Source organism: Siphateles boraxobius, unplaced genomic scaffold (genome assembly GCF_051911475.1).
Source record: "Siphateles boraxobius isolate OS27281-9 unplaced genomic scaffold, OSU_SipBor_1 25, whole genome shotgun sequence".
NCBI lineage: Eukaryota > Metazoa > Chordata > Actinopteri > Cypriniformes > Leuciscidae > Siphateles > Siphateles boraxobius.
Window position 1 is genome coordinate 16,956,359 of NW_027508866.1, and position 72,089 is coordinate 17,028,447.

Here is a 72,089-nt window from a genome sequence, read left to right on the forward strand (position 1 = left end):
AAAGCCAGAGCTAAATCATGGTATACCACTGGTAATCCTTGAAGATCCGATTCTTTCACATATTCATGACTGGTTTCAGGACCATGGACAGCAGGCATGCAGTACTCCCAACAGAAATGAGACCATTGAGAAATCCTCCTCTCAGACCAGGAAATGAGTGGATCGTGACGTTCCAGCCATGGAAATCCCAAAATCACCGGGTAATGGGGGGAGTTGATCGTGTACAGTTGTATTTCCTCAGTGTGCTGTGGTCCGATATTGAGAGTGAGGGGTTGCGTGATGTACTGCGCCTCTCCTGTCCCCAGGGGGCGCCCATCCAGTGCAGTCATGGCCACACGAGACTCACGGGAAATAAGAGACAGAGAATGGGTTTGTGCAAACGTGAGATCCATTAAATTACCCGAAGCGCCGGAGTAAAATAATGCCCTCGTCTCAACAGTTTTTCCATTCAAGATTAACAAAATTTTCAAGATGAGAGAATTAAAGGAAGGAATTTTGGGACTCACCGCAATGGATTCAGGAGATGCAGGCGTTGGGGGTGATCTCATTGGAGGTCTCACGGGACAAGCGGCTCTCAGATGACCAGGTTGGGCACAGTAAATGCCTAAATTAAGACGTCTCCTCCTATCGCGTTCAGCCATGGAGATGTGCGTGACACCAATCTGCATAGGTTCATATTCTGTACTGACAGAGGGAGAAATGAATTGATTAATTCTGCAAGATGAACGACAAGCCCACATGAGATGGTCTAATCGAATAGCGAGCTCCATGATCTGATTGAGACTTTTTCCATAATCGCGGCAAGCCAGCTCTCCCTGGAGATCCGAATTGAGTCCTTTACGGTATAAGAGTTTAAGCGGTCCGTCGTCCCAACCCGTTTGTGCAGCGAGCGTTCTGAAGGTGAGGGTGTAGTCCGCCGCAGATGAGTTAGCCTGGCGTAATGACAGAAGCAGTTCCCCAGGGTCCTCTCTTTCCGCGGGATGTTCAAACACCTCCTTTAAGTGAGTCTTGAACACATCATAGGTGAAAAGAGGAAAGCTGACCTCCAGCCCACATCGCCGTTGCCCACTCCAGCGCCCTTCCAGTCAGAAGCGAGCATACGAAATAGATTCGGCTCTGGTCGGTATGGTGCTCTCGGGAGTGACTGAAATAGATCTCACATTGCAATAAAAACCCTTTACAGGTGGCTGGTGATCCGTCGAATTTCTCAGGTAGTGACATTCTGGGATAATCGGAGGGGGAACTCCCGGCAGGCGGAGAAGGATCGGGTGCGGCGGCTGCCTGCGCCTGATTAGCGGTTGTACTTGGCGGGGTTAACGCTTGCACAGACCTCACGAGCTCCTTGGTGAGCGAAGTCAGTTTAACCAGCTGTTCGCGGTGAGAGACCAGCTCAGAAGCTTGCGCTGAAACTTTGTTGGCCGAGTGCAAAAAGTCTGCTGGATCTTGGGACGGCGAAGTCTTCTGTAATGCAGAGGCTGAGGCAGAGAGATCCATGTGCAAGACTTTATTGACACAGGTAAGAAACACGGGAAGGCAGTAAGCAAAGGGACAATCCAAAACTCGAGGTCAGACACAGGCAGAGGTCGGGGCGGGCAGCAAAGGTACGCAGAGTCCGGGGCACAGGCAGAGATCACGGTACAGGAATATATGGGGAGACAGATAGAATGCTTGGTAAAGTTCGTAGATCGAAACAAGACTTCGCACGGAGCAACGGAAGACACAGTCCATATAAAGGGAATGATGATGATACCAGGTGACGGTGATGAGGGTGATCAGAGGAATCAGGCAGGGATGGCAGGTGATAATGACGGAGGGAATGCTGGGAGATGTAGTGCTAATATTCCGGAGAGAGGGATCTAGTGAAACCAGAGGGTGGCGTGAGTGAACGTTTCGTGACAGAAATAGACTGCACCATTGACCAACTGAAACCTGCACTAAAGTCAATGGTGCAGACTTTTTTTGTTATTCAAAGAGTGTTAGAGTTAGTAATATGAGCCTATAGGCGGTTCCACAACGCGTTTACACTCTGCTTATTACACACACAGGGGCGCGCAGCAGTAAACAAACATGCCAAATATTGAAAATAAAAGGATTCAAATGAAAAAGTTTATTTTTTTCTGTACATAAAGGTATGGTGGAATCTGGCTTGTCCCGTAGATGGTCTTTTCCATGGTCTGTTCACGCATGAGCAGATTCGTTTCCTCTCTGGAGACGCGTTCAGTCTTTCCGCTTGCAAATTCCGTCATGTAAATAGTGAATCTGCCATGATGCGAGCTCAATTGGCTTTTAAAGGGAATGAGAGATGAGACTCTGATTGGTTTATTGCATGTTACGCCCAAAACACACACATTACTCATTAAAAGAGTAGGGACAACCCTTTTAGACCCATCGTTAAAATAGCAAAAGTGGATTCGGACTAAGTACACTTGCGCCGTGCGCTTTAGACCATGCGCTTAGATCGTTAAAATAGGGTCTCATGACTGATTCTGCGCTGGGCTCAAACTCCGGGCTGACATCAGCCTCTGGGGGTTGATCTGTCACGATGTTCATGGTGGCTGTTTTGTTGGTTCAATGCTCTGTCACCCTAGCTCTATAAAGTAGAGATGAATGTCTGAAAAAATAAACAGTCTTTAATATAATAATCCACAAAGGTACACAAGAGATGCTCAGGGGAAACCACAACCACATTAGTTAAAATTAGGGCTTCAATATACACAGAGATCATTAATGTACAATAACACACAACACCTGGGTAACTAAATTAATGACTATGGCAACAAACAAGGCAAGGAGAATCTGGCAAACAGAAAAAATCAGGTTAACTAGACAGTTGGGTAACACTTTATTTTACAGTGTCCTTGTTACATATGTTACATGTACTTACCATAGTAATAACAGTAAATTATGCATAATTACATGGAACTAACCCTCAACCAAATCCTAATCCTACCCTAACTCTATAGTAAGTACATGTAGTTAATTATTATTACTCAGTACTTAAATATATAATTACAACTGTAACAATGACACCTTAATATAAAGTGTAACCGACAGTTGCATAACCCTGACAGGTACAACTGTCTTGGCAAGTTTAAACTTTATTACACAATTTTTTTTTCTCTTTGGGGGAAATTAGTAGGTTTTTACCTTCAGAAGCTGACTGCTGTGCTGTTTACATTATTTAGACTGCTGAGCATCATGGGGGAGCTGTGTAAAAAAGTGCTTCTTGTCAATATATATATATATATATATATATATATATTACAATAAGCATTTGTGGTTTCACTTTATTTTGATGGTCCCTTTAACACATTCTGTTGACTATAAGTAACGTTGCACCTATGCATGTCCACTAACTCTCATTAGAGTGTTTGTAGAGTATTAGTAAACTAGTAAGGTTGGGGTTAGAATAAGTTGTAGAATGTAGTTGCAAAGTTACTTATAGTCAGTAGAATTTATTTTGGAGGACCATCACAATAAAGAGTTAGCAGATATTCAGCAGACAGTCTACTATACTCTAATGAGAGTTAGTTGACATGTAGTTGCAAAGTTATTAATAGTGAACAGAATGTTCAAAAGGGACCATCAAAATAAAGTGTTACAGCATTTGCTTGCGCATTTGTGTGTGTATATATATATATATATATATATATACACATTAGCTAAATCAGATAAAATGTTGACTTTCACGGGCATGCACAAACAAATGCTTATTGTACAATGCTTCTGTGGTTCAAAGACATAATTATGTTTCCTTTGGGAGCTATTAGGGAATGAGTTAATATAACAAAAAGACCACTTGAAATGTGCACACATTCGTTCACCATTCATTACATTCTTATGAGAAAGGCACAGTACAAACAATTTGCTTTCCACTTTAAAATGCTCCCCTTACACTGTGGCTCAGAATGCTAAAATATTTTTTTATTAAATTTTTTTACTTTTAAAGCAGTGACACATCTAATTTATAGATCATCATGCACAGTGAAAGTTTATTATGTTTTATCAGCCATTCTGTTGTATTATCTCTTATTGAGTTAATGGTGGGGCGGCAGTGGCTCAGTGGTTCATGTAGGTTGTCTACAAACTGAAAAGTTGGTGGTTCTATCCCCGGTTCCACCTGACCAAGTGTCAAGGTGTCCATGAGCAAGACACCTATCCTGACCGTCGGTGTATGAGTGAGTGAGTGAATGGGTGAATGGGTGAATGTGAGGCAATATGTAAAGCGCTTTGGTGGCCATTGGGTCAGTGAAAGCGCTATATAAATGCAGTCCATTTACCATTTACTGTTAGCCTTTAAATATTGATCAATCTCTGTCAGTTAATATTAACTTTTTCTGGAAAACTCATCTTTGTAAATAGAAACCGTCTTGGGTTACGACTGTAACCGTTATTCCCTGAGAAGGGAATGAGACACGGCGTCGATACGACACTTTGGAGAACGCCTTTAGCATAACGCAGAGCCGATCAGCCCTATGCGCACACTACGCAAGTTGTGTAGGGCCCCGCAAATTACTCAAGGCCCCGCCTCCCCCTCGTGTCAAAGCTCGTCAATAAAACTTTTGAACATCGATGAGAAAATTAAGCGGAACTATCCTTCTGGTCACGAAAATTAAGAGATAAAAAAAAACACCATAAGAGTGAACTGCGGGAACAGCTATCAGGTAGACTTGTGTTCTCTCCTCTCCAAGTTTGATGTCAGCAAAGAACAGTAAAGTTAAGTTGATGTGCATCTCTCACTAGTCTGTCTGTCTGTCTGTCTGTCTAACCCAGCTGGGCAGTGCATCTTTTGGTCTTTCTTTGTCTTGCTTGCTAATGCCGGCGACTTCCAGGGCTGTGTTCCGTGACTTTGAGCCTGACAAAAAAAGTGAGAGTGAATTACAACTATTTATTACGTTTGATAAACGACAATGGGCAACAGTGTTTGTTTATAAACTGCAGCTCGGAAACCGTGTTGCGTTTATATGCACGTACACGAAATGAAACGTGCACTTTCCAGCAAAACGTCTGTGGGGAATGGGGACCAGTACAATATGGGCGTGATGGCACTCCTCATTATAGGCGCACATACTTTTAAAACAAGGATTATCTAGTCTCCAAGTCAGTTTAGTTACAACTCTGCAATAAAGCAAGATATGGAAAGCAATATATTGACATTGACTATTGATTTATAGGCTACATTGCATTTAAAATATGAATTGGCTGGACATACTGGTCAATATGGATGTACATCCCTCAGTAAATAATAACCATCAAGTATTGCTTTTATCATTTAAAACACAGTGACATGCTATGGCAAGTCATTGTAGCTTTTATTCATTCACATAATTCATTATATCAATGATTAAATTTGTACTATTTAAAATGTGAATTCTTGATATTAAGAATGTTATTTTTCTAGTAAAAATGGCTATTTCTGATATCAGTCATTAGTACTAGTTAAAGGAGGGAGGATTGTAGTGGGAACACTGGGGTGTCAGATACTGTGACTGTGTGGCAATGACAAATGGTTTACATGGCTCATGGATCAGGTAGGAGGGTCCCTTAACAGAACTTTGCTTAGGGCTCCAGGATCAGCTCTGGCGTAACGCCTCTGACGTATGAATGAAACTAATCCAATCCTGATTGGTGCTGCGTCATGACATAACATGTGACGGCATACACGGAAGCTACAAAGGGACGCTGGCAGAGTTAGCTTCTGCGATGAAGCAAGTCGCTCCCAGGCAGGGAAGGCGTGGCGGAAGGACACAGTGTCTTGTTTCCTTCCAAGACACTGTGTCCTGGCCTTCTGATCGATTGCTGACATTCTGATCGATTGGCCTTCTGATCGATTGCTGACCTTCTGATCGATTGGCCTTCTGATCGATTGCTGATCCTGATCGATTGCTCCTGTCTGCCTAGCTGCCTGCTGTGTTTTGTTTGCTTCGAGGCTGTAAGCTCCGTCTAAGCCTCGTATTAGCTTTGTATTTCTTTCTGTTTTGAACCATCATTTACTACCATTTCTAGTTGTTTATACTACTAAATACAGCTTAGACAACATCTCAGATTAACCTGACATCCTAGCTTCCGTTATTGTTAGCACAACACGCTAGTAACTCACTAGCCTGTTAACGCACCACCCGTGCGCTCAGTTATTTATTTATTTTTCTCTCGCGCGCCCGCGCATCGGAGTTCATAAAAAGCCCAGGTGAGTAAGAATCAGTCAACAAACACGGTGAGTAATGTCTTGTCCTGTTATTGTCACCTGCACTTCATTTTACATGTTTAGCATAGCCTTCCCCTTCGGCAATATAGGGTTTATATGTGATAAATGCAAGGAGACAGTCAGGCTGACGGAGAAGATTTCAGAACCCACTGAGAATTCTGTTGATTGTGCCCTGGTAATTGGTGATTCAATCACACGGAACGTGAAAATAGGAACACCAGCCAACATAGTCACATGTTTGCTAGGAGCCAGAGCGCCTGACATCAAAGCAAATTTAAAAGTGCTGTCTATTGCTAATCGTAAATTCTCTAAGATTGATATTCACGTCGGCAATAATGATGTTCGACTCCGCCAGTCAAGGATCAGCAATATTAATATTAAAGAGGTGTTTGAACTCGCAAGTACGATGTCAGGCACTGTAATTTGCTATGGCCCCCTTCCTGTTCGAAGGAGTGATGAGATAGTTAGCAGATTGTCATCACTCAATGGCTGGCTGTCTAAGTGGTGTCCGCAAAATAATATAGAATTCATAGACAATTGGAAAAGTTTTTGGGGCAAACCTGACCTGTTGAAAAGAGATGGTATTCATCCCTCTTGGGATGGTGCTGCTCTTCTCTCTAGTAATTTGGCTCATAGTCTTAGAGACAAAACATGACAATCTGGGGCTCAGGTCAGGAAGCAGACAGACTGGCTAAACCGACCGTCTGCTAGCGGCCTCGCGTCACCAAGGTCAGATAAATCCCATCACATAGAGCCTCTTTCACCTAGATATTATCATATAGAGACTGTGTCTGTTCCCCGAATTTGGAAATCCAAAAAACTTCCAAACCGATCTAAGGTTAACAATGTAATTGATATTCAACAAATAAAAAATAGATATAATACAGATGAACAAACGATAAAGCTTGGGTTGCTGAATATCCGATCCCTTACTTCAAAAGCGCGAATAGTTAATGATATGATTTCAGATTATAACCTAGATGTGCTGTGTATGACAGAAACCTGGCTAAAACCAAACGATTACATTACTTTAAATGAGTCCACCCCCCATGATTATTGTTATAAACATGAACCTCTCCTGAAAGGCAAAGGGGGAGATGTTGCTGTAATTTATAGTAATATTTTCAAAACCACTAAAAAATCTAGTTTTAAATATACTTATTTTGAAGTGTTGGTGCTTAATGTAAAAATATATAATGTAAACGATAAATCAAGTTTGAGAATTCTGCTGGCAACTGTATACAGGCCAACAGGGCACCATAAAGATTTTATCAAAGAATTTGCTGACTTTCAATCAGAATTAGTATTGACTGCAGATAAAGTCCTAATTGTTGGTGATTTTAATATACATGTAGATAATGAAAAAGATGCAATGGGATTGGCATTTAAAGACATTCTTAACTCTATTGGAGTTAGACAACACGGGTCAGGACCTACTTATTGTCGTAATCATACTCTAGATCTAATATTATCACATGGAATCAATGTTGATGCTGTTGAAATTCTGCAGCAGAGCGACGACATCTCAGATCATTATCTAGTCTCATGTAAATTACATTTAGCCAAGGCTGCAAAGCCAACTCCGTGTTACAAGTATGTTAGACCTATCACTTCTGCCACTAAAGATTGCTTTATCACTAATCTTCCTAATCAGTTTCATCATCTCAGCATCCCAGATAGCTTAGAAGAACTTGATATTGCAACAGAAACTTTTAACTCTCTCCTTTCCAGCACTTTAGACACAGTTGCTCTGTTGCGCTTAAAGAAGATTAAAGAAAATAGTCCAACGCCGTGGTACAACGAGCACACCCGGGCCCTTAAGAGAGCAGCCAGAAAAATGGAGCGCAACTGGAAGAAAACAAAACTAGAGGTATTTCGGATTTCATGGAAGGAGAGCTCGATTGCTTACAGAGAGGCTTTAAAAGCTGCTAGATCTGCTTATTTTTCAACCCTATTAGAATAAAATAAACATAATCCTAGGTATTTATTTGAAAAAGTGGCTACACTAACGAAAAAGAAAGCTTCAAGCCCAGAAGTTTCCAAGAAACACAGCAGTAATGACTTTATGAACTTCTTCACTTATAAGATTGATAATATTAGGGACAAAATTATAACTATGCAACCGTCTACTACAGCATCGCATCAGGGAGTGCATTGTAGTCTCCCTGAGGTAAAAATGTATTCATTCATTGCCATAGGAGAGGAAGAATTTTGCAAACTCGTTAATTCATCTAAATCGACAACATGTAAGTTAGACCCTGTACCGACTAAACTATTGAAAGAGATGCTTCCAGAAGTCATAGATCATCTTCTTAACATCATTAATTCGTCTTTGTCTCTAGTATACTTACCAAAAACCTTTAAACTGGCTATGATTAAACCACTTGTTAAAAAAACGCAACTTGATCCTACAGAATTAGTCAATTACAGGCAGATCTCAAATCTACCTTTTCTATCAAAGATATTAGAAAAAGCAGTATCCTCACAACTGTGTTCCTTTCTTGAAAGAAATGCTATCTGCGAGGATTTCCAGTCAGGATTTAGACCGCACCGTAGCACTGAGAAAGCTCTCATTAGAGTCACAAATGATTTGCTCTTATCATCCGATCGTGGTTGTATCTCTCTATTAGTGTTACTTGATCTTAGTGCTGCATTTGACACCATTGACCACAACATTCTCTTAAATAGACTAAAAAACTATGTTGGCATTAGTGGAATTGCTTTAGCATGGTTTAAATCATATTTATCTGACCGCTATCAGTTTGTAGCAGTAAATTAAGAGATGTCTTATCGATAACAAGTTCAGTATGGCGTACCACAAGGCTCAGTTCTCGGACCGCTGCTTTTCACTCTGTACATGCTACCTTTAGGAGATATCATTAGGAAACATGGAATTAGCTTTCACTGTTATGCTGATGATACTCAGCTCTATATTTCTTCCAAACCTGACGAAACTCACCAATTCACAAAATTATCTGAATGCATAGTTGATATAAAAAATTGGATGACTAGTAATTTCCTAGTACTAAATTCTGAAAAAACAGAGATTCTAATTATTGGACAAAAAACTTCCACACGCAATAACCGAGAATACTGTTTAACACTTGATGGCTGCTCTGTTAAGTCTTCGTCGTCAGTTAGGAACCTGGGTGTGCTCTGTGATACCAATCTTTCATTTGAAAGTCACGTGTCTAGTGTCTGTAAAACTGCATTTTTCCATCTTAAAAATATATCTAAATTACGTCATATGCTCTCATTGACAAATGCGGAACAACTAGTTCATGCGTTCATGACATCAAGGCTAGATTATTGTAATGCTCTACTGGGTGGTTGCCCTGCACACTTAATAAACAAACTACAGCTAGTTCAAAACGCAGCCGCTAGAGTTCTAACTAGAATCAGGAAGTACGACCATATTAGCCCGGTTCTGTCAACACTGCTTTGGCTCTCTATTAAACATCATATACATTTTAAAATATTGCCGATTACTTACAAAGCACTAAATGGTTTAGCTCCCCAGTACTTGAGCGAGCTCTTAACGCATTATAGTACTTCACATCTATTGTGATCTCAAAGTTCTGGCCAGTTGATAATACCTAGAATATCTAAACCGACTGCTGGCGGTAGATCCTTTTCCTATTTAGCACCAAAACTTTGGAACAGTCTTCCTATCATATTCCGGTAAGCAGACACACTCTTGTCAGTTTTAATCTATATTAAAAACACATCTCTTCAACCTGGCATACACATAGAATACTATACATTCCTATTATTCAAATCAATTAAATGATTATTAGGCTGCATAAATTAGGTCAGCCGGAACCGGGAACACTTCCTATAACACCTGATGTACTCGCTACATAATAAAAAGAATGGCATCTACACTAATTTTAGACTTTCTGTTTATTCCGAGGTTAACTGTAATCAGCCGGAGCCGGGCCGTATCCAGATGATGTACTTGCGCCTGGACACGACCACAACGCATTCCTGAAGTGTCAGCAGAGATTGTGTCAACTAGACTCTCCCTTGTGAAGGCCTCATCGACATGACAGCCATCGGCACTGATCCTCAACAAACTCGTCGCCATATGCGAGTGATGACTCCGGTCTTCAAAGAGATGAACCGCATAATATAATGTTCCAATCCAATCTGACCTCTGATCTGTAATGCTGCCTGAATCATAATCATACACTGTTCGTTCGTTGGCCAGAGGACAACAGGCCGCCCGACTTCTCGGCTAGTCTTACCCCGTCCACACTCAAGGTGTACATGGCTGCCATTGCGGCTTTCCACACTCCTCTGGGTGATGGGCCTCTGAGGAGACATCAGCAGGTCATACATTTCCTCCGTGGGGCTTGGAGGATGAGACCTGCAACTCGTACCAGGGTTCCCACATTGGACCTGGCAGTGGTTCTCGAAGGACTGGTCGAGGCCCCCTTCAAACCTCTGGAGTCGACTGAGGCCAAGAACTTTTCCCTCAAAGTAGCTTTTGCACTAGGCATTACTTCTCTGAGGAGAGTAGGAGACCTTCAGGCACTTTCGAGTTTGCTCCAGGCGACATTAAGGTTATCTTACATCCCAGGCCGGGCTATGTGCCAAAAGTTGTATGTGGCACAGCCTATCTTATGTGACGGCGGATGAAGAAAGACTAAATTTGCTCTGCCCTGTCAGAGCTCTCAAGATTTAATGTCCAAAGGTCTTCTTCATGGCGGAAGTCAGACCAGTTGCTGGTGTGCTTCGTGACGCCCAAGAAGGGGCTTCCTGCATCCAAACAGACCATCAGTAACTGGATCGTTCAGACTATCTCTATGGCCTATCAGATGTGCAGCTTGCCCTCACCTTTGGCCATGAGGGCTTATTCAACCAGAGGCATGCCGTCCTCTTTCAGGGGCCCCGATCCATGAAGTGTGCGATGCAGCAGGATGGGCTACCCCTCACACTTTTATCAGATTTAATAACCTTGACATTCCTTCTACGCCAGGCACTCTAGTGCTCTTGTCCTAAGTGTGCCTGTGCGCAGCTTCAAACTGGGACAGGCAGGGATCATTGCGGCATAGTGGATACTTGTTCCCGAAAGTGTTGTTTTGACGCAGTTCGAGTTCCCTCAAAAGGGAATGTCTCGGGTTACAACTGTAACCCTTGTTCCCTGGGAAGTCAAGTCAAGTCAAGTCATCCTCATTTATATAGCGCTTTTAACAATGTAGATTGTTTCAAAGCAGCTTTACAGAGATAAAAATATAATTTAAGGTAACAGAGATTGGTTTAGTTTTATAGTGGTTCTTGAAAAATGTTTTTTCCAGCTAAAGTTAGTTTTGATTGATTCACTTCCGTCTAAATGATAGTTTGTTATTAAATTAGGGGGCGCTAAGACGACACCGTTCTCTCAAAACAGACTTTAAACGCGAACCTGTGATAGACGCTGATGGCGTTCACATGCGCATTAAGAATTGATTCTATAGTTATGTGCGTTTGAATATATGTGCGCAGGTTTGTAATTCCTTACAAACCATGCCTAAACAAAGTACGTGTCTGTCTATAAATTTTGATGCAGAATTTTATTTTATCTTATCACTTCGGGGGTAGGTACACGAACCAAAAAAAATCCACAACTCTTTATCTGTAGAGTGGTATAGGGATCCTCCATAGGGAGAGGCTAGTTGGCACTTCAGCACTGCATTGTCATCGGGTCCAGGCGAAAGTCCTTCGTCAGATCTGGAAACGCCCTGGAACCGGCAGGCTGCGGGAAAACCTCGGGATAAACAAAGACACTAAAATTAGCGTAGATGCCATTCTTCTTATGATGTAACGAGTACATCAGGATTTAAGGGAAGTGTTCCCAGTTCCGGCTGACCTAATCTAAGCAGCCTAATATTGAATTATAGAAGTCTATAGAGTGTTATGTGAATGCTAGGTCAAAGAGATGTGTTTTTAGTCTAGCTTTGAATTGACAGACTGTGTCTGCTTCCCGGACAATGTTAGGAAGATTAGGAAGAAACTTTTGTTCCAAAGTTTTGGTGCTAAATAGGAAAAGGATCTACCGCCAGCAGTCAATTTTGATATTCTAGGTATTATCAACTGTCCGGAATTTTGAGATCGCAATAGACGTGAAGGACTATAATGCGTTAGGAGCTCACTCAAGTACTGGGGAGCCAAACCATTTAGTGCTTTGTAAGTAATCAGCCATATTTTAAAATTTATATGACTTTTAATAGGGAGCCAATGCAGTTTTGGCAGGACCGGGCTAATTTGGTAACACATCCTGGTTCTAGTAAGAACTCTGGCTGCTGCGTTTTGGACCAGCTGTAGTTTGTTTATTAAGCGTGCTGGGCAACCACCCATAATAGCATAACAATAATCTAGCCTTGATGTCATGAATTAATTGTTCTGTTTTTGTCATTGAAAGCATATGACGTAATTTAGATATATTTTTGCATATATTGAAAAATGCAGTTTTACAGATACTAGACATGTGTGTCAAGTGCATTCACTCTAGTGAAGTTCAACCCTGCAGTTTCCCCCACTTGATAGGGTATGCTTGCCTCTGAAGGTTTGGACTGGATTTTACTCAATGACCAGGAATCAATTCTTTCTGTTCTTTCTTTTATTTGAAAGTTGTCATGGCCACAAGCAGGTAAAAAACCTTAAACACAAACAAGTGAATCAAGAAAACACATAATAAAACCCAAGTAACCATAATAAAGCATCACCATCCAAAATCAAAACTTAAATTTAAACACTAGAAAATCAGTCTTAAAAATAAGTAAAATTTGAAGACACTTTTAAAGCATTGCTCAAATGATTTAACCTTAATTTTTAGCAGCTTTAACCCTCTACAAACACAATCCCACACTTCCAGTTTGCACCCTTTTAAAACTTTACAATACGTTACTTTTAACCATGCTTTCAATCTTCATGATGTTAAATGTATAACACTTTAGCTTACAATTCAACCACATCATTTTATACACACATTTTTACCCCAAATATAATTATATGATTCACTTTAATATTAAAATCCACCACACTGCACAAACGAATGCTCACCAGCTCCTTCCTTGTTCAAACAAGCTTTAGTCCTGCAGTCTCATTTTCCCAGTTCCTCCACACATCTTCCCAGCCTGCTTACTATCCTTTGAATGACTCCAAATCCCCTAATTTCCAGATCCTTCCCACCTGGTGATTAACTAGTTGACTGCAGCTGGGCACTACACCCAGCACCAAAGCACCCATGCAAAAAAAGGGCGTGGTCTGCAGTTCAGCTCGACAATGTGACTTTCAAAGGAAAGATTGGTATCAAAGAGCACACCCAGGTTCCTAACTGACGACAAATTACATTCCTCACATTCCACTTTAGGCCGTACAGTCTCCTCGTGGAAGGATCTCTGGAACTGAGTATGGTCTCAACCACTCCAGCCGACGGGCCAGCCTTTAGGTACTGAACCCCCTCAGGGGCCAGGCCCAAGGTTTCCACAGTTCTGGTCGAGGGTGAATATTGAGGATCTGCCAAGGCTGGCCTGCCAGGAGTGCTATGATGTTTGAAAACCATACCCGGGCCGGCTAGTACGGGGACTACTAGAAGTAGGCTGATCCCGTCTCCATGGACCCTCTACAGAACTCCCGGGAGCAGAGCGATCGGACGAAAGGCATACAGGCATAACCTCGGCCACGTCTATATTATGGCATCCAACCCCAATTGGGCTGGATGGGTGAGAGAAAACCACAGTGGACAGTGGCTTATCCCTGGAGACGCGAACAAATCCACTTCCACTGGGCCAAACTTCTCGTATATCGTCTTCACCACCTCGGTGTGAAGTCTCCATTCCCCGGGGCCCCAGCCCCTGCCTTGACAGGATTCTGATTCTCTGATTCTGGTCCCCGGGGACATGCATAGCTCTGAGAGATAACAGTTTCCCCTGGGACCACAGGAGGATCTGTTGTGCCAATCTGGATAGAGGGCACGATCTCAGAACCCCCAAATGAATCAAGTAGGAGACCACCGACACAATGTCTGCGTGGTGAACCCTAAGGTCTGGGAGAAAGCTTCTCAGAGCCCTGCCATCCATGACCGCGCCCCAGCCGTGAGGGAGGTGTCTGGCCTCTGTTGTGTCCGCATTGTGACCGAGTCCCACACCACTCCCAAGAACGTGGTTCTCTGGGCTGGTGCCAACATGCTTTTTATCGTGTTGAGTCTCAACCCCAGGCTCTGGATGTGGGCAAGGACGACATCTCGATGCCAAACTGCCAGCTCTTGTGAATGGGCCATAATTAGCCAGTCGTCTATATAATTTAGCACCCTGAAACCCTGAAGTCTCACCCGGAGCTAGAGCTGCATCCATGCATTTGGTAAACGTCGGGAGAGAGCTAAGCCGAATGGAAGAACACAATTTTGGAATGGTTCGCCCCCGAAAGCGAACCTCAGGAACTTCCTGTGAGATGGAAGGATGGATATGTGGAAGCATGCATCCCTTAGATCTATCGTGACAAACCAATCCTCAGATTCCTATCGCCTCCTTTACCAGCAGGGAATTTACTTCCTGTTCCAATACCCGACCCTGCACTGGGTCGACTGCAGTCCACACCACCCCACTGAATTTCGGTGGGCGGAATCGAACTGCAGCCTGAAACCCTTCTCTATTGTGCGCAGGACCCAAGGAGAAATGTTTGGCAGGTCTTGCCATGCTTTGAAATATTCTACTAAGGGAACCAGCCTCTTGAGACTGATTTCGGGTATTATTCGAGATTCGTTTTCGATCCCCTGAAGCGGCGCTCTAGCAGGGTTTGTTCGAAACAATTCTCGATGTGGGGACGCGAGCGCTGCCTGGCCGCAAGCCTGTGGGGTAGACAGAGCAGTGTGTGTTCACTGGAAACCGATGTGTCCCGAATCGCACTTGATGGCTGGATACAGGCATCGATTTCCCGAGGGCTCCCCAGAGGGGAGGCTCTTTCGGTTTTGTTCTCGACAACCTGAAGCGGAGGACCGACAGGGAATAATCAAAAATAGCTTCCGATGAGCGGACGTGAACACTGTCTGGCCGCAAACCCTTGGGGCAGACAGACCGGTTAGTGTTCGCTGTTCATCATTTTTATTCCTCAGAATTAAATGCAGCCATAAACACGGGATAAGTAAAATACGGGCTGAATTAAAACGGGCTAACTTCTTAAAGTGAGATAATATTCCATCATTTTCATTTCTTAGAATTAAATACAGCAATAGGTTAGGTCAACTTTATTATCCCCTAGGGGCAATTTGTTTTACAGCCAGCATTAATCCATAATCCAAAAAAAAAAAAAACACAACAACAAACGCACAATAGTATAAAAAAAGACTTCCTTAATTAATTACTCTAAGATAATTTAGAAAGCCAATGGCAGCTGGTACAAAATATTTTTTTAAATCTATTAGTCCTACAAAATGGTAAAGAATATCTGCGAGTAGAAGGTAACAACTTCTTTCAACAGATTCTGCAAAGGATAGCTGGAATCTCTCATCATTAACTCGACCTTCCTTCCGTCCTGGCTTTATACAAACTATTCAAATCATTCAGGGTGGTGACAACAATCTTACCACATACTTTACCAGTATCCTGCAATCTATTTCTGTTTTTTAAGACTAAGTGATCCATACCAGCACACAAATGAAAAAGTAATAACAGACTCAATTAAACAAGAATAAAACCTTTTCATAAAAGTACAATCCTCATTAAAACCACAAAGTTTCCATAAAAAATACATACGATGGGGGGCTTTCTTACACACAGCATTCACATGAGCCTCAAAAGTCCACTTTTCATCTATTACAGTACCAAGGTATTTAAATCGATGTACAATCTCAACAGCATGATCATTAATAGCCACAGGAGAGATGGCTGTACGATTCTTCCTAAAATCCTTCCTAAAATCTACAATCATCTCTCAACAGTTTTTAATACATTGATATCCGATATTTGGCTTTCATCCCTGGAGAAGAAAGTCAACAGGTGCGAGGCTGAAACATCCGACAGAGCTACGGATGTACGCGTCAAGATATTTCTCAATGAACACCACCAGCACCCTGTGAATGCACCCAACAAGTATTATTTCCAGTGTTGGGAGTTACGCGTTACTGTAATTCCACTACTTTTAGCGTTAACGAGCATTTAACTAATTTTTTTTTTCAAGTAACGCAATTACAATTACTGAAATTTATATGAGTTTGTTACTGTTACATGTGGGTTTTGTTGTGTCTTGTATATCTCGTGATTCCTTGTTTGTCATGTGACCCTGCCATGTGTCTTGTCTTTTGTTGTTGTTGCTCAGTGTCCACAGGTGTTCCTCGTCCATGTTTATTAGTCTCCCCAGGTGTTTCTTATTAACCACGCCCCCTTGTTATCTTGTTTAGCTTGTTTGTCTGTGTATTTAAACCCATGTGTTTCAGTTGTTGGCTGTCGGTTGTTGTTTAATGTCACTTCTGTCCTGTTTTGAGTTCCCTGGATTACCTGTGTGTTTTTGTTTATTAAATGTGCTTGCGATTGGATTCGCTCTCCGTCTCGTTCCTGACTCGCTGTAACAGAACAACCGACCTAAAAATGAATCCAGCAGCACGGATCTCGCCTGATCTTCCCAGCATGAGCTTGGAGTTCGCTGGAAAGACCGCGGCCTTAGCCCTGAGGAGCCCTGATTTGTTTCAGTTCACCTCGGGGTTTGCCTCACTTGCTGCCTCCTGCTCTCTAGAGGATGATGCGATAAAATAATGTTACCGGCTGGCGGCTAAGGAGGTCAATCCTAGGGAGCTCCCCGATCTCTCCGGTCTGGGTTGGAGAGAGGCGCTCACCAAATGTTTGGAGAGCTTCATCCCGTGTTACGCCCGGCCTTCACCGCTGGTTCCGGTTCCGGTGGTCCCTAGTCCGGTGGTCCGGAGACGGAGGAGGAGGAGAGGAATGGCCTCCTCAACGACGTGTCCGGTGGCTCCTAAGCAAGAGACGGTCCAGCCAGAGACCATCCAGCCAGAGACCGTCCAGCCAGAGCTTCACGTCAGCCACGTCCAGCCAGAGTTTCACGTCAGCCACGTCCAGCCAGAGCTTCACGTCAGCCACGTCCAGCCAGAGCTTCACATCAGCCACGTCCAGCCAGAGCTTCACGTCAGCCACGTCCAGCCAGAGCTTCACGTCAGCCACGTCCAGCCAGAGCTTCACGTCAGCCACGTCCAGCCAGAGCTTCACGTCAGCCACGTCCAGCCAGAGCTTCACGTCAGCCACGTCCAGCCAGAGCATCACGTCAGACACGTTCAGCCAGAGCGTCACGTCAGCAACGTCCAGCCAGAGCCTGTTCACGTCACGTCTGCCGATCCAGAGACTGTTCAAGTCACGTCTGCCGATCCAGAGACTGTTCAAGTCACGTCTGCCAATCCAGAGACTGTTCAAGTCACGTCTGCCGATCCAGAGACTGTTCAAGTCACGTGTGCCGATCCAGAGACTGTTCAAGTCACGTCTGCCGATCCAGAGACTGTTCAAGTCACGTCTGCCGATCCAGAGACTGTTCAAGTCACGTCTGCCGATCCAGAGACTGTTCAAGTCGCGTCTGCCGATCCAGAGACTGTTCAAGTCGCGTCTGCCGATCCAGAGACTGTTCAAGTCACGTCTGCCGATCCAGAGACCGTTCACGTCACGTCTGCCGATCCAGAGACCGTTCACGTCACGTCTGCCGATCCAGAGACCGTTCACGTCACGTCTGCCGATCCAGAGACTGTTCAAGTCACGTCTGCCGATACAGAGACTGTTCACGACACGTCTGCCGATCCAGAGACTGTTCAAGTCACGTCTGCCGATCCAGAGACTGTTCAAGTCACGTCTGCCGATCCAGAGACTGTTCAAGTCACGTCTGCCGATCCAGAGACTGCTCACGTCTTCCTCCGAGCCAGTGTCTACGGACAAGATGGCCGCCTCCGAGCCAGTGTCTACGGACAAGATGGCCGCCTCCGAGCCAGTGTCTACGGACACGATGGCCGCCTCCGAGCCAGAGTCTGTTCCTGTTCCCGAGCCAGAGTCTGTTCCTGTTCCCGAGCCAGAGTCTGTTCCTGTTCCCGAGCCAGAGTCTGTTCCTGTTCCCGAGCCAGAGTCTGTTCCTGTTCCCGAGCCAGAGTCTGTTCCTGTTCCCGAGCCAGAGTCTGTGTTGTCTGTTCCCGAGCCAGTGAGTGTGTTGTCTGTTCCCGAGCCAGTGAGTGTGTTGTCTGTTCCCGAGCCAGAGTCTGTGTTGTCTGTTCCTGAGCCAGAGTCAGTGTGTGTGTTGTCTGCTGTTCCTGAGCCGGTGTCTTCGCCGCCCTGGCCGCCCGAGGTGTCTTCGCCGCCCTGGCCGCCCGAGGTGCTTTCGCCGCCCTGGCCGCCCAAAGGGTCTTCGCCGCCCTGGCCGCCCGATGGACTGTCTTCTCCGCGCTTGCCGCCCGATGGACTGTCTTCTCCGCGCTTGCCGCCCGATGGACTGTCTTCTCCGCCCTGGCCGCCCGATGGACTGTCTTCTCCGCCCTGGCCGCCCGATGGACTGTCTTCTTCGCCCTGGCCGCCCGATGCACTGTCTTCTTCGCCCTGGCCGCATGATGGACTGTCTTCTCCGCCGTGGCCGTCCGAGGGCTCATATCTGCCCTGGTCCCCTGCGCAACCTTCTCTGCCCTGGTCCCGTTCCCCTGCTAGGACTTGGCCCTCCTACCCTCCCCCAAGACCACCTCCGCTTCACCACCCTCCTGAGCTTTAGTGTTTTGTTTCAAGGGGCGTCGGGAGCCGCCCATGGGGGGGGGGGGGGGCTGCTATGTTATGTGTGGGTTTTGTTGTGTCTTGTATATCACGTGATTCCATGTTTGTCATGTGACCCTGCCATGTGTCTTGTCTTTTGTTGTTGTTGCTCAGTGTCCACAGGTGTTCCTCGTCCATGTTTATTAGTCTCCCCAGGTGTTTCTTATTAACCACGCCCCCTTGTTATCTTGTTTAGCTTGTTTGTCTGTGTATTTAAACCCCTGTGTTTCAGTTGTTGGCTGTCGGTTGTTGTTTAATGTTACTTCTGTCCTGTTTTGAGTTCCCTGGATTACCTGTGTGTTTTTGTTAATTAAATGTGCTTGCGATTGGATTCGCTCTCCGTCTCGTTCCTGACTGGCTGTAACAGTTACTTGCGTTACTCTCTTTTGTGAAAAATGAAAGCTTGCAGACAAGTAAGTAGTAAGTAAGTCAAATGTATTTGTATAGCACTTTTCACAGATACAAATCACAAAGTGCTTCACAGCAAAATGTTATACAATACTACAAAGTACAATACAATGCATAGGAAAAAAAAATATTACAAGACAATGGAAAACATAGAAGCAAAAGACCATAAAAAAACCCACGTCTAACTAAAAGCCTGCTTGAATAGCAGTGCAATTCCACAGCCTAGGTGCAATTCCACAGCCTAGGTGCCACTGCTTGGAATGAACGATCCCCTCTGGTTTAAAAATGAGTGTGGGGAACCACTAACAACCTCTGACCTGACGACTTCAAACTGCGGGTCGGAGTATGAAGCTGTATCAACTCAGAGATGTAGGGGGGAACTTGACCGTGCAGGGCTCTAAAAGGAAGGACCAGGATTTTAAATTGAATTCTATACTGGACAGGTACCAGTGAAGTGCTGCTAACACAGGTGTGATGTGTGCTCTTTTGTTAATGTGAGATAAAAGCCTTGCAGCAGAGTTCTGAACAGCCTGGAGACGGTAAAGCTCCTTCTTGCTCAAACAAGTAAAAAGACTGTTACAGTAATCTAAACGAGAGGAGATAAAAGCTTGAATAATCATGTCTAACTCGCCCCTTGACACCACCATTCTTAATTTGGATATATTCCTTAGTTGGAAGAAACAGTTTCTGACTAATTGTTTAGAGTGGTACTCCAAGGACATCGTAGAATCAAAAACAACACCTAAGCTTCTGAGTCATCAATATGCGGTTTAATCTGAGGGATTTTACTTTCATGGGCGATAATCAGTGTTTCTGTTTTCTCTGAGTTCAGAAGAAGGAAGTTGTCACATAACCACTGTTTAATACTGGTCAAGCAGTTGGTTACAGAAGACAATTTATGGAACTCAGTTTCCTTGAACGAGCAGTTGAATATCATCCCCATACAGATGGTAAGATATGTCATTGAATTGACTAATTATCTGTCCAAGAGGAAATATATACAAAAGGAACAGGATGGGTCCCAAAATAGAACCCTGAGGTACCCCACACGACAATCCTGCAGTTTCAGACATCATCTGATTTACATAAACACTAAAAATTCTACCAGAAAGGTACAATGAAAACCATTTTAAAACTGATCCATACATCCTTACCAGATCATGGAGTCTATTTATCATAATATTATGATCAACCGTATCAAAAGCAGATGAAAGGTCCAAGAGAACCAAAACTGTGTATTCCTTAGAGTCAGCTGACATCAGAATGTCACTAGAAACTTTAAGTAATGCAGTTTATGTGGAGTGCTTTTTACGGAAACCAGACTGGAATTTGTCAAACAGCTCGTGATTCTCTAAGAAAAGGGTGAGTTGTTCAGCTACAACTTTTTCTGAAATTTTTGACATGAATGGAAGTTTGGATATCAGCCTGTAGCTCTTAGGTTGTAATGGATCCAAACTGGGCTTTTTAAGTACAGGCTTAACAACAGCATGTTTAAAAAAACAAGGAACGACACCAGTTAAAAGTGAAGTATTTAAAGGTCCCATATTATGCAAAATTCACTTTTGCATGCTGTTTGGACATAAATGTGTGTTGGCAGTGTGTGTACACAACCACCCAATAGTGATTGTAGTAGTGTACTTGCGCACTTCTTATATCTTACCGTTTACTCAGCTCTTACGGCGAGTTTCTGAAGTAAAACTGACGCTTCATCTTTTGTGTTATGTATAATAAACTTTATTAAACTCATCAGTATATGTTTGATCATCATTCGGACCTGGTCCGAAACAGCAGACTTGTAAGCTATTAATAGTGGATACATACAAGCAGATGACAAATACGTTATAACAGTAATTAAACTACTAAACTATACCTGTTCCATCTCTATACAGCACTCTGACTCTGTAGGCATTATTGTCCGAATCCGGGTCGAAATGAACACCGTTACTGAGAGTTCCCTTTCGTTGTCACTCCGAGTTACGTCGGATGACGACGAATGGGGTTTCGCTTAGAAAGCCTATCAACTTCGAGTATTACAAAACGAGCCAATGGCAAAGAAATGCCATGGGTCTGCGGAATTTGCATGACGTAACTCCGCCCCACCTCGTGGGTATAAAAGGAGGACGCCAGCAACAGGCAGATATGTTTTCGCTTCGGAGCCAAGTGTAATTCTTCACTCCTTAAGCTATCTCTGATTGTCAGTTTCTTACGAGACGAGCAACTCTCCAGTGTTGGTGTGACGGCGATCTCCCGGCGAGTGCACACTTCCTGCTTATCTGAGCGTGGTTTGCCAGCGAGTGTGTTCTCCGCGGACGCTTCAGCACTGAGTTTCTCTCACAAAAAGAGCTTGCACGCGGTACGTCTTTTTAAAGATGCCTCGCCCGTGCACTTCTGGTTGCGGACGACTGGTGTCTGACTCTGATGGGCACGAGCGCTGCTTGGTGTGTTTGGGCTTTGATCACGCTAAAGCAGCGCTCGTGGATGAGTCATGTTCTTTCTGTGGGAACATGACCATCGCAACACTTAGATCGAGACTCAAGGATCTCGCAAGAGTGAGAGTCCCCTCATCCACACCCAGATCTAGCGCCTCCTCGAGAGGCTCTACTTCGGCTGGTGGCCAGGGTGATCTGAGGGTGACTGTGTGGAACAAAGCGCCGACTATGTGTCCGTGCCCCGCAGCACCTTCTCCAGTGTTGCAACCCGCGAGCGTTCAGGGGATCATCGCGGGACCGTCCTTTGAGGTCCCGCGGGTGTCCTTTGGCGCTCCAGAGGAAGATGCGATGTCGATCGCAGCATCACTAGGCGGGTCTGATTCGTCTGGAAGTGACGACTCGTCACAGCTGCCACCCTCGGGTGTGAATACGGCTGTGGCTCAGTCTGATCCAGAGATGACGGCCATGCTTTCCCGGGCGGCCGCGAGCATTGGTTTGGAGTGGCTGGACGATTGGTTTTTGGGTGCAGCTGCGGCTTCCCGTCCTCAGCCTGCCCCAATACCTTTCTTCCCGGACCTGCATGATGAAATCTCGAAGTCCTGGAAGACTCCCATGTCTTCCCGCGACCGCTCGTTGATTTCATCCGCCTTTCCTCCCCTCGATGGGGCAGCTGCCCGTGGGTACACTGGGCTCCCCCCGGTTGAGCGCTCTGTTGCGATGCAGTTTTGTCCTCAGAGTGCCTCTTCTCGCGGCGAGCCTAAGCACCCATCCAAGGCCTGTAGGTTCTCGTCTACCCTAGTGGCGAAGTCCTACAGAGCGGCGGGACAGGCGGCTGCCTCTTTGCATGCCATGGCCACTCTGCAGGTCTATCAGGCGCAGATGCTAAGGGACATGCACGAGGGTAGGACGGACCCAGGGCTCTTCGATGAGCTGCGCGCCGCCACCGACCTCGCCCTCCGGGCGACGAAGGTGACCGCACGCTCCCTGGGTCTGGTGATGTCCACAGCTGTGGTCCAGGAGAGACACATGTGGCTGAACCTGGCTGACATGCGGGACGCTGAGCGCTCTCGCCTGCTCGACTCCCCCATGTCCCAGGCCGGCCTATTCGGCGGTGCGGTGGAGGATTTCGCCCAACAGTTCTCCACCGCCCAGAAACAGACTGAGGCCATTAGGCACATTTTGCCCCGACGGCCCGCTGCTGCCTCCACCCAGCCGACCGGGCAGATCCCTCAGTCTGTTCGCCGCCGAGGGCGCCCTCCTGCGGCTCCCGCCCCTCCCGCCCGGCCCAAGCAGCAGCCTCCACCCAGGCCCGGTCGCGGAGGAAGCCGTAAGAAGGCGCCCCAGCCCTCTCCAGCCCCGCCCCCCGCTAAACGCCGGGCCAAGCTTGCCGTTCAAGATGCTCACTGCCAAACACATTCTCGGATGTGTGCGGCCCCAGGATTGGTTTGCAGCAATCGACCTGAAGGACGCCTACTTTCATGTCTCCATTCTCCCTCGACACAGACCGTTCCTTCGGTTTGCCTTCGAGGGGCAGGCATACCAGTACGCGGTTCTCCCTTTCGGGCAAGCCCTGTCTCCTCGCGTCTTCACGAAGGTCATCGAGGCAGCCCTTGTTCCCCTTCGGGAACACGGGGTTCGTATCCTGAACTACATCGACGACTGGCTGATCCTAGCTCACTCTCGAGACCAGGTATGCGAACACAGGGACCTAGTGCTCCGGCACCTAGCTCGTCTGGGCCTTCGGGTCAACTGGGAAAAGAGCAAACTTTGCCCCGTGCAGAGGATCTCTTTTCTTGGTATGGACATCGACTCGGTCGCCATGTCCGCGCAGCTTACGAGCGAGCGCGCGCAGTCACTGCTGACTTGCCTGAGACAGTTCAAGGGCAAGAGTGCGGTTCCACTGAAACTCTTTCAGAGGCTCCTGGGGCATATGGCATCTGCAGCCGTGGCAACACCGCTCGGATTGCTTCATATGAGACCGCTTCAGCTTTGGCTTCGCGACCGAGTCCCGAGGTGGGCATGGCAACACGGCACCTTCCGAGTAACTGTTACTCCGTCCTGCCGTCAGACCTTCACCCCGTGGTCGGACCTCAGTTTTCTACGGGCCGGAGTGCCCCTGGAACGAGCTTCGCGGCATGTTGTTGTAACGACAGATGCCTCCTCCACGGGCTGGGGTGCCATGTGCAATGGACGTGCTGCCGCGGGCTCCTGGACAGGACCCCGCCGCCTCTGGCACATCAATTGCCTCGAGTTCCTGGCCGTACGTCTTGCTCTGCGCCGCTTCCGGGCCGTGCTCAAGAACCAACACGTACTAGTCCGTTCAGACAATACCGCCACTGTAGCGTACATCAACCATCAAGGTGGTCTACGCTCCCGCCGTATGTCGCAACTCGCCCGCCACCTCCTCATATGGAGTCAGAAGCATCTGAGGTCGCTTCATGCCATTTACATCCCCGGAGCCCTGAACTGTGCAGCCGACGAGCTCTCACGGCTTCAGCCCCTCCCGGGAGATTGGCGACTCCATCCCCAGTCGGTTCAGCTGATTTGGGACCAGTTCGGGGACGCACAGATAGATCGGTTTGCCTCTCACGACTCGACCCATTGCGCCCTGTACTATTCCCTGACCGAGGGCACGCTCGGCACGGATGCACTGGCGCACAGCTGGCCGCGGGGCCGCAAATATGCGTTTCCCCCAGTGAGCCTTCTTGCGCAGACCCTGCGCAAGGTCAGGGAGGACGAGGAGCAGGTCATTCTGGTCGCGCCATACTGGCCCGCCCGGACCTGGTTCTCCGAACTAGTACTCCTCGCGACAGCACCTCCCTGGCCGATTCCCCTGAGGAAGGACCTCCTTTCTCAGGGACGGGGCACCCTATGGCACCCTCGTCCCGATCTTTGGAACCTCCACGTGTGGCTCCTGGACGGGACGAAGCAGGTTTGAGTACCCTTCCACCTACGGTGGCGGCTACCATCACTTCCGCTAGAGCGTCGTCCACGAGACACGTCTACGCGTTGAAGTGGAACCTCTTCGTCAACTGGTGCTCTTCTCTTCAAGAAGACCCCCGGAGATGTTCGATTAGTGTCGTGCTTTCCTTCCTTCAAGATAGGCTGGAGCGAAGGCTGTCTCCCTCCACCCTGAAAGTCTATGTTGCCGCTATTGCCGCACACCATGACCCAGTCGAAGGTAAGTCTGTTGGAAGGCACGACCTGATCATCAGGTTCCTGAGAGGAGCGAGGAGACTGAATCCTCCTCGTCCTCCTCTCGTTCCCTCTTGGGACCTCTCAGTGGTTCTAACTGCCCTGCGGAGTGCTCCCTTTGAGCCTTTGCAATCAGTGGAGCTTAAGTTCCTGTCTATGAAGACAGCGCTCCTGGTTGCATTGGCCTCCATCAAGAGGGTGGGGGACTTGCATGCATTCTCCGTTGACGAAGCGTGCCTGGAATTTGGGCCGGCTTACTCTCACGTGATCCTGAGACCCCGGCCTGGATATGTGCCCAAGGTTCCTACCACTCCCTTCCGGGACCAGGTGGTGAACCTGCAAGCGCTGCCCCCGGAGGAGGCAGACCCAGCCTTGGCACTGCTCTGTCCAGTACGCGCCCTCCGCGCCTATGTAGACAGGACGCGGTGTTTCAGGACCTCAGACCAGCTCTTTGTCTGTTATGGTGGGAAGCTGAAGGGAAAGGCTCTCTCCAAGCAAAGGCTGTCTCACTGGATAGTGGACGCCATTGCCTTGGCATACCAGCAGCAAGGTCGACCGTGCCCCCTTGGTGTGACCGCCCACTCCACCCGGAGTGTGGCATCCTCTTGGGCTCTAGCGCATGGCGCCTCGCTAACAGACATCTGCAGAGCTGCAGGCTGGGCGACACCTAACACATTCGCCAGATTCTACAATCTCCGAGTGGAGCCAGTGTCCTCTCATGTACTCGCTTCAACCAGCTAGTACTGGACCCGCTCAGGTGTCTTCGCTTGCTCGCCATTCCACTCCACGGACTGGATACGTGCGATATTCTCCTCAGGTGAGCTTCCCCGAAAAGCCCTGAGTTCCTCCAGCACTCCTGACGTTGGCGCCAGTTTCTATTGCCTGTGCGTCGGCTAGGTGCCTCCCGTGTGCATGGTCCCTCCTCTGAGCGACCCCCACATGTGTATTTCCACTGTAAGCCTCTCTGAGCGTGTGTCTTTCCCTTGGCAAGCCACCTTGCCACCCCTGGGGTTGAAATATTCCACCTGCGGCTGGACACCCCAGTGTTCTCCATATGTCTCCTTCGGGTCATATGTGTATTCTCTAAGTCCCCCCCCTCTGGGTTGGCAGTAATTGCATATTTCCCCTAAACTTTGGGATATGCTCCCCAGTGTACCTTGGTATTCCTGTGCTAAATAGGAGTCCTTCGTCCGTGCCAGTCTCACGACAGGGATCTCAGATTTACGCAGGGCACTGGAAGACAGCTGAGAAGGTGGCGTGATTAGACTGGTAACCCCATTCGTCGTCATCCGACGTAACTCGGAGTGACAACGAAAGGGAACGTCTCGGTTACGTATGTAACCCTCGTTCCCTGAGTAGGGAACGGAGACGTTACGTCTGCCTGCCACTTTCCGCTGTACCGCGGGGATCGCCTGAGCTCAGTCTTGGCTCCTCAGCGAAGAAACATATCTGCCTGTTGCTGGCGTCCTCCTTTTATACCCACGAGGTGGGGCGGAGTTACGTCATGCAAATTCCGCAGACCCATGGCATTTCTTTGCCATTGGCTCGTTTTGTAATACTCGAAGTTGATAGGCTTTCTAAGCGAAACCCCATTCGTCGTCATCCGACGTAACGTCTCCGTTCCCTACTCAGGGAACGAGGGTTACATACGTAACCGAGACGTTTCTGATATTATTATCATCATTCTGTGAGATGAAACTGACTGAGTGCGACCTCTTGAAGCTCCACCCCCTGTGCCATGCTCATTTGCATTTAAAGGGCACACACTAAAACAGCGCGTTTTTCTGAGCACCAAAAAATGACAATGTAAACATGCAGAAAAAAATTATCTGTTGCGTATTTTGAGCTAAAATTTCACATACACACTCTGGGGACATCAGAGACTTATTTTACATCTTGTGAAAAGGGGCATAATATGGGACCTTTAACATCTCCACAATACAGGGGCCAATAGAATCAAATTCTTGTACAAATAGCACAGTTGGGCGAACATCCATAGGACAAGGTGAGGGTTTCAATGTATGTAGCAGAGAGGTGATGTCCTGTAATGTCACAGGTTTAAAATATGACCAAGAATGAGCAGAAGACAGATCACATACAGAGTTCAGAGTAAGTGATGGTGAAATGTTTGCCCTAACATCTCTGATCTTACTTACAAAGAAGTGAAGGTATTCATTACAGCCTGATTTAGAGGACACAGTTACTTGAGGGGCAGAAGAAGAAACTATTGCATTTATAGTGTCAAACAAGATTTTTGGATTTGGCTTATTAGAGGATATAAGCTGAGAAAGAAGCGAGTTCTTGCCTCATTTAAGGTAACTCTTAATTCTCTCAGATGAAGCCTATGAACCTCAAGTTTAGAAGAAATCAAAAAGACGTTAAACTTTTCTACAATTTATCCTAAAACTCTGGATAGTTTCATCAACCCAAGGACAAGATTTTTTATGAGAGACAATGTTTGATTTAACTGGTGCCACTTTATCTAAAAGGGCTAAGCACTGATTATTAAAAGACTGTCAAAAAAAACATCTACATCACTGCATTTCATCAATGGACATGGGTCAAACAAGGCAGAGAACTTCTCCCCAGCATCATGATTAATAATCCGCCTCTGGGCCCTAATTCCCAGGGGTGGAGGATCCAACGGAAAGTTAATGTCAAAAAACACACAGCTATGATCACTCACATTAACATCTTCTACACAAACATTTACAATATCAAGACCAAGTGAGAAGACAAGGTCCAGGGTGTGACCCGTAATGCGTGTGGGTCCAGTAACATGCTGAATAAAATGTGAGGGATAGGAGATCCGCAGCTGTGTTACATGCGATATCATCAATATGCAGGTTAAAGTCCCCAATAATTAGGACCTTCTCCAGTTTGATGATAGATGATAAAAAGTCTGTAAAGTCCGTAAGAAAGACGCCAGCCGGGCCAGGAGGACGGTAAATTAACACACAGTAAAATGAGTTTAAAGCACCTATTTTGAGCATCTGTGATTCAAAAGAGGAAACACTTTCAGAGTTTATAGCTCTACATATGAATCTGTCACGATGCACAACAGCAAGCCCACTACCACGGCGTGCCATGTCGGGCGTCCCAGTAACAGAGCAGGCAACAGGACAGAGCTCATTTAAGTGAACAAACTCATTTTCCCTTTGCCACGTTTCAGTTAAGAACATAAAATCCATATTCTCACTGGTAAAAAGCTCGTTAAGAATAAAAGTTTTGTCAGAAATGGAACAAGCATTGAGCAAGGCAAACCGGAAGGATGACGGAAAGCCAGCATCCACAACAGCTGACGGAACTGACCGTAAACAGGTGACACGGTCACATGATCTCCAGCTTCGGCGAGCAGTCAAACGCTGGTCAGACACCACAGTAACCATCGGTAGTGGCAGGTCCGCGTTCCCATCAGTATGACGCTGGGGCAGAAGACATTCTCCTCCAACGGGTAGAGACATCCAGGGACACTGCAGCTGGGGAGCATTTCCTCCCGCATCCTGGAGGGAAAACCGCCGCAGCCACCGGGTTCGTTCTCCGCACTAAGGCCAGAGCACAGCCATCCAGGAAGTTCGTCGCATCTTGACCTGAGCGCCAGCTCTGCAGCCCCTTCTCCTGCATCTCTTCTTAGAATTACCAGAGCCCCTGGTCGTAAACAGAAGCCGGTACTCAGGTGAGGAGGGAGGACACACGAGCGGGGGCGGAAAAATTTGTTTGTAACTTTTCCAGCTATCAAAGAGTCCTTCCATAGACTCTCTGATATCCAACACCGAGCGTCGATCATAAGTCAGAGCAGCAGAGACACAATTATTAGACGTCAGGGCTGATATGATTACAAAACAAACCAGTACAAACACTGAAAGATGAGACATATGCAACGCAGCAGCGGTCAAGCCAAATACAGGCGCCATCTCAGTATGCAGTATGGACAAGAAGACAGATAGGGCTACTTTAGCTGCTTCTGATCTAACGTCGCAGGACCTTATGGTGGCGCAATGATACACCAATCGAAAAATGAGCATTAAACCACAGCATGGCCGAAAGTGCGGATAGAATGAGCTTTCTCTCCTGGAAGAATGGACATTTCTTTTTCGCTCGTCAAAATTAAAGACGCTGAGTGTGCGCAAGAGACCGTGTGTCCGAGCATAATAGTTTGTTTATAATTACACATTTCAGCATTCGAATAATCACTGTAGCATAATGGTATCATCTGAAATGTTTTAATTAGTTTACATGGTTATAAAATAAAACTCCAAAATAATCTGCAGGGAACGTTCAAAGAAAACATCATTGTTTGACTGGTTGTGAACACGTGCGGCAAACACGACTAGAATTTGGCTGTAGGTTATAAAAAATAAAACCCAAAAACATTATTGTTAATTATTATATTGAGAACACTTTGTTAAACTCTTTACCTTTTGTGAGGAAGAAAATACTTCAAGTAGGCTATACAGTATGTCTACCAGGTGTGTGAGCTTTATCATTTTACTCAGTTACTAACTCAGTTACTTTTTTTGAGAAGTAACTAACTATAACTCATTTTTTTTTTTAAATAACTTGCCCAACACTGATTATTTCACAGATCGCAGGTGTCCCTTTAATTGCAGACCCATAGGCTAATCTACGCGCTGCCTCGGGAAACGCAAGATTTGAGTCGTTCACAATATATTTGGCTTTCATCTCTCGAGAAGCAAGTCAACAGGCGCGAGGTTGCAACACCCGAAAACGCACGGCTGTGCGCCTCGAGATATTTCTCAATGAACACAGCTAGCACCATCAGAAGCTGACAGTGCATGCCTCTCACCCACACAGAATCATTATTGCAGAGCTGCCTCCGCAACGCGAGATCCGAGCCATAGATTCTGTATGGCAATGCAGACCTTTAATCTACGCGGTGCCTTGGCAAACGAGAGATCCCAGCCACTAGAGGGTTTTCACTACATGTCATCAATCCGGAAGTCGGCCATTTTGGAGGCACTGATTTCCATTACACGAGAGTAGATGTTAAAACTTCATGCTGATTTGTACTCGGCTTTCGCCAAGATAATCACCAACTAAGACGTAGCTTTACAGTAACCTATGCTTCTCCATCCATTTACGCTTCTTTCCATCTAGTGACGTGAATCTTCTGTCTGGTGTTAATACAGTGTATTGCGCGTCAGCACACACAACGGCTGCAACCACAGTGCAGTCCCCCATAACAACCCTCTGGATTGAGCGGAGTAGGGAACATCTCTAGGGTCTTCAAGTGGGCACCTTCCGTCCTCAGTGTTTCGTCGACTAGCCCACGACACCTCAAGAGGGCTCGACAGTGACTCTGGCGTCCCAGAGTCACCCCCCTCCGTCCCCCACTCAACTCAGCCCAGCTTACTGACCTCTACTTCCCTCTTGCTGCTGAGACCTAACCACAATCTCACAATCTCTCCGCAACCCAACCATACGCGCCAACCCGTTTGACTAAGGCTGTCGAGCCCCACTGGTGCGTTAATATGCAGTTTCAGTGGCAACGGTTCCGTATGGCATACCACCTACCACAAAACACAATATCTGCCCAACCACCCGTCATTCACGCAATATACACAGGAACGTAATGACTGTAAATACTATACAACCTATACAAATAAACCAACAGTTGCTGCTGAGACCTAACCACAATCTCACCGCAACCCAACCATACGCGCCAACCCGTTTGACTAAGGCTGTCGAGCCCCACTGGTGCGTTAATGAATGTAAACAATGCCACTGAACTGAATGGACTTGCATATTTGGCTGATTATTGCTGCTGAAAAATTGTCATGTTTTGGTCCGTACTAATCGGTCGCACCGGGAAAAAAACGTTTTGAGTTCTACAGACTGCCAAAAGTTAAAGGGGAGAGTGCAAAAAATGGATGAAAGAAGGTGTTTGTGGTTGAGAGAGGCACAGCATCAGCCACGTGTAAATGAAGCGTTGACTATGCCTAAAATGTTGACATAAAGTAGTTAACTATGGCTACATTCACACTGTCAGTCCAAATCCGATTATCTTTATATCTGATTGGAATCTGTTCTAAAATTATGTCCACACTGTGTATCGCAACTGTTCAGATCCAATTGTGTGTTCATGCAGCTCTTTGGCAATATGGCAATGACGTTGCGTTGATGGAGGGGTTTGCATTTGCCATAGAGATGTTGTCTTATTTAAATTTTACAACATGGAAATGTATAGCAGCCGCGCTGGACTCCTGTGTCTTGAGCTGCAGAACTGTAGGAGGCTGGTATGCACATCTATTTTCCGCGCTCTTATCTGCGCTGGTTGCAAAATATGTTTCAAAAATAATAATTTTCTGCTTGTCCTTCACTTATCAACAACACAGCCTTGTTTCGGCAGCGACTTTCAGCATGTTCCCTAAAACAACGTCTGATATTTAGATTTTACGTGGCGTGAGAAAGTCATATACCACGCGAAATCCGATCAGAGCATTCAGACTGAAGCGGATTTCCTGATAGGTGATTTGAAATATTATTTCAAACCACATATTGATGTAGCTTGAAATGGATTTCATGTGCTTTTTTTGGAGTGACAATCTGAACGTACCCTTTTTCTGGATAAGAAATAGAAGGCAGAATAGCGGTAAGGGCTAGAGAAGCTGGCTCGTTCGGATCTTTACCACATATTAACTTTAGTTTGTCAAAATTCCGCGCTTTTTTCTGTTTACTAAGTCCTTCTCTGTATGATTTCGCAGCTTCCATGTGTTTTTTTCCGTGGTTTAGACAACATAAATTAGTGTAACAATGTGTTCAGTAGTACATAAACAGTGCAATCCATGCTGTTGTTTACATCTGATATTTTAATCAAAAAATCTAACATATTGAGCCTTAAGGCAGTAATGCATTCAACAACATATCCACTATATAACATACACCTGTATGTTCTACCAGAAAGACTCTGGAGATATAATGATGTAACAAAGCATTAATTTATTGACAGCCCAGCAAGGAATTATTTATAAAGTTCTTTGGCGTAGGCCCCGTCCGTAGTTCATAATCCGAGGGTAGCGGATCTGCATTTCCTGTCTGAAGACGAAGGCAGCCAACCCCAAAAAAGTAGGTGGATTATGGATCCAACGGGACGGGGCCAGCCCACCCCCAAAAAATGGTAACGAAGAGTATACCCACCAGTCGTGAATCCTATGGTTCCTGAAAAATAGGAAAGGGAGTTACCATAAGCATGATGGACGTTGGATGTGGATGCCTCGTAGGCCTATAGCTTAATTAGACGAGGAAGCCACTTTAGTTTTTGTAAAACGTTGACCTGAAGTGGAGTCATGGAGTCAGTTTTTTTTTTTATTTTTTTTTTATTTAGCCGGGCTTTTATCCAACGACTTGCATAGAATTCGATGTACTTTTTATGTGATTAACAGCTGCTCTCCTAAGGACACGCAGAGACGAGGCCGCATTGGACCATACAGAACAATGCCACATTGGGCCATACATAACGGTGCCACATTGAACCATACATAGACAGGCCTCATTAGACCGTACAGAGCAGTGCCACATTGGGTTATACATAGACAGGCCTCAGTAGACCTCACAGCGCAGGCCATCTGGGGCCAAACATAGACAGGCCACATTGGACCACACGGAGCAGGCCTCATTGGATCACAACACTGGCCGCATTGGACCACATGGCCATGATAGACCACAGAGACAAGGCCTTGATGAGCCACATGGTCATGATAGACCACAGAGACAAGGCCCTGATGAGCCACACGGCCATGATAGACCACAAAGACAATGTCCCGATGAGCCACACGGCCATGATAGACCACATGGACAAAGCCTCGATGAGCCACAACGGCCACTAATGCCACATAAAGACGAGGTAAGACTAGACGAAACACGTAAAACGAAGGCCAGCCAGCCTTTTTATTTTATTTTAAATAAGCAAAGAATGCTACAAGGCCTTGGTAGACCACACAGAACCTATGCCCCGAAGGGGCACTGGCCAACCATAGGCATCTTTTTTAAGGACAAGGCACCGATATGCCACTAGGCCTAAAGACCCACACAAAGACGAGGCCCGCTGGGCCACAAGGCTGCTAAAGCCACACAGAGACAGACACAAATAGACAAGGCCCTAGGCCACATAGAACCAATGCCATAACTGGCCACAAGGCGAGCCACATTAGGCTACACGGTCATGGTAGACCACACTGAACATAGAATCAGGCAACGAGGGCCGCAATATCGTGAGCCCACACTGAGACAAAGACACACAAAGACAACGGCCACTAGGCCACACAGAACCGTTTCCATAACTGGCCACAAGACCACAGGACAAGGCCACGTTAGGCTACACGGTCACAGTAGACCACGCTGAACATATATCATACTCTTGCATTTTTTATTTAAAATAATTACAGCCACATAGAGACAAGGCCTCACTGGGACAGGCCACTGCCACGCATAGACGACAGTCCACTAGCCGCGCATGGACGATGACTCATTGGCAGGAAATGAGACTAAAATAGCATAACACCTGCACCGGTAGTTGCATAGGTATTTACCTGATTTGTTACTGGAGAGCTTGCTGAGCTTCAAGAATGGTATTGAATCGGGTCTAATATTTGATTCGGATGCAGAGGAAGACCATCTGCCCATGATCTTAATAGCTGGTGTAGAGATTCCTCGTTCAGCTCGATTCTGAAGAAATGGCCGGTATAGGGAGAGGGGGATAGACTGCAGCTTTAACCTGTTAACCGTTTCCAGAGCGTCGGCGCACTGAAGCGTTTTTTTTTTATTTAGTTCAAATTTACTATCAGATTTAATGTTATACCTTGACAAACTATACATCATTAAAAAGATATAATACTCAAGATTCAGTATTTGACCACTATTGTATTCTGAGAAACTTATAGTGACAGTTATGTCTTAATTTGTGTCAGGAGTTATGAAATGGAAAAATGAGTCGATACCTTTAATATGAATTATGAGCGTCAGCTGGTCCATTCATAAAAAACACTCCGTGCTGTCGTCATGACAGCGATTCACAAAACATCGTCCCTCAGGGCTTTAGCTCAAAAATGTGCAGACTTGGAGAAATATTGATATATTCTCATAGATTCACATCATATTTCTATAGACAGGAATAATATTTGTTGAATTTATACCCAAATGCGTCGATGTAATCATTATGATCGCTTCTTACTGAGATGTGCTGTGTTTTCAATTCATACCAATAGCCTGAGGGCGCTATATGCACAATAACAGTCCATATATGGATCACGAAGAAGACCCATAGTCATGTGACATTCCAGGACGTCACTGATACAGAAAGTAGCTGACAAAGATCGCTGTAACATGCAGATAAAGATGTTTTGAAGACAATAAACATGATTGCAATGATATTTGAGTTACCTGTGTTCTTCAAGCCATGCTAGGTATTTCATAATAATAGATTATATTTATAATGCAATGCTAATCGATATAGATTTCATCATCGTGCAGAACACTATAAATAATAAATTTTCTGTCGGATTTTTTTTTATCTGAAGCCAAATTAGATCACAGAAGATTATTTAAAACACTCGACTTGCGTTATAAAGTAAGTTTGGAGCACAAACATGGTTTCAATCTCATAAATGGTCGTGTATTGATGGTGTGCTAAGCTAACATGCTAGCTAGCCCAGGTGCACCTGCCACCAGCAGTTATTGTTTTATGATTTTTTTCTAAATAGGAATGCTTACTGAAATGTTTCAGTGCATTTGATACCAGTTTCAAATATTTAGTGAGAACTTTGATAAAAGAAATTAGGGTTTGAAACCCTATGAATAGCCTGTGAATAGCCAGTCGTTAGTAGCTATAATGCAGACAAAAGAAATGCATATTTAGAGCCATAACCAGTCTGGAGAGGTGTAAATGTGTGCAGGGAGAGACTCACACTGAATGGGGCTCGTTTGCACCACAAAATAATAGAGACAATAGACTGATTAGATGACTCAGAAGATAACTAAACATCAGTTTGCATTTTAGAGTCTAATCAAAATAAAGTAATTTGACATGATCTTGAAAAACATTTAACTAAATACAGAGTTTTAGACTTATCATTTTCAGATTTTAAATATAAAATGGTCACACATATGGCTTTAGCTGCAGTGCATTTCTAGATTGCTCCAGGGCCAACTTCAATTTTATTTTTATGAAGATGTTTCATGAAAGTAAATTTCTAATAACTTTACAAAACTTTGAAGCTATTTAAACATTTTTTTTTCATTATGACAATAATTATTTCTACATTTACAATAAACTACTAGGTGTCAGCTTTCAAATGAGATCATACTTGTGCTTTTAGTGCAAAGGGTTCATGAACTGTATCTGTTTAAGTTTGGGTATGCCATTTCTGGGGATTTTTCAAAAGTGGCCTTGAAGGTTAACAGGTTAATAACAATAGATAAATGAGTCCTGAGCCAGGCCTTAGAAAGAGGTGCTCCGTTAGGTAATATGAATAGCGGTGCGTGATTTGAAGTTCTAGGCGGATTTTAAGAATTTTAAACATAGATGTGAAGGGACAAAAATTGTTATTGATTTTGGAGTGTTAGGGTGACGACGGAGCCTTGAACAGAAAGGAAAACCACAGCAGGATCGAAATATTAAATTTCTGAGCTGAAATCCCTAGACACATGAAGCCGTAAAAGCAGATAAAACACGGCTTTTAGCAGAATATGTATATAGGCTAAAGAAAAGGGATTATAGTGGATAGAGATGATTAATAATGGCGAAAGAGCAAGGTAATAGGCAGGTGTTTATCTGGAGGTGCTAGAGGATTTATTTATGCCTTTGATTTTACGTAAAGTTAGCAATCCTAATTCCCAAGTCTTTTCACTACAAACTTTTGTTCGCTTATTACTCAAATACCTGCGAGTAATCTACGAATGCGAGAATATTAATTACGATTTCCGTAATTGTAGACGAGAAAGGAACCGCCGGCCATTATCGAGATGGGAATTAGAGGAATCTGGAAGAAAAAATAAACGTTATAAACTGAAACAAGCAGAAGTATGAGCTTTTAAGGTGGAGGGAGCCGTGCCTTCGTGAAGTACGGTCTAGTTAGATTGAGCAGATCATCTAATTTAACATTTCTGTTATTTCTCACAATGTGACTGACTTCAGATCTTGACAAATCACGAGAAGCAAGCAGTCAACCCGTCATATCAGAATTCACTTCTCAACGGACGCTAGTTCGAAAAAGCTGTCTGATGCTTGCAGCTACCGCCTGACCATAAGATCTTTTTTTTCAATACATTTTAATAAATTTATGTTGTTAATAAATGACAATAAATTATTGTTGTACCCGCGATATCTCCAAGTTTTGTTTTTCGAAAACTCAAATGTCATGATTGCCAATGCAAGAGAGTACCAGCACTTTTTTCCCTTTTTTTTTCAGAAATGGCATAATCGTCTGACAAGCAGATCTGCCTTTATGATGGCAACCTTGCTTCGTTAGCACAAGCAACATATGTTTAGCAACCACGTCAAACCCCAAAAGACGCTGCAACTTCTATAGGATTTTTTTTTTTGGTGAAGCGCAGATGAAACAAAGCTTAAGAGAGCTTGATAATTTCATCCGGCCTTAACTGATCCAGGTATCCAAATCTGAGATCAGACATACACCCTTCGTCTAAACATATGTCATGGAAGTTCTTAATACTTATATAATCAACTAAAACTGACTACTTAATACGATGCGTACCTGAAGTAAGGTGAATCCATTTTCTCAAATATGCAGCATATGCCTGACATGGCTCCCCATTTGCTCTTTGTAGAAATAGTTTTATTCATGGCGGGAAGGTCACTGGCCAAAACAAGTCTATTGAATAGAGAGATACATGAACGTTTAATCATACGGTTGAGTAAAAACAATGTCACTCGAGTCTTATTTACTGTGATTAGTTTGTTATTATCAAACTAATCATATGACTGTTATGGTGTGTTATTATTATATTACCACTGCACTGTTGAATCGGTAACGCAAATCTTTGCTTACACTTGTAACAAACATTAAGGCTAGCTATCCGGCCCTGCTGTTTAAAGCGTTACAGTATGTTGCATTGCAGTCTGCATATCAGCAGTTATTAGGAACATGCCACCTCACCGTAGTTACCAGTTGAACTCTGCCACTGTTGTAGGAAGCATCGTAGTAGCCAAGTTAAATACTTACCTGAGTGAAGTTTAATCATGGTAGAGTGGACATATTAACAGTGGCTGGTGGAAGAACCTACCAAACTTGAAAACCCGACCTGAAAGCCTTGGAAGTGTGGAGCTTGAACTTGAAAACCAGTGTGAGAAGATTGGCTCTTGTGAATTGCAGAGTTGTTGATTCATGTCAGTGGATCCGTGATCAGCGGAACAAATGGCACCCGTGCAGACAGCGAGGTTCTTTTTGCTGGACAAGTTGAGGATGATTTTGCAGTTCTCTTCCTGCCAGATTATTTGGCTGAGCTGATTATGTTGAGGCCTTCGATGTCGTGGGAATGGAAACTGATGGGTTACCCAGTGTTTTGGGCCTAAAAGGACCAGGAATTCCCTTTAGAAGCCATGGTTGATCAAACCCTCCGACCACTGCTGTGGCCATGGGACGATGCTGCACTGAATGCAGGAACTTCAACTTGCAGCAGGAGAGACGGCGGGAAATATTTATCATTGTAACTTGATAATCGTAAACAATATGCGTGTTTACGCATTTATTATTGTTATTTGTATCTAGTGCAATTGGTCACATCGGTGTTACTGTGAGCAAATGAATTGCATTCCCGCTTAAAACGAGTGTTTGTAAATATTTCCAATAAAACTTGCGCTCATGCTTAAATGTGTATCACTGGATCATTATGGATCAACGCAAAGTTGTTGTGTTTGGTGCTACTGTATTGTATTTGTGGAGAAGACGTCGGACTCTGAGATTTTGGGTTCATGACACCCTCCAGGACCGTTATCTATATGCAAACAACGTCATATCATAAATGATAGGAAACCCAGCAATGGTGATGATTAGCTTCTCCTCCATTTTCTCGGAACTAATGTTTTAGTAGGAACTAAATGCTCAAAACGCTCAAAATGCCTAAAACACCCAAAACGCGACGCAGATGGATTTGATGCTCCTTGCAGCTGAGAGAAGCCAGCTTACATTGAAAATGAATGATTTCCGGTAGCTTTGGAAGCTCAAGTCGGCGGAGGTGTGTACGTAAGGGGGTAATCAATCAGCCGGAAACTGAAGCCTCCCTGGGGGCCACCATTGTAGCAGACCATCACCTGTTGTTAGCATTCCATTGACTCTTAGTTTTTACAAAGTACTAAGTACTAATTACTTTACTAAGCCGTTTTTGTAAAAATAAGCTAACGATTGTGTCATAACCACACGACTCTCTGTTTCACAGTAGAGAAATTACCGTATAGACAAGAGGAGAAGCTCGCAGGCAATCTTTTACTGTCTATGAGGCAATCGGGGGGACCTGGAGGCATAAAGACAAAATGACAAAATAATTAATCAGAATACTTACCAAAAGTTGCTCCATGTCCCGCTCGCCGTCTCTACAAGATTAGGTGATTCAGATTTATCTTGGGACAGCTACTAGAAGATTTACAACTGTCAGACAGGTTTCTTACGTCACATCTACATCGCCAAGCTCAGTTTGAGCCTGCGCAGTACGCTCAGCCATCAGGAAGTGAATGCTTCTAATGGGCTTAACTTTTCTCAGTTGAAGTTAAGGGGGTCGCTGTGTCCATTTCTTTTACCGTCTATGTGTGTATGTACAGTTATACAGAGAGTATAAGGACGTGATTGGATAGATGTGAAGGTAATAGTGACATAGTAATTAAGTCTTCCTGGCAGAACTTGCTAAAGCTTTCATTTCTTTTTAAAAAACACATTTATTTATTATATTATTATATTCATATTAGAGGTGGGCATAGATAATTTTTTTTAATCTAGATTAATCTCACTGGAATCTTGGAATTAATCTAGATTAATCTAGACTAAAATGGCTCATTTGAATTCTGCCGAAGGCAGTCAGAATATGTGTGTTTACCCAAATAAAGACTAAAAGTAAGTCTTTGAGAATAGTTCGCCTCGCGTAGGGATGTGAATTTCTGCCAAAAATGCCATTCGACAATAGAGGAGCAAAAGTCGAATATCGTTCAAAAAAATTATAAAATAAAATAAATAAATAAAACGCACAATTACAATGACAGAAAGGGAGGCCAATTTCATCTTTAGCGATTTTTCATCAAACAAACTGTTTAGTAATTGAACAAGTAACATGTTTTCGTCGTTTTTTTTAACATAGTAGGCTAATTGGAAGAAGAAAAAAACAATAAGCACGACGTATTGACTACAGTCCGTTTTTGCATCGCCAAACCAGATGCTCGTTAGATCAAAAAATAATGTCATATGTCATAATGATTCTATGTGAACCTGCCTTTACCGGCAATAGCCTCCTCCTTTTTAAACAAATTAGTTTCAATCAATGTAAACTATTCGTGTGACTATGCCCCTGCGCAATACACACACATTACCGCGGGATGGCGGGTGTTCATTTCATAAACTGTACACAACGGTAGCTTAAACATGTTAACCTTTGCCAGTGCGCCGACGCTCTGAAGCGTTTTTTTTATTTTTTTTGTAGCCTATAAATTAATATAGGCTATATGTCCAACGGATAATGTCATACTTTTTAGTAGTGCTATCGTGGCGTAATAATCTGTTTGGTTGTAAAATATATTACCTGAATGAAATGAAATCAAATGTTTTGTCCTGTGGAATCATTCACAGACAGCTTACGAAGATGTTCAACTAATAAAGATCTTCATCGCTGGCAAAAATATGATGCATTTGCAGATTTGCTTTCACTAGACTAAACTGTAGCTATTGATGTTCTTAAATCTTCCTGTTATGACTCTGAGTCGAGTGTGATTGAACGCGCTTCAGTGATTCAGTGCATGAGGAACTGAACAGAACTGATTCGCGAAACGATTTAGACAGAACTGCCAACTTGTTTGATGAAGTCTTTGAACATAATCGACCCAAAAGAGTGATTCATTTGTAAATTGAGCATCGCTAATGCCCATAAAAAAGATATAGCGCGCTTGGAATAAACTCATTTAACAACATGTAAAGTAACGGGGAGGATCGTCGCCCAACGTAACATGTAAAAGTATACACCTTGTGTCCCTGACAGGAAAATACCCTGCTGCGCAATTGGCGCTGAAAATATAACGATATTCGAAAAAGCTATTTTATGATCCCAACCCAACTTTGAGAATAGATTAACGGCGATATTTTTTTTATCGCCCGATAAGAGTCTCACGTTAACGCAACACGTTAACGCCGATAACGGCCCATCACTAATTTATATATTATTACTCTACTCGTTGTTTTTTTCTAAATGTATTTATATTTATATAGTGCCTTTAACCAAGGCGCTGAACAATTTTTTAGACTAAATGGTACATTACGAAGAAAAGGTTAAAGGAAGAAGGTAAGCTTATTGTGTAAGGGTGAGTAGTTGAGGGGCACTACAGTGAGAACAGAGTTTAGGGAAGAGTCGGGCAAGCATGTAGGGTTCTAACCGAGGGTTAAGGGCTAGGGTGCACAGTGGGATGGGCTAGGGTAAAAAGATGAGTTTTAAGGTAGGAACGAAAACTGCGTAGTGTAGGGGACTGTTTTATATGGAGTGGTAGTTTATTCCAATGAAGGGGAGACAGAAGAGAAAAGGGGCGGAAACGGGATTGGGAACAGGGCGAGGGTGGGACCGAGAGGGACAGCAGAGATTGAGAGCGTAGGGGACGGGAGGGAACATAGTGGGTGATAAGTGCAGCCAGATAGGGTGGGGTGAGAACATGGAGAAATTTGTAGACTAGGGTAAGGAATTTAAATAAACAGCGGTAGTAAACAGGGAGCCAGTGTAACTGGTGGAGAAGAGGAGAGGTATGAGAGGAGAAGGGGAGGTTGAATATCATACGGGCAGTGGCGTTTTGGATTTGCTGTAGTGGTGTAAAGGCGTAGGAAGGAAGGCCAATAAGGAGGGAATTGCAGTAATATATGTGACCCGTCACAGAAACCAGGGACACAAGTCGGCAGCACAACTTTCGAGCCAAATGAGAAAGAAGAGTTTTTTTTCAAAATTTGTGAATTTCAATTTTTTGCAGAATCTGTTAATTGAAATCACGAAGAAGCCTCTCCATGTTTGAGATAGCAGTATTGGTATATTTAAAAGCTTACATTTTGAGGTTGAAATCGGCTTGTTTTCGGAGATTCTAGCATGCAGTAGGGGCGCGGCGTGTCATTGTCTGTGTGTATATCCATACTGAATAACCCGGCGCTTTTGCCCCCGCCCTCCAAGTGAACTGCATGGCTACTTATTATGCTGTGCTCTGGCAGGCTCTATCTGATATCAAAATTCAATGAAGATGGATGCCGCAAAGATTGTCGCAGACGAAATGAACCGTGGCAGTTGTAGGGTCTGGACCAATCAGACACACACTAATTATTCATATTCACTATATTTAATGAATATAAAGGTCTATGAAACTCTCCCCCAAAACTAACCTCACAAATGAAGTTACTTTGTCAGCCGGGTGTCCGGTTACAGAACACTTTAAGACTGATAACAGACTTTACGACCTCAAAGGAATGTGGCCACATGCGCCACATGCTTAAGAGAGAGAGACCATCTTTAATTAAATAAACTTTGCGGTGTTACTCTGATCTATGAAGGAACATGCCTCACAGAAACTGTGATGATTTACTGTCTCGTGTACTATTAGGTATAACAACATGGTATGTTTGATTGGGGTGTATGTGGTTGAACGACCACCCAACGGTCAATATAACCTCACCTGTATCATGCTTCCTAGCAAATTAATCCTCATTTAATGACACACACTTTGATGTACATCACCTTCTCTTAGAATGCAATGTGAATTTGTTATGTCTATTTGAGCTTGAATGAACAGTCTAAGCATGCTGGGGACAAAGACCATAAATCAACTAAGAGCCGCTTCCCCTCTCGGACATATCACCTTACTCATAGGTCCATTCAAACCTTAGGGGTTGGTTCTTTCTCAGGGTATATCAGAGGCAGGCAACAGTGACCGCCCTCTCTTAGTTTTTTCATCCAGCCGCAACACTGTTCTGGTGAGACTGGGGAGCCCCCTCCCCCTCCACGGGGGCCCCAGGGCCCAGCAGGCCTCGATTCCAACCAGATCCGGCCTCATGGAAAAGAGAGAAGACTCTCTCACAAAGAACCAAGGACAATCTCAGGAGTTTTGGAACAAAGACTCCAACCAACAAAGACTCCAACCAACAACGACTCCAATCAACCATCCTTCCGACTTCCTCACTTCTCAGGGTGCTCGGCGTGGCCTCAACAGAGTCCCAGGCCTTCACCAAACCAGTCATGCGTTCCTGGAGAAAGAGAACGCTCAACCAACTTCCACTTGACACTGCCAGAACCATCAACAACTTCAAGAATTGTTCCCATTACAAATGCAAGTATTCAATTCAATGAAATGTGAAAATGAAATTCTGATGGTTCTTCTCATAGACCCTCTTCCGGTTTCCAATTTCATCCTATCACTAACCTATTTATGTATTCATGTGTGTATGTTGTTTAGTTTATTTATATTCATATAAATATCTATATTTAGTTAATAAAACTTGTACATAATATGTATTTGGTTCTGTTTTGTTTGCAATACAAGTCACTTTACGATCGCGGTTTTTGCTACTGGCTCAAAGTACTGTACAGGCGAAGAAATAATTATTCTTCGGTGGCCATGGAAGATACCCTTTATTAGAATAAATTAATAATCAAAATAGTTCGTTGGAAGAACTGATTAATTGATTGTAATATTAATTCAGCCACATCAAGTTAATCCAATTAACTGACCCAAATATTTATAATTAATAATAACAAGATATTATTGATTATTAATATTTCCAAAAAGCTGAGTTCCTTACACAGTTACACCGAAAATGTTTTCGCCGCACTTCGTGGGCTCTGGAAACTGAACCGGAGGTATGGTTGCGGCGCGCGCGCCCTCAGTGCTTGAATACGGCGGCTCGGCTCGCTGACAGCGGTGGCTGGCTGTTTCATATGTGACGTCCCGATTGCTTTGAATGGGGAACGTTTTTTGAACAGGGAACAGAGTTAATGGACTGGCAACAATCTCCATAAAACATGAACTGGCACAGAGAATCGAAATAGAGGATGCAGTTAAGACCTTTGCTGCGATGAAGGCCCGCTGTGCGCGTTTCTGAAATGTAAGTTAAGCTTTATTTGCTCTTTAGTCGTTATTTAAGTTGCTGAACCTGCTGATGATATAATGTGTTTGCGGACATTTCATTTGTGTGTGTATACGCACATAAGAAAGTGGTGTAAAGAGATTTGCAACAGTAATTTGAGGAGGTGAAATGTGATTATTTGAAAAATTCCTGTCATGACTGCTTAGAGAAAAATGCCAGCAGGCATTTGCCTCCTGCATAAACTTTAATATTGTTGACATTTTGGGCACACGAGCGTTGCGCACTATTTGCGTTATATGTAGGCCTATGGCTTATTGGTCTTTGTGTGTTGTTGCTGGTTTTGCGTTATATGTATAGGGCATATTGGTCTTTGTGTGTTGTTGCTGGTTTTGCGTTATATGTATATGGCATATTGGTCTTTGTGTGTTGTTGCTGGTTTTGCGTTACATGTAGGCTATATGGCATTATTGGTCTTTGTGTGTTATTGCTGGTACGTTGCAAATAGAGGGGCAGCACTATTGTTTTTCGCCTAGTGCGGCAGAAGTTCACTCATTCGAAGTGCAAAAAAAGCTGTAAAGCACAGGGGGGAGCTTTACAGGGGGTATGGCTTATCTAAATGAGATGTAAATGACCCCTATTGTCACTCCCAGCAGCAGAGACAGGTGAGAACTGCACAATCTTCAGAGGTCGTTTTCTCATCTTTGAGATTTTTTAAGTGCCTAGCTTCAAATGGCCACAACTTCTCCAAATATTATCAGATTTCCACATGTTACACATCGTTGGAAAGCTTGGAGATTACACTTTCAGAATCTATGAATAACTCAAAATGCCCCAGAACCGACTTGTGTCCCTAGTTTCCGTGACCGGTCACATATATATATATATATATATATATATATATATATATATATATATATATTGGCAAAATCCAACAAGTCCCAACCACGGCCAGATGATGTGAATGCCTGCTCCGCTTCCAGCAGGTTAGAAGCTGGCTCAAGATAGCTGCTCTCCTCCTCTGAAGTACTGAAGTCCAAAGACCTTGACAGCACAGCCACAAAGCCTTCTTTGAACTCCTCAAAATGTACCCTGGCATAATTTTGTGTTCCTAGCAGAGTGTCCAGCAGCAAGGGGAGATGGGCATCTAAGCTCAGCTTGTGGCATAAGGCGGTAAGCTCCTCTTTGTCGAGGTAACCTGTCCCGGTGGTGTCACAGCTGTCAAACTCAGCTTTCAACTGGGCCACATAGCGGTTCTGCTTCTCCTCATCCATCCCACCACATACTGCACAGCCAGAAAAGTCGTTGTAACCTCACACCGACTCCATTCCCGTAAAAATCACTTTATGTCCAGCAATAGTTGCAATTTCGTCTTAAAAAATGTGGTCAAAAAGTAAACGACCAAAGACGGAAAGAGCCTTTTCTCTTTGAAATAGACATAATTAACGCATCCAAGAAAAGTGTCCTGGGTAGAAGCACGCTGTCGCCGGACAGACACCCGCGCTCATCCGCCGGAGAGCAGTAGCACTAATGCGGGGAGGTACCAATGTTCCTGCGCCTTCAGAGATGCTCCTTTATTATATCATAAAAGTAATCTGATTACATGAGGCATGTTACTTGTAATGTGTGTAGCGACAATGAGTCTTACATTAAATTAGCTCAAATTATATATAGGGAATTTAATAATTAATCATGAATGATTAATATATTGCATATTACAGTTAAATTATCGAAGCTGAAGATAGATCGATTGTATATATGAATGATCACCATAATGGTTATGGTTCGTCATTAATATATCAATAGTCTTATTACAGATCGATTATATGAGATAACCTTAAATGGAATTATTTTAGTTATCGAACAATCTGTTTGTCCAGCAAACGACCGTAAGATTAACTTATCAATTTTCAACAAGAATTATCTCTTTCTTATAATTCCAAAAAAGCTATTTTCTGGCCATGAAAAATCACCTTCTTGTTATTATAAAATGTATGTTACTGAAATAGTAACGAATTGTAAAGCTTTGTAGCTAGATCAAACATTTCATTGACTTTGTAAAAATGAGCATTTTGGACAATTAGCAATCAAGAATATAATGGTTTTAATAAAATGAAACTACGGATACAGAATTCTACATTTAAACCCGGGATACATGTATGTACAATAAACAGTAAAACTAACGAGACAAACGAATAACAACGGGAGTGAGAGAGAGAGAGAGATTGAGTGAGAGAGAGAGAGAGTGAGAGAGAGAGAGAGAGAGAGAGTGAGAGGGAGAGAGAGAGAGGGAGAGAGAGAGAGGGAGAGAGAGAGAGTAAGAGGATGAGAAAGTGAAACTAACGGCTAACGGTCAGGTGATCGCAGCATGGCAAAAATCACAGACAGCGTAACCCTTAGAGAGGCAACAAGAAATCACATCAATCAAATCAAATGAATCAAATCAATAACCTATACTTGCGTAGTGTTCTCTTTGTGTTGCTGAGGAACGCAGAGTCATATGCGTGTTTGTCCTTCGGCGCTATAGGCTTGTTCTCTCGTGTCTTCCGGGGCGAGCAGACTCGCGGGAAGTTTTAAAGGTTCACCGAACGTGAAGTTACCAAGGAAATAGTTCAGAGTTCATCTCCCTCGGGAGGGAGAGGCGAAAATGAAAATAAAACTTAGTAAAGAAAGGAAAAGAAAAGAAAAGCGGTGTAAAGCTCCCTAAGGAGCCATGGGACCGGAAGCCTCTCACAGGGAAAGTGCTCTCTGAGAAACTTCTGTGTCAGTCTCTTATGGAGAGGAGGGGTTCACGCCTGCTTCGCGTATGTGAACCAATCATCTTAGAGCATCTCGAGTGAGAAAAGTTATTCTTTGTCTTGTCAGGATAATTTATGATGGTATAACATTTTGTCATTTCTAGCCAGAAAGATTGTACACACCGAACAATACATTTTACTGTAATATCCTATGTATGACTTGTTTAGTCAAAACAAGACGGTCAAACAGGTACCAAGAATGGCCGGAAAGAGTAGAAGAAACATAAAGTTACATTCATATGCAGAATTACACACATTTAATGTTCACTCACATGACTATAAAGCCATAATACCGGCTACCATGACCTAGGAAAGATCGAATTCATGTTTATACATTTCTTAAGTGGTTATACTTATAGAAAATATAAGATTGCAGAGTCTATTCCTCTTTCTTTATCAGAATTCAAGTGGGAGCTGTGATTCCCTTGGAATTCCTTTAGGGGGTCATAAAGTTTTATGACCTAGCAAGAGGGAGAGTTACAGAAGATGATCCTGTTAGGTAATCTTTCTTTAGAAATACACTTAAGATTTGAAGTTACAGACCAGTCTCCAATTACATCTATAGAATAAGACAAAACTAATTAGATATGCATGCATACAGGAAGGTCAGATACAATTCTGTGTTATATACATTAAGGACATTCCTATCCTAAGTTGCACACAAAGGACGTTTGTGTGCGGGTATGTGTGGTGTGTGTGTGTGGGTATCCTTAGGGTATACTGTCCATCCCTGGTGTGCACCACGTGAGGGTTTCGAGAACAACGGGGGACCTGTTTCTTGATTGCGCAATGCGTCATACATGGAGTTAATCAATGACCTGCTGGCAGACATTGGGGCACCATTTCACATGATTCAAGGTTTCGTGAATTAAACATATATGTGTTCATATTTGTTCAGTAGTGAAAGGAAAACAGGATTCGGTCAGTCGCTACATATTCCCCCTTTTCGTCGGATGAAGTCCCTGTGTGAACATCATCGGACGACAATCATCACAATGGCCGACTGGCAGGTGAATCCTGTTGGTCATGTAGCAGGTGGACCATGGTAGTAGGTTAGCAGGTGGAACCTGATGGTAGGATGGCAGGTGGAACCTGACGGTAGGATGGCAGGTGGATCTTAAAGCTGAGGATTCAGCTCGATGAGGTTTGGCGTGGTCTCTGACTTGGCACCCCCTTTCCGGGGATTCCGTCTGAGACCTTCAGGAACGGCTTTCGTGAGCTCGGCTGTGTCGCATCTGGTGGAGTCTTCTGTACAGAATGAATGCCACGCATAGTGTCAGAGTGTGGCTGATTACCTGTAGAGATGCACAGCACAATGTCGGCTGAGGTCCAGGCTAGGACCGCAGATGAAGTGTTCAGAACGGACAGTCGATACAGTGCTTGGATGGCTGTGTTGACCGGAGCAATGTCAATGAATTGGGACCCCCTTTCCTCGATCCAGAGTTCCAGTTCTGGATCTAAGGTGAAGTTGTAGTTCTTGAAGGATGGGAGTTCCAGTGCTGTCTGGTACTCTTTGCTCGGAAGATGGTACAATGCCAGATCATTCAGGTGGAATATGGAACCTTTCGGGGCTTGAATCCACGTACTCTGGTTGAGCATGTTGACACGGCTGGTTGTGTCATGCTGGTCGTAAGTGAGAGTAGCTGTACGCACAGGTGTGTTAACGAGCCACCTGTCACCTACAATCTCTGCTTGCGTCTCTGTGACTTTGGCTCGAGGCTTAGCTTTGGCAGGGCAGCGTGTGTCGCTGACCAGGGGTTGGAACCCGCAGGTTCCTTCAGTGTTGTCTCTGAGGAAGGGTTTGCTAGGGCAGAGATAGTGAATGAATTTGGTGAGGTACACATGTGCAGGTTTGGGGCCAGGTGCAGATGTGTGTCGCTGTCGTCGTAGGCCACCACATCTGGAATGTGTGCCTTGATGTGGGTGTTGCTTTTCAAAAACCTGACATTGGCAATGTCTTTAAGTCTGTAGACTTGGTTTGACTCGCTGATGGATTGGTTCAAGAGCACATCCACTTCCCTCTGCTCGTGATCGACGTAGAGTAGGATGGCGCTACCCAGAGAGTAGGACAGGTGTATTTGTAAGAGGATCATTATGCCTGGTGATGGCGGAAACCAGCATAGTTAGCACAAGGCTTAAGGGTTTCAAGTACGGTGGGATTCTACCCATGGCTGGGCTGTCATTTGAGGAGTTGACCTCCCACAGCATGTCTGTTATCAGGGCTGTAACCAGCTGAGTTTGGGCAAAGTCATTCTGGAAGACAGTAAACAGCGGTTTCATGCAGTTCATGGTCTGATTCAGCAGGATGCTGTGAGTGTTGAGAATGACCACGTTCCTCTCAATGTCTTGCCGATGGTTTGCAAAGATGCACTCTGCGTGGTGAGTTGCTCTTTTAGCTGTGAAAGTTCAGTCTGAATTTCAACCACATGCTGTTTCACAGTGGCTATGTTTGCTGTTTGGACAGTTGGCATGCCAGTGTCAAACAGAGTTCTGGCGGCAGCTACGGCTCCGAGCAACGCTCCCAGGAACCGTTTTGAGTGTTAGTTGGTGCTTAAGAGTCCTGATTGTGTAACAGTCACTTTCCCAAGTTGGTTGGACATGTGTTCGACCTTTGCCTTGGCGTGAGAGAGGGAGTCCTCTGTCCATCGGGCACTTGCCCAGCCGTATTGGGCTACGGTGCTGGGGTAGTGTGCTCTGTAGGCCTTGTGGGGCTGGATGAGTCGAACATGCGCTTGATGGGTGTAGGTCCTGCAGTCGGTGATCAGGAGTCTCGGTTGTTCTCTCGGTGGCAGCTGTCCTCTGGATGGCTGACAGCACGGCATGGCGAGCCACAGCAGCAACCTGTTACAGACAACAGGGAGAGAGAGAAAGAAAGGAGAGGAAAAAGCCAGCAAGGGTTGTCTTTGGTTGGACAGGGCAGTCTTTTAATTTCCTGGCTGGCAACTAGGTTTAGCGTGCCTTGGCCCATGTTTTGCCACATCTTGCTGCTGGCATGTCGCTTGCTTCAGTGTATTGTCAGTGGCTCTGGTGCTGTGGTTTGCAGCGCATGATGCGTCATGGACGTACATTGGCCTTATCCTCCCTTTGGGCCGTTGCATTACACGCCTTTGCGTTGTGGTGTCAGACAGTGCACACATAGAATGTAGCTCTGTGCACGCAGCATGTGCTTGGTGTCATGCAGTGTTCTGAGTAACTGGTTGTCAGTGAGTGTAGACGGCAGTCAAGGGTTGGTTGGAGGGGTCTGAGTGGCGGTGAAGCAAAGTCTTTATTGGGTCAGAAGCCCGCATGTTCGTTATGTTTGTCTTTATAAACAGCGGAGCTAGCGTAAACTGCTCTGAGGTAGACAGTTTAGTTTGTAAAGTTCTTATGCTGTGCGTAATCACTTCAAACTTCAGGGTGGGTGGGCGGGTTTGAAGTGACCACAGCTAGTCGTTTAGTGCGCCAGGCTTGGTGAGGGTATGGGTTTGGTCATGTAGCTGCAGGTCAGTCGTGACCTTTGGGCAGCAGGTGTCAAAGTCTTTAGTGAGCTGTAAGGTGCATGGTAGCGGATTCTAACCTACAGTTGGTGTTGAGTCTGTGTCTTCATGGCTGGCTGTGGGAGTTTCCGTGAACTCTGTGACTTGAAAGTCTGGTTTTGCTGGAGTTCCCGTGACCTTTGTAACCTGACCATCTGGCTGTGACTGGAGGGGGTCAAGTTCTCGTACTTGAGCCCAGACTTTGAGCTGTTTCGAGTCCAGTAACGGTTCAAAGCGATCTAGAAGGTCTCTGCCGCTGAGGAACGGGTAAGTGTCCATTTTTGAGATGAACACTGGATGGACTAGACTCAAAGGACCAATTGTCAGGTGAATGTGAGCTAACTGTTCAAGCCTGATGTCATTTTGGCTGTATGACTGCACGTTCAGTTCACAAGTTTGAGGTGTAAGAGTTCGATCTTGTCTCTTAGCTTGAAATTGGAGTCTTTTTGAAAAGGTGAGATGAGATCACTGTAAGATGTGATGCTGTGTGTTCCCTGCTCACTTCCTTTTCCAACGTGATGTTCAGGAGGAGTTACCGGCCCACCCCCTTTTCGACCAGGTTGCCCAGGAATGTTGTCATTGGGGCGGGTGTGACGATCAATGGGTGGTTAGGACCGGTTTTTTGTGGGTCTCTGCGGGTGCAGATAGCCAAAACAGCATTTTCTGGTACCTGGTGTGAGGGAGTGTGCCGTCTCGTTCAGAGTGTGCAGCTGTCAGCTGTGGAGCTTGGGTGATGCTGTCACCTTGTGATGTGACAGTTAGCTCTGTGGTCTTTGGCTGACGAGCATTGTTCAGGGTGCTTGGTTCAGTCAGTTGGTAGTCAGACAGGGCGTTGGTTTCAGTTCTTATGCTTAGACATAGGATGTGTGGTTTGTCTTTCTTGCAAGTTTTCTGTAAAGAAGCTCTTTCAGCACCTTCAGGATCTCTGCCCTCTCTGACGTGGCTGCACTGTTTTGAACTGATGTGGGCTCAGACTTGGGCTTACCAGTGGCACGTTGAGAGGGGTTCCGATGCCGGCTTTCTGGGCTTGATGCTCCGGACAATGGGGATCGGCTATTTCTGGGTCGCCGGCTGGCTTCCCAGGTGGCTCCACCCCTTGGGTTGTTGGATGGGTGTTGCCGGTCCCAGAATCTTTCAGAGCGCCCGCTCTGGTGCTTCGGACGAGCACCATTGCGGTTGTGCTGCCCTCTGCTGGCTTGGAACTGTCTTGACTCTCTGTACAAAGGTCTGTGGTGTTGTGGGGCGCCCTCTAGAGTCAGCTCTAAATAGTGTTCGGAGACAGGGAAGATGGTGTGGTTTTTTACAGTCTTTTTGGACACAGTCTTTTGCTTGACATAAGCTTTGTGGGCCAAGTCTCGTAGCTGTTGGGCAGACATGGTCCGTGAACAGGCCAGGTGATGACTCACTGTGGGATGCAGATTTCGGAGAAACAGAGTTCTGAAGTTGAAATCCTCTTCCATACCTGGCTCGCTCCGTGCTCTGAAGTATGCTTTTCGGAATCGGCCGTAGTAGGTCTGTGGGGTTTCAAGTCTTGTCTGCTTGAGGTCCATGGCGATGATGAGCCCTTGGTCTGATTCTGGATCAGAGAATGCTCGGATCAAAGCTTGTCGCAGCTGCTGGTAGTCAGTTTTGACAGTCTTTGTTTGACGGTCTAGGAAGCTGCGCACATCACCGCTGGATGTGATTCTTAACAGATACAAATTGTCCCAAGCTGTCAAGTTGGCGACAGTTTGCAAGTGAAAGTCAATGTCCTGTAGATAAGAGTGAATGTCATCACCTCCTGCAGTGTCTGGATTGAACGTAGGGATGTTTCTGGCCAGCTTGTCGAGTTCTTTGGGGGCCATGCCGTGGTTAGCGGCAGGGGTTGTCTGGAAACTGGCTGGTGACATCTTGAGCAATGGGCTTTTAACCCCCCTTTCAGCTTTGAGTTTGTGGCTGAAAGGTACAGACCGGCTGGTTAGGGGAAACTTTGTGGTGTGCGTTTCCCCTTCCCGGTCATTCTGCAGTCTATAAGAGTGTTTCAGCTCTCTGTGAACAATGTCAAGTTTGTTTTTTAGATCGTGTCTCTGCTGAGTAAGCTCATGGATATTAGCTCGGGCTGCGTGCAAGTGGTTTTTGCAGGCCTTGGCTTTATCGCCACTTTCTTTGTGTTCAGTCTCTGCTCTCTCTATGAGGGCATCATTTTGTTGGAGTTTTGCCTCGAGTTCCACTCTGGCTTCTCTTTCCAACTGTTCTCGGTGGTCTGTGTTGAGGCGAAGATCTTGCAGGGCATTTTGAAGTCTTGAAATCTTTCTGTAGCTCTGGATCTGTGTCGTCCTTTTTCTCGCGCTGGTTCTGGGTCTCGAGGAGGAGCTGATCAAGACGACTCTGGGTTCGGGCCTGGTCCTTCCGGGCCTCCTCCGCTTGAAGCAGAAGCGCTGCTGCTTGCTGCTCCAGGTCGATGTTACTCCGTTCGCTGAGCCTTGCCTGGGCGACGAGGTTGTGTGCGATGCCTCCGACGATTCTGGCCCAGTCTTTGTAGTTGTAGCTCTGGGTTGGATCCAGGGCTATCAGCTTGTCCAGCTCGGTGTCCAGCTGCATTTGGCTCAGATGCTGCAGATTACTGGCTTCCTTGGGCAGGAAGGGGGTCGTCATTGCTTTCAACCATGTCGAAAGGTTGCCTCAATGGATGGCAGGGCTGGATGAACGGGACATACTGGCTCACTATAGATGAGAGAAACACAGCACACACAAAGGGACCAATGCAAGTTCGTTCTAAGCTTAACAAGCTATACTCATACGGGCTATGCCGTTCATGAGAATTTTGGGGCTAACTGATGTTAACAGTTAGCGGAGCCAATTAACTTGGGTCGACGAAGGACCCGAACTAGAGTTTTGACAGGCAGTAGCCTAGCGGGTCACGTGATGACACCGGCTGCGTAATTGTCACTCTATTCTATTATTTAGCTTCCTTGGTGGCTCTCACAGGTTACTGTCTCTAAGTGAAATGAAAGAAACAAATCACAACAGAACACAAAGATAGAAGAGATCAGAGTGAAAGGAAACAATGAAAATGAATAGGTCTGAAATGAACTGGATTAAATTCTAACACTGGAAGTGTTAGGAAGAATAAGGAGGCCTAAGCCTACTACCGCTGATAGGGTTTAAGATAGGGCCTAGGGGTGAGTGGGGTTGTCGGGATAGAAACCTAAGAAGGTGTGGCTTGGAGAAGAGATAGGCCAAACACTTAAAATATCCGGGAGATATCTAGTATTTTGTGGCTCATAGTAGGTGGAATGGGTTTTATTAAATTTAGTTTACCTGCGGTGAATTGAGTCCACTCCGGTGAGAACCAGTGGCATGGTCAACCTCCCTGGCGCTTCCCAAACACTCAACCGCGGTGTCCTCGGCCCTCTGTTACTCTGTGTCGCGTTGCGCCCAGTAGTGGGTTTTCACCACAAGGGGGCGTATTCCTTCTCTGTGCTTTGCCTGGGTAAACAGAACACTTGATTCAAATTCAAAATTCAAAACTTGTTTAAATTTAAAATTTAAAACAAGCAGGAAAGAATTAAAAGGGAAATCAGAATGATATCCTATATTAGCCAATAACACCGTAAAGTATCATTAATAACTATAAAATAATCAAAAAGGGGAAGATGAGATAGATGCACAATTCAAAACAGAGTGAAATGAGGAAAAACGTGATACCGACTTAGTGAGGAAGGCCACAGGGTGGCGCTGTTTCCTCCACATGGATATTAGTGGCTGACAGGCAAACACAACGTAAATTTAAACTGGTTTAAAACCAAATTAAAATAAGTGTGAAAGGAGATTGAGAAATCAGGATTAACTTTTATAATAATTAACGACAACAGTAAAGTATTGGCAATAACTATAAAATATTCAAAAGAGAAAAGTAGAAATAGGCAATTCAAACAGAATTGGACAGAGAGACAAGGAGAGTTGAGTGAGCCGACTTAGAAAGTGGTGGCCACTAGGTGGGGTACTTCTAAGTGGGCTCTCTCTGGCTGTGCTGGGATTTAGTTTAAGTTTTAATTCAAATCTTGTTTTGAACCAAACTCAAAGTAAATGTACCAGTCAAAAGCAGAAAAATTTGTCTAACACAAAATAGTATTCGCAATAATTATTGAGAATTTAGAAAGGGAAATGAATTCCCTTAATTCACAGGGAAATGAATTCAGCAGTAAAGAGAACATTATCTGAAATGGCCACAAGATGGAGTAATTGCGCTCATGCAGGCTGAAGTCAGAAGGCGGGGCGTAATTCGAGGTCTAAACACTTAAAGGACGCCCTCTGGTGTTTTGCCAGCGGAATTACAACTGACTTTAATGTGATTCAAACTAAGCTTTCAGCTCGCGTCGTGCGCTGATTTCCTGCAATAAATCACAAATAAACAAGCAGATCTATGTGGATCTTTCGGTGCTATACTGCACAAGAACGTGAAACAGGATTTCTTCGCTGTGAAAACACGCGGATGTGAAACAACAGGAATTTCCGTCTGTTGTTACTCACATAAACATTTTTATGTATTAGATTTACATTTAAATGTATCAGATCTTTAATTGGTTAGCTAAACCAATTTTGACCAGGAGTTTACCGTTTTTGCTGAATATCACTGGGTTAACCACGAATTCAATAACGACATTATGTAAGGCCTGTTACCACTGAAGAGAGGAAACTCGCTATCGATCAGATTTACGTCTTGCGCTGATAAAGATGTTCTCGTCTTAATCAGGCGTTTAAATAATATTAACATGTACCAGCTGCAAAGAGTTTGCTTCGTCTTTACAGGGACAGGTATGATATTATGAACTGCAGTTTAATTTAGCAATGAACAGTGTTCACATGTTAAACATATTTCACAGAGTCAATTTGCTTACCTGACATCGGCTTCGTGCCGATCAGTTCTTCAGTGGGTTCGCGTTGCGCGACTTTCACTGGAGCGCGCATAAAAAAAAAATTAATACACAATATACTCATAGATTGAAACTCAATTTGCTCATAAAAAAAAAGTTTGAAATGCCTCGCGTTCTCCACCAAAACTGTAGCGACAATGAGTCTTACATTAAATTAGCTCAAATTATACATAGGGAATTTAATAATTAATCATGAATGATTAATATATTGCATATTACAGTTAAATTATCGAAGCTGAAAATAGATTGATTGTATATATGAATGATCACCATAATGGGTTATGGTTCGTCATTAATATATCAATAGTCTTATTACAGATCGATTATATGAGATAACCTTAAATGGAATTAAATTAGTTATCGAACAATCTGTTTGTCCAGCAAACGGCCGTAAGATTAACTTATCAATTTTCAACAAAAATTATCTCTTTCTTATAATTCCAAAAAAGCTATTTTCTGGCCATGAAAAATCACCTTCTTGTTATTATAAAATTTAGGTTACTGAAATAGTAACGAATTGTAAAGCTTTGTAGCTAGACCAAACATTTCATTGACTTTGTAAAAATGAGCATTTTGGACAATTAGCAATCAAGAATATAATGGTTTTAATAAAATGAAACTACGGATACAGAATTCTACATTTAAACCCGGGATACATGTATGTACAATAAACAGTAAAACTAACGAGACAAATGAATAACAACGGGAGTGAGAGAGAGAGAGAGATTGAGTGAGAGAGAGAGAGTGAGATGGAGAGAGAGAGAGGGAGAGAGAGAGAGTAAGAGGATGATAAAGTGAAACTAACGGTCAGGTGATCGCAGCATGGCAAAAATCACAGACAACGTAACCCTTAGAGAGGCAACAAGAAATCACATCAATCAAATCAAATCAATAACCTATACTTGCGTATGGTTCTCTTTGTGTTGCTGAGGAACGCAGAGTCGTATGCGTGTTTGTCCTTCGGCACTATAGGCTTGTTCTCTCGTGTCTTCCGGGGCGAGCAGACTCGCGGGAAGTTTTAAAGGTTCACCGAACGTGAAGTTACCAAGGAAATAGTTCAGAGTTCATCTCCCTCGGGAGGGAGAGGCAAAAATTGAAAATAAAACTTAGTAAAGAAAGGAAAAGAAAAGAAACACGGTGTAAAGCTCCCTAAGGAGCCATGGGACCGGAAACCTCTCACAGGGAAAGTGCTCTCTGAGAAACTTCTGTGTCAGTCTCTTATGGAGAGGAGGGGTTCACGCCTGCTTCGCGTATGTGAACCAATCATCTTAGAGCATCACGAGCGGGAAAAGTTCTTCTTTGTCTTGTCAGGATAATTTATGATGGTATAACATTTTGTCATTTCTAGCCAGAAAGATTGTACACACAGAACAATACATTTTACTGTAATATCCTATGGATGACTTGTTTAGTCAAAACAAAACGGTCAAACTGTCACGGTTTATAAATTCACTGTCTCTCTCTCGTCTCGCGTGCGGTTGTTTGTGTGTGTGTGTGTGTCTGTGGGCGTGGTCACTGATCACTGCTGATCAGCAGCGCCAGCTGGTTTCAATCCGTTTGTCCCTTTATAAGTTCAGTAACTGGTGTCTCATGTTGTCAGATCGTTGTGGTTTCCCCGGTGTGTTCCTGTGTTCGTGTTGGATCGTGTTCGTGTTGGATCGTGTTCGTGTTGGATCGTGTTCGTGTTGGATCGTGGATTCCCTGTGTTTTTCGTTCATCTGGATTCTTCACCTGCACTGGAATACCAAGCACTGCACTGGGTCTTCACGGAAGATCACCAGCACCAGTCGCTCACCGAGGTCCCTGTGTCACCTTCCATCTAGCGCTGATCGCTTGACCTGCACCTGTTTGGAGAACTATTCCCTGTGTTTTTGTGTCTGATCTACGTGTGTTTGTACACGTTAATAAAGAGTCTTTGCTATTACATCCGTCTCTGTGATCCATTACAGAATGATCTGACCACCATCATGGATGTAGCAGAGACCACGACTTGGGACGAATTCGCCGCTCGAAGCATCTCGAGGATGGATTCTCAAGAGGAGACCATCACCAATTCAGGTCGGGCGATTCAAGCGCTCGTGACACAGGTGTCCGAGCTCACCCAGCAATTTCAACAACTCAGATGACCCACTGCGCCACCCACACCGCCTGTTCAACCCATTCCACCGGAGCCACACCAGCAACGTGAACCTCGTCTTCCTACGCCTGAGGGCTATGCAGGTGAACCAGAGTACTGTAGAGCCTTTTTGACTCGGTGCTCGATGTATTTCTCGTTACAGCCACTGACGTTCAGCCAGGAACAGGCCTGTTGTCTGGGAGGGCGGCTCTTTGGGGAACGGCGGTGTGGGAAAACCAAGACCCATGCTGCACCTCGTTCCTGGCACTCTCCGAGGAGATGAGACGTGTGTTCGATCGGGCGGTAGCGGGTAGGGAGGCGGCCAGACTACTCGCTGATCTCCGTCAAGGTAACGGCTCGGTGTCGGAATATTCCATTCAGTTCCCCACCCTGGCTGCAGAGTGCCGTTGGAACGAGGAGGCGCAGTGGGACCGATTCCTGCATGGGTTGGCTGATCGTGTCCAGAGGGAGATATATATGCTGGACCTTCCCACTAACCTTAATGGACTGATCGAACTGGCATTAAGAGTTGACGCACGACTGGATCGCATGGGCCGCTTCCAGCAGAGGAACCCGTTTCGCGGCATGGAGACCCTGCGCGTCGACAATCTGGACACGGTCAGGCCAGCTTCCGATTCTGAACCCATGCAGGTGGGCAGAGCTCGGCTTTCCCGGGAGGAGAGAGAACGGCGGAGATCCCAGTGACTTTGTCTGTACTGTGGGAAAGCGGGCCACTTCATCTTCGCCTGCCCGGTAAAAGATCAAGCCCGGTAGTAACATTGAGGCTACTATCGGGTGGGATCTCCGCTGGGAAGACCTCATCATCACCATCATCATCTACTCTCCTTCCGGTAAGACTAAGGTGGGCGACTCACATGCACGACACTGAGGCTTTGGTGGATTCGGGAGTGGAAGGTAATTTTTTGGACTCTGGACTGGCTCAACGTCTTCATCTTCCCATCTCCAGGCTCACACACACCATTTCCGTTAATGCTCTCAATGGACAACAACTTCCCCATATTTCTCACACTACTGAACCCATCACACTCATAACATCTGGCAACCACATGGAGACAATCACATTTCTACTCATGGACTCTCCACTGGCACCCGTGGTGCTGGGTCACCCTTGGTTACGGCAACACAATCCCAGAGTCGATTGGGGTCACAATTCTGTTTCCATGTGGAGTAATGTGTGTCATGAGTCATGTCTTGTGTCAGCGTGTTCGTCTGTTCCTGTGTCTGTGTTTCAGGAGGAGGCGGTGAATTTGTCTAACGTGCCCGATGAGTACCAGGATCTGAAGGAAGTGTTCAGTAAGTCTCGGGCTGCTTCTCTTCCTCCTCATCGTCCTTATGACTGTGCCATAGATTTAGTGCCAGGTCAGTCTCCGCCTAAAGGCAAGTTATATTCACTTTCTGTTCCAGAGAGGGAGGCTATGGAGAAATATATTTCTGATTCTCTAGCTTCCAAATTCATTAGACCTTCCTCATCTCCAGCGGGGGTGGGATTCTTTTTTGTGGGAAAGAAGGATGGATGTCTGCGACCGTGTATTGATTACCGGGGGTTGAACAACATCACGGTAAAGAATACTTATCCTTTGCCGTTGATGTCTTCAGCCTTTGAGCGGTTACAGGGAGCATCCATTTTCACAAAATTGGATTTACGTAACGCTTATCATTTGGTTCGCATAAGGAAGGGCGATGAATGGAAGACCGCGTTCAATACCCCTAGGGGGCACTTTGAATATTTGGTCATGCCTTTCGGGCTGTCCAACTCCCCAGCGGTCTTCCAGGCGCTCGTCAATGACGTGCTGAGAGATATGGTTGACCAATTCATTTGTCTACCTGGATGACATTTTGATTTTTTCATCTTCTCTCCAGGAACACGTTCAGCACGTCAGACGAGTGCTTCAGAGGTTGCTAGAGAATGGGCTTTTTGTCAAGGCGGAGAAATGCGTTTTTCATGCACAGTCTGTTCCTTTCCTAGGGTACATCGTCTCATCTGAGGGAATGCGTATGGATCCTGACAAGGTTAAGGCTGTGATAGATTGGCCTAGTCCAGATTCCCGTAAGGCCCTACAGAGGTTTCTGGGGTTTGCCAATTTTTATCGGCGTTTTATTCGCAACTTCAGCCAGCTAGCCTCACCTCTGACTGCCTTGACCTCCTCCAGAACGACGTTCAGGTGGTCTGATGCAGCCGAAGCTGCATTTACCAAACTCAAGAGCCGCTTCAGTTCGGCTCCCATCCTTGTTGCCCCTGATTCATCACGTCAGTTCGTGGTGGAGGTCGACGCATCAGAGGTGGGGGTAGGAGCAGTTCTCTCCCAACGCTCTCCTTCAGATGACAAGATGCATCCTTGCGCGTTTCTTTCTCATCGCTTATCACCTGCCGAACGTAATTATGACATTGGCAACAGAGAGTTGTTGGCAGTCAAGTTGGCTCTGGAGGAATGGCGTCACTGGTTAGAAGGGTCAGGGGTACCTTTTATCGTTTGGACCGATCATAAGAACCTAGAATATATCAGAACCGCTAAAAGACTCAACTCTAGGCAGGCTCGGTGGGCACTTTTTTTCGGACGTTTTGACTTTTCTCTTTCGTACCGCCCGGGTTCTAAGAACATCAAACCCGATTCCTTATCTCGTATTTTTGACCAATCCGAACGCCCGGCTACTCCCGAGTGTATTTTACCTGAGACATTAGTGGTCTCCACTCTCAGATGGGAGGTCGAATCGAAGGTCATGAAGGCCTTAGAAGGGGTAACGCCTCCGCCCGATTGCCCACCGAATCGGTTATTTGTGCCGGAGGGGTATCGGTCCGACGTCATCCGGTGGGGTCATTGCTCCAGTGTAGCTTGTCATCCTGGGGTCAATCGCACCAGTTTTTTGGTCAAACAACGATTCTGGTGGCCATTGATGGCTCGTGACATCCACAGTTTTGTTTTGGCTTGCTCGGACTGTGCCACTGGTAAGACTTCCAATCGACCCCCAGATGGGTTACTCCAACCGCTGTCTGTCCCTTCGAGACCCTGGTCCCACATCGCGCTAGATTTTATTACCGCCCTCCCGCCCTCCCAGGGCAAGACGGTCGTTTTGACTGTCGTGGACCGGTTCTCGAAAGCGGCCCATTTTATTCCCTTGCCTAAATTACCCTCCGCCAAGGAGACAGCGGTAACTGTCGTAGATCACGTCTTTCGCTTACATGGCCTCCCGACGGACGTGGTCTCCGACAGGGGTCCCCAATTTGTGTCCAAATTTTGGCAAGAGTTTTGTAAATTACTGGGGGCGACTGTCAGTCTTTCTTCGGGTTTTCACACCCAAAGCAATGGTCAGACCGAGAGAGCCAACCAAGATTTGGAGAGAGTGTTGCGATGTCTGGTTTCCAGGAATCCTTCATCCTGGAGTCAGCAACTCTCTATTGTGGAGTACGCCCACAATTCATTGCCAGTGTCAGCCACGGGCCTCACTCCGTTTGAATGTAGTTTAGGTTACCAGCCACCAGTATTTGCTAGTACAGAATCCGAGGTCGCGGTCCCCTCCGCTCACGCCTTCGTCCAGAGGTGTCTCCACACTTGGAGAAGAGCCCGTGAGACTCTTCTTCAAGTGGGGGCACGCACTAAGGCTAAAGCCGATCGCCACCGGTCGAAGCCTCCCGTATACGTCGTGGGTCAAAAGGTGTGGCTTTCTACTAAGAACATTCCTCTCCGGTCCGTATCTAATAAACTTGCTCCCAAATTTATCGGCCCGTTCCCTGTCACCAAAATCATTAGTCCGGTGGCAGTCCGCCTCAAACTTCCTCCTGCGTACAGGAGAATTCATCCCGCATTCCATGTGTCTAAAATCAAACCCGTGTTTCATTCACGAATTAATCCGCCAGTTCCGGTTTCCCCCCCCCGCCGCGTCTCGTAGATGGGGAACCAACGTATTCGGTTAATCGTATTCTGGACTCGAGAAGGAGGGGACGCGGATTTCAGTACCTGGTGGACTGGGAGGGTTACGGTCCGGAGGAGAGAAGTTGGGTTCCTGCTAGAGACATTCTGCATCACTCCCTTATCGATGATTGAAATCGACAGGTAAGGCCATCGGGGAACGCCAGGAGGCGTTCCTAGGGGAGAGGGTACTGTCACGGTTTATAAATTCACTGTCTCTCTCTCGTCTCGCGTGCGGTTGTTTGTGTGTGTGTGTGTCTGTGGGCGTGGTCACTGATCACTGCTGATCAGCAGCGCCAGCTGGTTTCAATCCGTTTGTCCCTTTATAAGTTCAGTAACTGGTGTCTCATGTTGTCAGATCGTTGTGGTTTCCCCGGTGTGTTCCTGTGTGTCGTGTTGGATCGTGTTCGTGTTGGATCGTGTTCGTGTTGGATCGTGGATTCCCTGTGTTTTTCGTTCATCTGGATTCTTCACCTGCACTGGAATACCAAGTACTGCACTGGGTCTTCACGGGAGATCACCAGCACCAGTCGTTCACCGAGGTCCCTGTGTCACCTTCCATCTAGCGCTGATCGCTTGACCTACACCTGTTTGGAGAACTATTCCCTGTGTTTTTGTGTCTGATCTACGTGTGTTTGTACACGTTAATAAAGAGTCTGTGCTATTACATCAGTCTCTGTGATCCATTACACAAACAGGTACCAAGAATGGCCGGAAAGAGTAGAAGAAACATAAAGTTACATTCATATGCAGAATTACACACATTTAATGTTCACTCACATGACTATAAAGACATAATACCGGCTACCATCACCTAGGAAAGATCAAATTCATGTTTATACATTTCTTAAGTGGTTATACTTATAGAAAATATAAGATTGCAGAGTCTATTCCTCTTTCTTTATCAGAATTCAAGTGGGAGCTGTGATTCCCTTGGAATTCCTTTAGGGGGTCATAAAGTTTTATGACCTAGCAAGAGGGAGAGTTACAGAAGATGATCCTGTTAGGTAATCTTTCTTTAGAAATACACTTAAGATTTGAAGTTACAGACCAGTCTCCAATTACATCTATAGAACAAGACAAAACTAATTAGATATGCATGCATACAGGAAGGTCAGACATTCCTATCCTAAGTTGCACACAAAGGACGTTTGTGTGCGGGTATGTGTGGTGTGTGTGTGTGGGTATCCTTAGGGTATACTGTCCATCCGTGGTGTGAACCACGTGAGGGTTTCGAGAACAACAGGGACCTGTTTTTTGATTGCGCAATGCGTCATAAATGGAGTTAATCAATGACCTGCTGGCAGACATTGGCGCACCATTTCACATGATTCAAGGTTTTGTGAATTAAACATATATGTGTTCATATTTGTTCAGTAGTGAAAGGAAAACAGGATTCGGTCAGTCGCTACATGTGTTACCCCCAACGCTGATATCCTGTATATCTTACTATAATATAAAATAATATATTTCAGAATATTTAATGGGACTGCCGCATACTGGATGTTTTTCCCTTTTCACACCATTCTTTGTAAACCCTAGAAATGGTTGTGAAAATCCCAGTAACTGAGCAGATTGTGAAATACTCAGACCGGCCCATCTGGCACCAACAACCATGCCACGCTCAAAATTGCTTAAATCACCTTTCTTTCCCATTCTGACATTCAGTTTGGAGTTCAGGAGATTGTCTTGACCAGGACCACACCCCTAAATGCATTGAAGCAACATCCTTTAATTTTGCCTTTCAACACTCATAAAAAAAGAATCCAGCCTATGTTGTAATGACGTTCATTGTTCTCCCAAGATAATGTGGTAATTGTGTGAAATGTTACTTGAACTTTTCAATCACTAGAGGTTATAAACATGTTCTAATTGAAGTGCAAGAGCACTTGCTTGTTTCTGTTCATTAAGTCACGCCTCTTTCACCTTGAGCGACACAGACATCTCTTAACGAGAACAGTATTTTTAATTACCAGTTAATGTGGGAGTAAAGGCCAAAAATATGAATGAGCTGATGATAATTAATAGAAAAAATTAAACAACCATTTTCTGTCAGTGTTCTTGTGATATCGGCTCATTGTAGGCTACTAGTTGTATATGTTTTTGTCATTGTAAATCATTGTTGTATATCATTGTATATTTTTTGTTAATATATTGAATATGTTTGTTTTTTTCGATTTTCTGTTTTAATTTTTAGTTAAAGTGTAATTTTTATTAGTTTTATTTTTTAGTCTTTATATTTAGGTACAGACAGGTACAGTGGACCCTAATGGAATTGCTCCATTTCTTCTTCTTCTTCTTCTTCTTCTTCTTCTTCTTCTTCAAAGTGAATCGCATTTTTGAGAGCCTAATGATGCTCGAAAACTCACAAAACTGCACTCGCCAGAACTGGCTAAATGTATATCTGATATGGGTTTCAGAATTGGGCGGGGGTGAAATTGCTCGATAGCGCCACATATAAAGGTTCGACGGAGTGCGCTCGTTTCATTTTTAGTATTTTTTATTTTAAATGCATTAAAATTCACAATCTGTGATTTGTTAATTCTCTTGAACCTTTTTTTAACTAACAAAAGTACAAAGAAAATATTTCCAATGTTTTCACTGACCAAGACAATTGTATTTTGTAAAAATGAACAAATGTTGATATTAATGGCTGCAACACACTACAAAAAAGTTGGGACAGAGGCAAAAAAAGATTGTGAAAAGATTATAAAGTTTAGATTATCCAACTCTTTTGAAACAGTTCACAATGAGTAGGTGAATTGGTAATAGGTGAGGGTATCATGTTTGGGTGAAAAGGGAGCTTCTCACTCTTTGCAAGCAAAGATAGGTCATGGCTCGGCACTTTTTGCCAAATATCATGAGAGAATTATCGAACAATTCGCAAAATCCAGAGAAATCTCTGTGAGAAAAGTCTGTGTACACGAGAAACCACCATGCTACTCCATTAAATACAGCCACATGTGTACTTTAGAAAAACATTTTCACTTTACACAGTCTGATGCTGCATCAAGAAATGCCACATGAATCTCTGTTTCGCAAGGAGAAAGCTATACATCAGTTCTATGTGGAGATGCCGGCGAGTTCTCTGGCCCAAGCTCATCTCAGATAGTCCAGCCGACAGTGGAAATGTGTGCTGTGGTCCGATGAGTCCATGTTTCATCTTGTTTTTGGGAAAACACCGGGTTCTCAGTCTCAAAGACAAAAGAGACCATCCAGATTTTCATCAGTGACAGGTACAAAAACAGACATCTGTCATGTTTGGGGGTGCATCAGTGCTAACGGCATGGGTGACTTGCATTTGTGTGAAGGTATCACTGACACGGAGGCATGTATTTGGATTGTACAGAGAAATGTAATGACATCAAGATGACATCTTTCCTGGGAAGCAAGACAATTCCAGGCCTCATTCTGCATATGCTAAAACTGAGTGGATTTAAGACACTCTGCACCATAGAAGGGATGTGCCTGCCTGCAGTGCAGATCTGTCACTTAATGAAAATGCATGACCCATCATGAAAAGGATAATCAGGCAACAATGGTCACAGACTGTTGAGCAGCTGTTTTTTCAGACAAGATTGGGGAAATATTCCACCTTCAAAACTGCATCAATTAGTATCCTCAACTCCCAAATGATTAAAAATTTTAATTAAAAGGAAAGGTGATGTGACACAGTGGTAAACATGCCTCTGTCCCAACTTTTGTGGAGTGTGTTGCAGCCATCAAAATCAAAACTTTACAAAATAAAATTAAGTTGGTCAGTGAAAACATTGGAAATATTTTCTTTGTACATTCTTCATTTAAATCAAGGTTCAAGAGAATTAACAAATCACAGATTCTTGATTGTATTGCATTTTACAAAATGTCCAAACTATTCTGGAAATGGGGTTGTATTTTAGTTTTAGTTATGTTTGTACATGAAGTTAAACTAAATGAAAAATGTTTCCTTGGCAACCATCTGGGGGCTTTACATCCCATGCTCCGTTGACCACAGAGCTTGCCCCACTGAGGATCCCAGTCGTCATGGTCGCCACACCAGAGTCTCCAGTTTTCATGGCCGCCACGCTCTCAAGCCCGCCGGCCTCGGCGCTCTCAAGCCAGCCTGCTGCTGCTATATCAAGCATACTGGTCTCAGCACTGTCTGCCCTGGAGGTGGCAGCCATTTTGCGTGTTTGGGCTGCACACACCTCAAATGTTTCTCCCAAAGAGGCGGCATTCTCCCCTGAACTCTCTTTTCCCCTGACCTCTCTGTTATGGCTATGGTGGCTGTTTTTGAACTTGCTGTGCCCCCTGGCGACTCCGCTCTGGCCCTGGAGGCAGCCAGTCCTGACTCGACCATAGAGGTCGTCCTGGAAATGCCTGTCTGCCTCAACACGACCATGAAAACCACCTATGAACTTCTTGTCTGCCTAGATACGACCATGGAGGTCACTACTGAACTCCCTGCCTGTTCTGTCTCTACCCGAAAGGTTTTTCTAAGTTCTATAGTCTCGCCGGCCCACTTGAAGTGGCCACCTGTCCCACCTGCACCACCGTGGTGGTCCTCAGCTACACCTTGGTGGTCACCAGTCCTGAATGCTCTGCTCTGCTTTGGTGGTCTTCTGCTCCGCCATGGGGTTCTTCAGTTCCATCTGCTCCACTGTGGTGGATTTAAGCAACGCCACCCTGGCCACCAGCGCTGCTTGCTTCACCTTGGTCATCAACTTCACTTTGGTCACATGCTCAGCCTGCTCTGCCCCGGCCACCTGCTCTGCCTCTGTCCCTATGTCCTCCTCCTCTCCACTTAACTGGCCCAACATCCCTCCCAGTTCCGCCTCCATTCCGCCACCCACCTGGACTTTTGTTTTGGGGTGTTCTCCAGAGAAGGGGAGCTCTGTCATATATTAATAAGGGGGAGCTCTGTCATATATTCCCTATGTATTGTCTGTACTTATGTTGTATTTCCTGTCCTAGTGCCATGTTTGTAGTTCGCGTTACCTTGTTAAGCTTGTTTCCCCCTGTGAATATATAGCCCTTGTGTTTCTCTTGTGCTTTAGTCAGTCGATGTTTGGAGTTTCTATTTTTTGATGTTTTCCCTGTTTTGGACTTGTTTCAGTGTGTTTATTAAGCATACTCTTTTGCACTTAGATCCTCGCCTTTGCCTACTCACTTCCAGCATTACACTGGGATTTTCACTCACAACCATCTCTAGGGTTTACAGAGAAATGGTCCGAAAAAGAGAAAGTATCCACTGAGCACCAGCTCTGTGGGCAAAAATGCCTTGTTGATGTCAGAGGAGAATGGCCAGACTGGTTCGGGCTGATAGAAAGTTGATAACCTACAGTAACTCAAATAAAAACTTGTTTTTTTTGTTGTTGTTTTTGTTATTATTTGATTGGGACAGTACACTTCAATGAACATAACATGTAGTACATGCATGTAAAAATGTCAAAAAAGGCTAATTTCCATCCGTAGTCCCACGGGCCGGGATCATAGAACTCACAAAACATTGCAAAGTAAAATTTTACATCTACAGTCAATTCATAAATTAGCCACATTCTATATACAATATTCCCACAAGACTACATTCAACTTCACAAAAACACTCATCCATATACACGTTACAACAAAAATAATAAAAATAAAAATAAAAAATAACAAAATTAAAACAGATAAAACCTACATACTAGTGTGTGCGGCTTTGATTTGCCCATAGCCATTTTTTCAGCTGGACTTTAAACGAGCTATATGTAGTACATTCTCTTAGTGTTCGAGGAAGACTGTTCCACAGGTTCCCACCCCGGACAGACAGGACCGTTTGACCGAAGGTGGTACGCCTGTGAGGTATTATCAAGATCTCCTCTAGTAGAGGCTCGTGTGGTCCTTAGAGAATTGTCTTTCGATTTAATGAAGTCCTTTTGAGATGGCGGTGCGAGGGAATGAAGGACTTTATATATCAAACAGGCCATCTTCAAATTAATCATATTTTGAAAATTGAATAATCTATGTTTTTTTAGCACTTGACAATGGTGGTAGGGCAATGGTTTTTTGTCTAATGTTTTTAATGCCTTTTTATATAGACTTTCTATGGTTTTAAGTGTTGTGGGGCAAGCGAGAAACCAGGTTGCCAAACAGTAATCAAAATAAGTAGTACAATCATTGAATAAAAATATGTTTTAGCAGCACCCATAGTTAAATTATTTCGAATGTGCCAAAAATTGTGAAGATTAAATTTGACAACCTTCGCTACTTTTTTTACATTACTTTTGAAGCAAAGCGTTGAATCAAGGACTACACTAAGGTATTTGAACTCTGAGACCAGGCGAAGTTCATCTCCGTTCAGGAAGACGGTTACTTACTTACTTCGACATGGCGTTTTGAGAAGTACATGCACACAGTTTTTCTGGTGTTCAACATGAGACATGAATTCCTGAGCCAGTCCTGCACATAAGATAGGGCAGCTGTGAGATCAACAGCTGCTTGTTGGATGGTTTTTGCTTGAGTGTAAATTACAACGTCATCCGCATACATCTGCGAGAAGACGTTTGGGCATGATTTTGGTAGGTTATTGATAAAAAGAGAGAATAAAACTGGCCCAAGAACAGACCCCTGCGGGACACCAACTCCAGAATCTAAACAAGGAGACTTGACTCCATCTACTACTACGTACTGTTTCCTGTGGGACAGGTAGGATTTAAACATTAAAAGTGCTTGATCAGAGATGTTAAATTGAGTCAACCTGGATATTAAAATCTGATGGTTAACAGAGTCAAAGGCTTTCTTCAGATCTAAGAAGACAGCCCCGACAAAAGGACTCTTGTCAAGCAGACCTTTTATGTTTTCTGTTAACACACACAGGGCACTATCGGTGGAGTGATGGGTCCGAAAACCAAACGGTAATGGATGTGGTGAAGGTTGGACATTTTCCAGATGAGCCGTCAAATGTCTGACTACCCACTTCTCTGCTATTTTGTTACAACCGAGGTCTGCAGAAGAGTATCTCTGAACACACAACATGACAAACCTTGATGAAGTTGGGCTACAATAGCAGAAGAACACACTGGTGCCACTCATGACAGATAAGAACAGGGAACTGAGGCAACAATTCGCATGGGCTCACCAAAATTGGATAACAGAGGATTGGAATAACATTGCCTGGTCTGATGAGTCTCGATTTCTGCTGCAACATTCCGATGGTAGGGTCAGAATTGGGAGTAAACAATGGATCCATCCTGCCTTGTATCAATGGTTCAGGCTGCTGGTGGTGTTATGGTGTTGGGAATATTTTATTGGCACACTTTGGGCACCTAAGAACCAATTGAGCATTGTTTAAATGTCAAAGCCTAGCTGAGTATTGTTGCTGACCATGCCCATCCCTTTATGACCAGTGTATACATCTTCTGATGGCTACTTCCAGCAGGATAAGGCACCATGTCACAAAAAATCCTCTCAAACTAGTTTCTTGAACATGACAATGAGTTCATATGAACTATACTCAAAGGGCCTCCACAGTCACCAGATCTCAATCCAATAGAACAGCTTTGGGATGTGCTGGAAAGGGAGATTAATTCTAAAGTGCCCCAATTATGCAATTTTAAAGGTTCCTAATTTTGTTTTGATGTCTCCTTCAATAGGTTTACATGAATCCGAAGTCAAAAACACTTTTATTTTATCATAATATATATATTGCAGCATTACCTCTTTCCTCAGAGTCTCTGAAACGGTTCAATAAAGGATTAATTATCTCTAAACCCCTCATTTCCGACATCTTCCTCTGCTCTGATTGTTCAGGTGGCCCAGTCTTTTATGATTGATCTACACTGCTCTGATTGGTCAGATAGTATGTTGTCATTAGTCTACCACTTTCGGAAACAAAGCGCCCATTACCATATCTGTATACCATCTATTATTTAGCTCTGGAAGCTTCCTCAGTGCTTGATACACTGTGATACGAACTGTAACGATTATGTCTGTTTTTATCTGCATCAATTCCATAATGAGTCCTTATCCTTTAGAAGTGCATGCAAAGAGGATTTGCTTTGTCTGCACAAAAAACAGCTTATTTTTGATATGTCGACAACACGAACCAAACTCTTCCATGTCACAGCTACAACTAGTGTTCGTGGGCAGGTCAAAGTAGATGTTGTTCACCAGCAGTCAGTGAAGACGATAGGTGGGCATTATGCAGATTTGTTACAAACCTACGTAGTTTTGTACAGGAAGTGAGACTGGATTTACTGACAACTCGTTTCAGGCAGTTCAGATTCAGTTCTTCCTGTTGGGAGACAATAACTCCATTTAACGTGCAGTCTGATCTCAGAAAATTTGCAGAACTTTTACATTCACAAACAACTATATAAACACGCCACATGAAAGGTACTATCTGGAAAACATGATAACATGATAGGGGCAAACTATTTAATTCAGATGGGTAAACATAGGAAACATTTAAATGTAAAATATCACATAAACTTGCCTAAAAACAGTTCTACCAGAAAGACTCGGGAGCCATAATGATGTAACAAAGCATTAATTTATTGCCAGCCCTGCAAGCAATTATTTATAAAGTTATTTGGCATAGGCCCCGTTCGTAGTTCATAATCCGAGGGTAGTGGATCTGCATTTCCTGCCTGAAGATGAAGGCAGGGGCGCAGCCGACCCCCCTGGGAGGTATGGACAGGACCATCCTGGTGGTGGTGGGGAGGATGAAGGTAGTTGTCGCGACAGCATCTACGATCTCAAACGTGTGTAAGTACCAATCTTTTATACAGCGAGTATAAGGACGTGATTGGGTAGATGTGAAGGTAATAAGTGATGTAATAATTAAGTATTCCTGGCAGAACTTTATGCTAAAGCTTTCATTTCTATTATAGGTATATTATACCATTTAAGCAATCCTTAACGATTTAATAAAAACATAATGCAAATGATGCAAACAAGGAAAATATTATCATTATTATTATGAATAAATTTGTGCCATTTGCATTATATTTTTGCACATTTATTTATTATCATTTTTTATATATATATATATATATATATCTTCCTATATTACTGCCAGTTGTGTTTAAAGTGCATTAACCTCAACAGGAGCATGTCACCATCGAGACATGGTTTATGTAATGTAAATGGGCCTTGACTGACTCATGGATCTCTAACTGCTTCAGATTTAGTCCATTCTTTATAGCAGCTCAATATACATTCTTAAATTAATGGGCTCCACAATTCCAGGGCGGAAGCCATAGTTTGAGAAATTGACAAAACGATAAGCACAGTATGGGTTCTGGCTACAGTTTTAGAAAAAGAAAAAAACACCTTCTGTTAAACTATTAGGTGTAATATTTATTCTGACTGACACACTGCACTGTGTATTTTGCTGAATTTAGAGTATGGAATGTCCCAGAGAGAACAGCAGCATATATCATCCCATCCTTGTCTAATATTAAACATCCTTTGTGTGATTCCTGGGCTGCTGCAAGAGAGGTTTAGTTGAGTGCTCAGACTGGGACAAGCCAAAAGAGGATGTTTCGAACACAATGCCAAATAAAAATACTTCACTCAAAGGACCAACTCCAACACATATTTCCCGATATCCACTTTAGCTAAGTATAGCATTTGTTTCCTTGTAACTTAAAACGCCTTTGTTCTGTTAGTGAAAGGGACAGTGGAGGGAAACATTAATCATGAAGTGGATGTAGTTTCGTCACTCTAATGTTTCTTTGTTTTTCGATGCATGCAGTTCAGTCTAAAATCTATAGGCAGTTCAATGAAGTGACACAACAAAGACACATTAAACATGCAATTCATGCAGACAATGACTTGAATAACCTCGAATAAATATGTTTTCAATTTAATTACAAATCATTTAGACCCTTTTTTCTGAGGTTTAAAGAAAAAGTGGTGTAACTTTCTAGGAGATTAAAAGAAGGAAAAAAAATCCCATTAGGTCTGAAATTCCTGGGAAAAAAATGCCATAATTTAAAATGTTGTTTGTAAAATATTAATATTCAGTGGGAAAAGTCAGCCGTATTGAATTATATATTTAACCTGTAAAATATGTTTGAAAGTTTTTTGAAAATAATGATTGATACATGTATACTGATGATTATTTCTAGGTTAATTACTATACTTTTTTCTTTAAAAACAATTCTAACTCCCCTCTGCGTCACTGGGTGAATTGGGAACTCCATTGCTTTCAATAGGAAACCTTTGGCTTCAACAACAGATGCAAATTGTATCAGTAGGAAATCGCACTGAAGAATCGTCTCATTACGAACACATCGCGATATTTGGCATCAGTTCACCTGTGCCAGATGTTGGTAAGTAATAAATACGCTGTCCTTATGTTTGTTATAATGTATTTTCTGTTTGTCGATATTAATCAGATTATCACTCTCATGTTCAGTCACTGCATTATATCTGTCATCTCCACGGCGGCTTTGCGTTTCATTGCTTTCTTTCAACACCTTATTAAACTAGGGTGATTAAACAATGCCTGTCACGTGACATGCTATAGCCTATGCCTAGACCTTCAATCAGTCAATCATATTCATATCAGGTTCAAAGTAGTACTATTAGTTCCAAAGTGGTATTTGTAGTAGAAGCACAGTAAAAACATCACTTACCATGCTTTTAACCTCAGTTTCAGTGTGATGGGTGTAGTAAAGGACAGTATTCACAAAACTTAACTCATTATTGGTAGTTTTAATGTGATATTTGTTGTAAACGCACAGCAACCACAACACTTACCATGCTTTTACCACAGTAACCTTTAGATGTACTGTGATAGGTGTAGTAAAAGGATAGTAACCACAAAACTTACCATGCTTTTACCTCAGTATTGGTAGTTTAAAAGTGATATTTGTTGTAAATGCATAGTAACACTTACCATGCTTTTAATGCCTAATAATGTAAAATCCAATATTTGATAGGGAAATCAGTACTCTTTCCTTTAAATAATCTATAGGTGCCTATATTATACATATGCCTAATAATATTTTCTTTCAGTCTAATTAAATAAGCAAATATGTGTCATGCTTTTAATGCCTAATAATGTAAAATCCAATATTTGATAGGTAAATCAGTACTCTTTCCTTTAAATAATCTATAGGTGCCTATATTATACATATGCCTAATAATATTTTCTTTCAGTCTAATTAAATAAGCAAATTTGTGTCATTGATCATGTGAACTCGTTTTTGGATGGTAACCACAAACATGAGTCTTTTGTTTTTTAATGTGTTTTATTACTTAATTAGAAGGAATACATGTTTAACAGCCCAAATATTAAATATTTAAGGTATCTATCCCTCCCTGCAGCCAGAACCGGAAGATATCTGTCATCATTTACCATATGGGCAAGTAAGTGTGACGTTCAGTTGTCATAGGCTGTGACATTATCTCAAAACTCGCTGTGATTAGACTATCTTTTAACGCATATAAAACAGCGCTTCATGTTACAAAGTATGTTATGTGTTATTATTACGTTAGTTATACATTAAGTTAACTATAATGTGTCTCTAATATGTTGTGGAAAATTGCTCCTTTACCAAGATCCTAAGCA